Source organism: Hermetia illucens, chromosome 4 (genome assembly GCF_905115235.1).
Source record: "Hermetia illucens chromosome 4, iHerIll2.2.curated.20191125, whole genome shotgun sequence".
In the NCBI taxonomy this organism is placed as follows: Eukaryota; Metazoa; Arthropoda; class Insecta; order Diptera; family Stratiomyidae; genus Hermetia; species Hermetia illucens.
In genome coordinates, this window is record NC_051852.1 from 150,740,641 (window position 1) to 150,812,729 (window position 72,089).

The window sequence follows — 72,089 nt, forward strand, 5'->3', positions numbered from 1 at the left end:
TTAGTGAATGATATTCACGTCAAGCACAAAGCGCCTATAGGCGATATCGCTCCAAAAGTATCTAAAAATAACACCCCTACGCCGCTTGTTTCCTGTAGTAATTTTTTTTGCATAAGAAGTTTTTGTCCCGACATTCAAAAACCTTCAAATTTTGGGCTTCTGAGCGGTATCCATACTTGCAGATTTTAACGGGAGCAATATGTGCTGAAAACATTAATGGCTTGCTTCTTATATGTAGCTTTAAGCATACGTCTAAAATCCTTCTTACATGTCTTTCTACCACCGAATCATTACTAGTTATTAAGGGCTTCTAGGCCCAATTAGCAGGAATTTATCTCTAGAAATAAAATGAACTAAAGCGCTGCAGGAGGACCGATGACCACACTGAGTTGACTTCAGCAAATAAATAGGGAAAAGGTATGCTTCGCCGGGGAAAGGTGGTGAAAAATATCATAACTACGCAGGGACATCAATAATTTTATTAGCGATACGTAACTTAGCCAATTGAGCGCACGATAGAATTAATAAAAAATCTTAACTGGATCGTGAGCAGAATCAACTACTCCAACAAAACTCAACTGACCTGAACCATAGGGACACCAAACTCGAACTCCCTGGAACCTGCATCTTGCAGCTCGCGATATTCTTACTAGGAATCTAAAAGTATGAAAGTCCTCGGGGTTTAACGTGAGTATCTACCCTATAGGTATAATCTCATAACTCTATTCGGGCACAAATTGATCTGGAGACCACAACCAGAGCCCCAACGTGGCTGGCACAGTGGTACTGGTTTATACTGAGTGCAGGCTCAGCGTCTCACCCTCGGTTACCACCTTGTCGTGGAAGGAGAGCTTGTGGTAGATTACTGCTACACTAAGGAAGCCTCATCAGATTCATGTTCCCCCATGGAGGAAACTGTGGAAGACAGGCTCGTCACTTTAGTGGAAAACCTACACCCAGTGTCTACCACGTGGTCAGCCAAAAAGGATAGTACAGCAAATACCCCTGGAGACGTGACTATGGCCAGCCTGTTGGTGACACTGCTGCCTAACTATTCCAAAAAAAACGGGAGAGGAAACTTCAGCCGCAAAGGAAAAGAGGCTTACCTGCCAGAACCTTTTCCTCAGTATCTACCAGGAAGAGCGGAAAAAAGGGGAGCTGATGATGTGGCCGCAACTGCTCTAATTCTGGTATCTTGAAACAGATCCATGCAACTCGGACACCGCAAACCTGGGAGGGCTCCCAACAACAGCGGAAGGTGCTGCAAAGTTTCTTGGAAATGAGGACATGAGCATTGCTACACCACCAAGTGTGGCGGTGTCCAGAGAAACCGGACGCAAGAAAGTGGAACTTTCGGCGAAAGGTGAACACTGAACACTGAACGCAACAGACTTTTAAGTTAGCGGCGGTTTTCATATTAAACTACACTTATGACTACAAACATAGGAGTTAGTCAACTTAACCTGTAACATACCAAAGCCTCTTCCTATCTACTGGCGGCAAGGCTGGCAAACTTACAAGACTATCCTCATGTATTTCTGGTTCAAGGACCGTGAGGTCGTTTCAACAAAATCTGTGGTATTAGATCGGTAAAAGGGACTAGGACCTTCTTTGATGAGAGATCCTCGAAGCTGAGGGCCTGCGTTCTGATGTTAAAATTGACGCAAGAACTAAGGGATCTAATAGTGTATACAGAATCATGTGGCCTTGAACTCTTAATAGGTTGTGCGAAAGGACAACATATTTGTTGGGGCAATAGTAAATGTAATCCTAGAGGAGACAAGCTATTCGATTTTGTCACTTCAACTGGTTTGATGACGGAAAACGTATGGTGCGCCCTACGCTCGTGGGGCCAAGAAGAAGTGAAGTAATTGATCTAACAATCTGCACTTCAAAGTTATTAGAGTTGATTAGAGAATAAGAGAATAAGAACTCCTTTGGTGATAGAAGATCAATTGGAAACTCAGCATCGCATACTTTTAGAGCACTTTGAAGAGGCTTGCCCTTTTTCCCGAGGCCAACGCGGTAATACGATAAGCGGTTCCACCAGAGAACTGCAAAGACTCAAGAAATCAACCAGACGACTTCTAAATGGTGCAATAAGGATGAAGACGGGTTAAATTTTCAGAACCCACAGCATGAATATAAAAGGCTCGTAAAAAGTTCGAAACAAGACTCTTTTAGAGCATACTATGAGCAACTAGGAGACTTCCAACCTGTGCAAAGTCCTTAATAAGAATGAGTGGGGCAACTTGGACTCTCTTAGAATATCGGATGGAATTTTCACCAACTCCAGAGTTGAGTCTATACAGACTCACTTGGAAGTACTTGGAAGTCTTGACAATTGGTGCACGCTTTCCTTTTGTGGCTCATGAGTTTCCTCAACACTCAATTCAGAACTTACCGCTAGCTCCTGCCATACGATTATATGAGACTTTTACTCACTAAAACCACCTCCTTCTCCTTCGCTTACCCCGTGGGACTGGCATTTCGGTATTACATTGCGGGGCAGGATCAGTTACGAACTGCGGCTCGTGTCGTTTGCTACTTTCCTCCGAGGCTCCTCCTTCCTCAACATATTGTAGATTGCCTTAATGAATTTTTTCACCACCCTCCAAGGTTTTGCAGTGGGTCACATTTCATCTACGGTATTCTCGGATGACTACCGCGCCCCGGCTTCAATTTCCGCCTCCGCTCTATGTGCGATGAACCTCGGGCAGTAGAAAACATCATTGTCCGCATCCTCCGGAACCATCTCGCATGTCAGGCAATATGGAGAGTCGTCACGCCTGAAGCGATAAATGTATGCATGATACCCTCCGTGTCCGCTAAGGAATTGAGTTAGGTCGTAGCTCACTTCACCGTGCCTTCGCGTGATCCATTTTGAGACGTTTGAAATAATCCTAGGAGTCCAGCGTTCTTTAGATGAATCATCCCATATTTTTTGCCACCTCAAAATGGATTCATTTCGTGCTAATTGCCAACGATAGGTACAGGACTCGCCGATTGCATATAATGGATCATAGAAGCATCGACTCTCGTTCGCCAAGATGCCTGCTATCACACATGCTGCTTCGTCTGATGTTGTACGGTAAGCGCACGACGTTCGCAATGCACTCAGTCGATATGGAACTGTGATTTTCCTTTTTTTTTGCTTCTAGCTTTAGTATTGATGCGCCGACTGGAGCTGCATAAAGCAAGATGGAGCTGACAATTCCTGAGATAAGGAGTCGACGGCTTTACCGTAGACGACCTAGGTTTGGTAACAATCATGCCAACAATGTAGCAACCCCGGAAGCCTGGGCTGCTAAATTCTCAAGAGAGGCTTGAATTTCAGCCTTTGAACAACCATGACTACTAGCGACTACTACCGAATGTATTATGTGTTCGCCAATTCTAATCTTTATCGACGTTTGCTTCCTTCGCTTGGTGATCAAAACTCGGTTTTATGCTCTGCGAGCGTCAAACCAACGTCTTCTAGCCAAGACTTTATTTCAAAAAGTGCCTCGTTTGTGCGGACCTCGATCTCCTCAATATCTTGTGCCACGATAATCACTCCTTTGGGCAGTTGCAACTTTAAAATTCCATCATTCATTATTATCCACAGCAGAGGACCGAGAACTGATCTTTGTAGAACATCTCAGGCTGTTCTTTATGTCTTAGGTCTATCGTCCGAATCGTAACATAATTGCCTCTTCCGGAGGAATTCTATGACTATACAAACCAAGTATTTGGGAGTCCCCAATCTGGCTAAACCCGCAATTATTTCGCTCCATTTTGCGGTATTGAAAGCATTCTTGACGTCGAGAGGAACTATCGCGCAAGATTTATTGGCCTCCACTGCTTCCTCACCAATTTTCGTCACCGTACTGATCGCATTAACAGTAAATCTTGTCTTTCGAAATCCGAACTGCCTATCTGAGAGGCCACCCTAGTTTTGTGCAAACGGTACAAGTCTGTTGTAGATGACTCGTTCGAAAAGTTTGCCTACGCCGTTTAATAGACATATAGGCCTATGACACAAAGGATCACCCAAAGGTTTATGTCGCTTCGGGACTAGGATAAGCTTCTGTTTCGTCCGCTTTTCGGGTAAAATCCCTTTTTTTGAGGCACGTCATAAATGTTTCAGCGAACCACCTTGGAACTGCTTGAGCGGCCACTACCAGAGCTTTGTTTGGAATGTCATCTAAGCCTGGGGCGTCATTTTCTAAAATTTACTTTGCGGCTTCCAGGACTTCTTCAGTGGGAGTCTTGGGAGTTTCATCGGAATCTATCTGGACAGTGGGCAGGTTCGATTCATTCGAAACTGTTGGAAAGAGAGTACAGATGGAATTCCGCAGTAAATCAGAATTAGTGATCGGTGGCAAGCGTTCACTCTTTATTGACGCCATGACTGCCTTTTATGCATCTTCCCATGGGTCGGAGTCAGCTTTCTTGCATAACCTCTTGAAGTGGTCAGTGTCTATCTATCTGTCTGTCTGTCTGTAACCGCACCTTCCTCACTTCTTCTGCTTTTCGCAGTTTATCCTGGATTGCTGCGATCATGGAATTGATCGCATCCCAGTCCTCCTGACAAGTTACCATTCTCCGAACAAAATTTTCCGCTGGTAACACTATTTTCTTCCACGAACCTAGGAGATTGGAATAATACTTGTGCTGGGTCCTCTCGGACCCCGTCGCAGTTTAGGCAATTAGGTGAGCTGTCCAATTTAAACGTGTACAGGTATTGCCAGTATCCTCCATGGCCGGTGAAAAACTGGGTGAGATTATAATTGATCCACACATCTCCACATTTCTCACCAGCCACTCTCCGATGGAAGGGATCAGCCTGTAAGTCCAATGATCCTTTCCTGGCTGGTCCCATCGCCGTTGTTCATCATTTCGATTGCCAGGGTGTCAATCGGCATCATTCCCGAGATGATGAACGCTGCATCATCTCAGATGGCCCTGAAGGCAGAATACACCCTTAAGGTTGTTCTTCACTAAACCGTGTGTCTGTCTGTCTTTCTGTCTGTCTGTCTGTCCGTTGCAAGTATTTTTCTTGGAGAAGGTTATAGCGACTGATACCAAATTTGATGGAAAGGTAGCAACTGTGACCGCTCAGGCATACAGTGAATTACATCGTTTTACGTCGAATTTAAAGGGATTCCCCATATAAAAAGGGGGTCTAATTTTTTTTTTTTGCCAAATATAGTCATGTGGGGTATTAAATGAAAGGTGTCAATTAGTACTTTCCGATGCCGATCTTAATTTCGATATTTGTTGGTAAGACGGGGAGTGCGGGGGGGTCGAAATTGATTATCTCTTTCACGGACTCATTCTCAGAAAAATCTGAAAAAAGAATCAGTAGGCTTCCATTATATAGTGCGTAGGGCATTAAGCATGATCGTACCAAGTTTGGTCGAAATGGCATTATTATCAACAAAGTTATAATAGGTCAAATTTGCCGCTTCATATTATATTTTATCATATACTATTACCAACTTTTATAACTCTGAGGTAAACTTAATGGGGGTTTTACTCAATTTTCCCAAAAATATGGTAATATGCTATTATTAACTTAATTTGAACAGATATCGATATGGAGAGTATTTTGAGGCCTGTACACCATATAGAGGCAACTTCATGATTTTTTTTTTCAGATTTTTCGGTTGGGTAGTTTCTGAGAATGGGTCCGTTAAAGAAATCATCATTTTCCACCCCTCCCACTCCCCGCCTTTTTAACAAACTTCGAGACCTTTCATTTGATACCCCACATGACTATATTTGGTGAAAAAAATTGTTACACCCCCCTTTTACATGTATGGGGACCCCCTCCTAAATTTCAACGTAGGAGGATGTCACTCACTGCATGTCTGGGAGTCCACAGGTCCCACCTTCTCACCAAATTTCGTGTCAATCGGTATAGTCGTTTCTGAGAAAAGTGCTTGTGACAGACAGACAGACAGACAGGCAGGCAGACAGACAGACGACAAATGCAATACAAGATGACAAATGCTGCGCAATGGTGACATTCGATGTAAAAAATGCATTCAACACTGCAAAGTGGACGAGAATCGTAGAGACTCCAACCAAACTACAGGCTCCAAAGTACATTGTACGCATCGTTGTTGCATTTCTTCTTGGAAGATTATATTGCGACTCGGACGATGGAGAAAAATTATTCCCAATGACGTGCGGTGTACCACAGGGGTCTGTCTTAGGTCGCTTACTGTGGTTAATTATGTACAATGGAGTGCTGACGCTACGCCTTCCTAACGGCGTGACAACTATTGGCTTTGCGGACGATATCGGGGTAACAATAGTGGCAAAACGCTTAGACGAGATCGAAATCTATGCAAATGAAGCGATATGGGAGATCAATTCCTGGTTGAAAAAGTCATGTCTATCACTTGCTGAACATAAAACGGAACTAGTGCTAATCAGTAAAAGAAGGAAAAGCACGACCGTGAAAACTGAAGTTGGTGAAAAAACAATTTACTCCCAAGAGTCGCTTAAATATTTGGGAGTAATGATTGACAAAAGACTCAACTTTAAAAAACACATTGAGTGCGCTGCAACTAAAGCATCTTCCATCGCTGTAATGATCTTGAGGATACTACCGAACATTGGTGGACCAAGACAAAGTCGACGTCGTCTTATTTCAAGGGTAGTTAGTTCCGTGCTACTCCAGTTTGGGCAACGGTTCTGGAAAATAAATCAAACTGCGGAAAACTAGGAATGGCGTATCGACTAAGTGCACTCCGGATATGCAGTGCTTATCGAACGACATCAAGAGAAGCAGCATACGTACTGGCAGGGACAATCCCCATAGACATCTTGGCGGATGAAGGTCGGCGTCTCTACGACAATATGTATGCAATCGGTGAGTCTATTGTACTTCGACGGCAACTAGCACGGCGGGAATCCATCGGAAAATGGCAAAAGAGATGGAACGAGGCTCAAACTAGCCGTTGGACCTACCGTATCATTCAACACATTCGAAGATGGATGGAAAGGAATCACGGGGAACTAAGCTACGAGCATGGAGGTTATCGGGCTTATCTTTATCGATTTGGACACGACGAGTCACCATGGTGCCCAAGATGTGGTAACGTGGCTGAGAATGTGGAGCATGTTGTATTTGAGTGCCCAACGTTTACAGCACACCGAACTAAGCTGGAGGCGATCGCAGAAAGGCGCTTAACACCTGGAAATATAGCGGAGTTTATATTGGAATCAACGGAGGCTTGGAATCAAGTAGTAATTGAGCTGAAAATGATTCATCAACAGCAAAGGCATGAAGAACTGCGAAGAAAGCAAGAAAGGGAGCGAACAATAATGCGCCGCAGTTAAGAACTGATCCAGCCCCACGATGCAATGCTTATAGCAGTCCCGTGGGGAGAGTGGAACAAGAAGGTGGTTTTAGGGAGTAGAAGTCTCACATAACTGTATGGTAGGAGCCAGCAGTGGGTTTTGAAACTTTCCACCTTCCAACGATGAAAAAAAAAGACAGACAGACGAACCGACAGACAGACATTGAACCGATTTTAATAAGGTTTTGTTTGTAAAAACTTAAAAAATTTGTTATTCCTTTTTCATTGGTGTGGATATTTATTCTTGCAAATACCGATATATCGGGAACCACTTGTTCCCTTCATCAGTGCTAACAAGGATTTTATATTGCTAACGATAATCTGCCATCCCATATAACCGTTTCATAGTTTCTGGTTCCATATTCGTATCTAAAGGATAATTTCTAAATAGATACAATTTCTATTTCTATACTCCCGCCCATGGAGTGTTTTCCCAATTTCCATCAATGTCGATCAATCGAACTTTGGACTCTTTTTAATCATTGAACAATGTGGCGTCTGAGTATATGGTGATAATAGTAGCAAGGAGCTAAGTAACACCGACAGGGGTTACGGTCACGATGTTCCCGGGAAAGATATGAAGCAGCATTGGACGAGTTCCTTATGCTTTGGAAGAAATCGTCAAGAGTTCTTTTTAAAAACCTGAGTGCTTAGTCCAAATCTATTGATCAGTGAACCAAGAAAAATCGGTGAAAATTTTTATTTTAGTCCTGTCCCTCATCAGGTGAATGTACACTCAAACCTCTTTCAGTGGAACATTGACGTTAATACAAAATTAATTAATTGAAAATGATTCAATGATTGAGTCCAACTGGGTCTAGAGTCCAAAATGGTTCACCTAATTCACAGACACAACTGTTTTTAATTAAATATAGGTGGCATCCTGAGGGTGATGCAGCCCGGAAAGTCTATAAGGGCAATATCTATAGTAGAAAATGTAGAGCCAGACCCTGCCTGAGATGGCTTTTAAGAATATGTAACTGGTGGACCTCGGCGCACCTCCGGGTGTCTGGGATTCCTTATTAAGGCAGGGCTAGACAGGATACCGACTGTTGCGCTGTTGATGATGATGATAGACGGCATCCCAAATCAACGAAGCCATTAACGCTTTGTTTATTGATGCAGATCCTCAATGAACAATACTTGACTTCACTAATGGCCAAAATACCATTCTCCAATTTCATTGGTGTTTCACCGGGGCAGTGGCATGTACTATCTCCATGAAGTTAACATGAATAAATTACATAAACTTTTCATCACAAACTGTGGAATCGAAAGCCGTTCAAAGGGATGTAAATACGTTGGAAAGCAACACACATACAAGAGAATGAGCAATTCAGAGGGTAACACAAAAAATGGTCACATTTTCTTTAAAGAAATAAAAATAAAACATTAACAACCTCTTAAGATGACATGATTCTAAGAATCGAGCACAAATAAGTATGTAGTAAGTATTCAATAAAAGAAACAGTGAAGAGATCAGACAGCGAAAACGTTTTTGCGCGTGGATGCAAAACGAAAGGAACATCCGGCCCAGATTTATTACCCTTGACAGTTTTTCCATAAATGAAAGTGAATTTTATTTTCTCAAAGTGAAGGACAATAGCAAGTTGCATGCATTGAAAAATTTGTGTATCCAACAATATAGATATGCACACATGGGCACGTATGGATTTTATCTGTTTTAAAGATATTTTTTTTGCCAAAGTACTCCTTGGAACGTTTCAGGGATTAAGGGCAATATAAGAAATTAGAACATTTGCCTTTTGTTGTTGTTAGTTGTCATAGATGTACTATAAACAACAGACGCAACTATTTTCCCATAACGAAGATGAGAAAATTATATTTCCCAATAAACAACAAAAACAAACGCTCAGTGAATAGTTAAATTATTTATTTTTTTTTTATATAAAATTTATAAACTCTTAAGTACAAAAAAAATGTAATTACATCTTACGCCACATGAATTATTTATAACAATTTCTCTTTTATTTATCGAATGTTCACGAAGTATATACGTATACAACAATTACAGAAAAGCTTTGGTTTTCCCCAAGAAATGCTACGCTTTTCCATTATTCCAATCACCTTCCATTCGCCATACACTAAACAAATAACTAAGTTTTTCTGGAGCTATAGTACCAGTTCCACTATTGTTATTATTTATCAAATTGTCATTAGCACTACTATTACTATTAATTCCACCATTTCCACTTATCACATTGCCACGATCTTCAAGGGACTTCAGTAAGGACAATTCGTTGTTTGATAGAATACGGTACAGGAAATCAATGTATCTGGAAAAAAGAAAAAGATTGGAAATTAATAATAATAAAGTGTAAGAAAAGCCAAGTCATATATTAAAATAAGGAGCAAGAGAAGGTTCGAAGATAAATGTATGAAAGAGTAAAGATAAATGTATCTATATAAAGATATGAGTGTGTTAATTGCATTAATAATTTTTTAATAAGATCGCACCTATCTAAATAGACTAGGAATTTTGAGGCAGGACATAAAAGTTACCCAAGGGGTTACGCCTCCTTGAAATATCCTTACCCAACAATCATAAAACACGCCATGTCCTCATACCCGTATTTGGAATTTCACTAGTTTTTCCAAACGGTAAAACCCGGGCGCACCTTTTCTACTGGATAATGAACGTAAAAACCACCAGTAAAATTATCCCATGCAAAGGACTCAACTAGAAGCGTGGCATAACTAGAGATGAATCATAAAGGAATCGCGGCCAGGTAAGCGGCGACGGTCCGGCTGGACTTTCCTGTCTTTTGTTTCTTAACATCCTTATAATGTGTTGAATTTGTAGAATGTTTTTTTGACGGTTCCATTACAGCTCTTAAAATTTAGGGGAATCCCGGACAATATCTACATAATTTCAGATTCGCCGTGAAAATTTCTTTGAAGAAATTAAGGAACAAATTTTTTGAATATTGAAGTTGTTCTGTTCAATATGCATTATGTCAGTGTTATATGCCGTTTTGAGTAGTATAGTTAAGTATCTTCACGTTTTGGCAGATACATCAAACTTTAACGTTTTTTTCTTTGTAACTATTTGGAAATGTGTCCAAAACAACAAAAGCATATATGACGTACACCTGGCCTTTATTGATATTAAGGATGCCAATGGTGGTGTGCAGATTATCAAACCAATTGGGTACAGATGAATTCTCCAAAAACCAGACTAGAAACATTCAACAAGAGACTTCCAGATACAGTGCAAATGTCATTATGTACAACCGAGTTCAGGTAAAGTAGCGAAATTTTCTATCCTAATAATCAAATAGTATCTTTGAGGCATTATTTTTTGCTGCTTAATTTTTTCAGTAAGTAGCGGCTGAACGTTTGCGTTCTCGTCTTGGTTTGATGTTAGATGTTTGCTTACGCTACTAGAATATGGACCACTAAGATTACACTATGCATTTTAGGCTTAAAATTGAACTTTTCCAAGCAATAAATATATTTGCTATTTTCTATTACAACGAAGTCCAATCGTACCTTTATGGTTGGTATTATCAAACCAGTAAGTTGCTTTCATCCGACGAAAAATCTGCAAATCTATTTTTGTCATTGACCTACTATCTTGTCTTTAGCATTGTTAACAATTGCAGTTTTCCCTTCAAACTTTCCAATATTATGCCTTATATTGTCCTTCAGTCTTTTGCAATTTTGTAATCCTGTAGTAAAGTTGAGAGGATTTTCCAAAATCTGGTAATATACTAGGTCTTAAAAAACATAGCTTTCACATAGGCAAATAGATTTTTCGGTTTGATAGTTTCCAAAAATTAGTTGTGCTTGAAATGTAAGCTCTAAAGCACCTAATAACCCAAACATGGCGCTGGTTTTGAGCTCAAATTGATAAATTAATAACAATTCGGGAAACCGAAAGCTTGTTGCTTCAGGTATAAAAGGTTTTGTGTTTTCCTTGGTGAGGAGCATACCGCAGTTCTCCATTGGCTGATAGCATTGACGCCAGATATATAAATTGCTCAATGCTGTCAGCTGCAGTAACCTGCCCAGAACTAAACGAATTAAATATCTCGGGTCAATGCTATCAGCCAATGGAAAACTGCGTAATGAAATGGTTTCACGCATTAATTCGACCTGGATGAAGTGGCATTGCACAACTGATGTTCTTTGTGATCGACGTATCAACAAACGTCTCAAATCTAAAATTTACCTCCTCTCTCTATAGTTGTGAGTGTAGGCCAACTATAAAAGACAATGAACGATGTCTTGCGGTAATGGAGAAGAAGATGTTGCACTGGACTGGTGGCGTGACACGTTTTGATTACATACGAAATGGGGACAGTTAACCAGTTGGGGAGTTCCGTCCCCATGTGCTCGAGGAGGGCGATCAGACCCGAGTCTGCAAGGAACTCATCTGAAGTGGCTCTGCCACGAAGCCTCACCGGAGGTTATCTGTTACCATGGAAACCGGGACAACCCTCTGAAAGCATATGCTCCAGGAGAATTCTTGGAGGATGCGTTCTCGGCCCGGTTATTTGCGGTTGGCCCCCTAGTGAGAGTTTCATGATAGTTGTGTTTATGCCTACATCGCGGGCAGAGCTCCTTGGAGCTCAAGCGTGGAGTTGCGCTGTACAACTCGGGTGCCGTACCCCTTAGTTGCGGCAGAGGTGTTAAATAGGCCTCGTATCCACTGGTATGAATGCTGAGCCTGCACTCAGTATAAACCAGGACGGCTGTGCTTGCATGGCAGGGCTCTGATTGTGGTCCCAAAACCAATCGGTGTCCGAAGAGGACCGTGAGATTATGCTTACACACCCCAGGACTTTCATCCGAAATGGGGATATCCGCGATCGATATGGGGTTCGTAGAGAGATCGTAGAGAAACTCCGAAGAAGCCGTCTTCGATGGTATGTCACATAATTCGCGTTAACGAGAATTCACTTACCAAGATTGCTCTGAACATCGAAGTCAGTGGTAAGCGACCAAAAGGTCGGCCAAAACAACGGTGACTTGATACGCTGAATAGACATTTAAAAGCGTTTAAATTGCATCCAGATCAGGCATTTGATAAAGTAAAATGGCTAAACCGATCACGACGAGCCGACCCCATTTGTGTCTCACTATAAGTGCCTACATTTTGACTCCGTACTCACGCACTTTCCAATCCACGCCAAAACTGATGTCAATTTCGGAAAGTACTAATAGAGACCTTTCATTTGATACCCAACACGACTGTATCTACTGATGCGTGGGATTTCATAGTTCGCATCTATCCACCAAATTTCGTTCGGATCGGTTTAGCCATTTTGAAGAAAAGTGCGTGTGACAGACAGACAGACAGACAGTGAATCGAATTTAATTAGGTTTTGTTCTACACAAAACCTCAAAAAGGAACGACAAAAACAAAACGTAAACATCCAATCCAACCAAAATCTCGAGATATATATGATAGTACTATATATGAATGTGTAATATGCATCTTAGATAGTTATCCCAAGAAGAGGAAGGTCAAACAGAAGCTTGAATACAACCTTTATTGCTCAGATGTAAATCACTGAAGACGTTTGGGAAATACAAGAAATTAATTCCCAAAAAGGGGGATAGAAAGAAAATCAAAAATGGAAAATTATCTAAATCGAAAGTCAATGGAATATTACTGAAAATCATGGTAAGTCTTGAACCCAGCTCCGCCACGTTATTTACATAGCATGCTGGTCCCAACCCCAACTAAAGGAGGAGGATTTGAGGCAATGTACTTTGCAGTATCCTTAGTAAAACATAGCTATTCTCACCGATAGCCAAGCAGCGATCAAGGCACTTAGGTCCAACCAGGTGAACTCTAAACTGGTATGGGAATGCCTTAAGAGACTAAATACACTCGGCTCGCCCAACAAGGTCTGGATACTTTGGATTCCAGGCCATGCTGGGTTGGAAGGCAACGAGACAGAGGACGAACTAGCCAAGAAGGGAGCAAGGACGCCTTTACACAGGCCAGAACTCTTCTGTGGAATCGGAAACGGTTTCAAGGCTATGACTCTAAGAAATGAAGAGGAACGGTTGAGGGAACTATATTGGGCGGGTCTACCAGGGATGGAGCAGTCCAGGGTGCTTATTGGGGGATACGAACCCATACGCGCAAAGGATTGCTTAAACCTCACCAAAAAGAACCTCCGAATCATAGTGGGAATTTTCACTGGCCATTGTAGGCTGAACTATCACCTAGGGATATCTACGGACACTGCCTGCAGGTTTTGTGAGGAGGAGGATGAAACCTCTATACACGTCCTGGGACAGTGTCCGGCACTTATGCAAAGTAGGTCGAGGCATCTGGGAGAACACTTAATACCAGATGCAAAGCTGAAAGATCTGGAAGTAGGGAACATACTAAAGTTCCTAACGGTTATAGGCCTGCTTGAGATACTATGATCGATAGGTACACTATAACCAGTAAAAGGGGCACAATAGTTCTTCAAGGACGCGGTGCGACTTTCCCTTAATAGAATAATAATAATAGCAAAAGAAAAATAAAATGCTGACATCAGGGAAAATGAATGGAGTTATTCCACTATGCTAAATCCTACCTGATCTCTCTTGGTGGCAGGTGCCGCAACAGGTCGACCAAGAAAATGCATCCAATTTCGTTAAAAACAAAATGATCGGATTGAGTCACTAGCCTCGGAAAAATGCAAGGGCTTCCACCTCAGGACAGGTTCCGATCCTGACATAACTATATTTGTCGTCAATCGCTATAGCCATTTCTAAGAAAAATGCGTGTGACAGACTAACAGACAGAGAGACAGGCCTCACAAAGGAATATTATCAAGCCAGAAATGTACAAGGAGGTACTTCTGGAAGATACACAGGTCGTCGAAAATTGCAGCTGGCTGCGATGGTTCGGCGTAGCACTTTTCGAAAACGAAATCCCAATTTCTGGTGGAATTCAGTAATTGAGGAATGTCATAAAAAGTTCCTCAAAGCTAGGAGAAGCTCCCAGCACTGAAGAAACCGACCTGAATTGGAGGAGCTACACGTGCAATACAAAAATGCGAGGAAAAAATTGCAAAAACTCCCGACATAGTTACGGTAGTGGTAAATGAGGAGGTTCTAGACGCAGCGAAAAGATTCACTGAAAAAAAACCCCAGGGTTGGGTGGAATCCCTAATATTGCCTTGAAAGTATCCACCAAGACAGCGCCAGGTATGGTTGTCCAAGTTTTCACGGTATGCAAAGAGAATTCCCCGAGCAATAGAAGTAACAAAAGCTCATGTTTTCGTTACCGCAAAATAGGAAAAAATCGTCAAGGCACTCGTCAAGCAACAGCCCCCGAAATGCGCATTGTTGCTGAGTTTCTCCTTGGGAGGAAAGACTTTGCTGGAACTCGGATGATGGATTAAAAATATTCCCGATAACTAGCGTGGTGCCATAGGGTTCTGTCCTAGGTTCCTTACTATGGCTAGCTATGTATGATGGAGTGTTGACGCTAGAAAAACCGTAGTTGCAAAATATCAAGACCAGATCGAGATCTACGGAAAAGAAGCGGTTTGGGAGGTCAATTCCTGGCCTATCACTAGCTGAAAATAAAACCGAAGTAGTTCTCATCAGCAAAAAAAGGAAGAACACAACCGTGAAAATCAAAGCTGGCGAACAAACGACTTACTCCCCACTATCGCTCAAATACATGGGAATACTGATAAGAGGTAAGGCTCAACTTCAAAAAACCCATTGAATGCACCGCAACTAAAGCGTATTCCGTCTCCAGCCAAAGATTTCGAGGATGCTACCACCGAACATTGGGGGGCCAAGACAAAGTCGACGTCTTCTGTTTTCTAGGCTAGTTAGCTCCATGTTACTCTAGGCAGCTCTAGTTTAAGCAGCTGTTCCGGGTAACAAAGTTAACTGCAGGAAATTGGGAATGGCGTATCGGCTAAGTTCACTCCGGGTATGCAGAGCGTATCGGACAATGTTAGGAGAAGCAGTATATGTACCAGCAAGGATGATCCCCATAGACATCTTAGTGAATTAAAGCCGGCGACTCTACAACAAAACGTATGCAGGTGGAGCAGTCAAGCGAATTTCGACGGAAGCTGAAACTGGGAATCTATCGCAGAGTGGGAAAAGAGATGGGATGAGTCCCAAACTGGTTACTGGACATACCGCATCACTTCCGGATATTCGGAGATGGTTTGAACCAAGCCATGGGGAATTAAGTTACGAGTTAACGCAAGTCTTAAGTGGACATGGGGGCTATCGTGCTTATTTGTTACAATGAGTCACCGTGGTGCTCAAGATGTGGTACCGTGGGTGAGAATACGAAGCATGTAATATTTGATTGCCCCAGGTTTCCCGCGCACTGAACAAGGACGAAAGCATTCGCAGACAGGCGTTTAATACCTGAAAATATTGCGGAGTTCATGCTGGAGTCAACGGATTCTTGGAGCCAGGTTGTAAAGGAACTGAAAGCTCTTTATCAACAGCTTAGGCAAGAAGAACTACGACGAAAACAGAAAAGGAATAGAACCATAATGAGCCGCAAAGCTGATCCAGTATATAAAAGATCGCTGGACAAAGACAAATTGAGGATTAGCCCCAACTATTGCAAGGTAATATAAAATCTGCTTTGACAGGTCATGGAGTTAAAGTTTGGAGTTGAATCTTCATATAGTGAAGCTTTGTGAAACTTTTCATAATCTGGTTGGTGGCTGCTTGAAAGAAAAATGCATTGTGTAGAAAAAATGTCAATCTAGAAACTATAAAAGGCCTCGTGGATATCTGCAAGGCTCGTTCTCATGCAAAAATAACACAATACCAGCAGATTTCACAATTTCGTGTTCCAAGCTGTAGATCCTGCTCGAAGCATTTACAGATCTGGCTATGATGCTGACCAACGCTGATCACCTTCCTAATAGAGGATTTGACTCAATTGATAATCTGTGCACCTCTTTGATGAGGAACGTTCTCTGCCGATTGGAAGGGACCATCATGCCACTTTCCTGGACATTCCTGACGGATGAAGTGACAACTGAAGGTGTTCCTGCAATAAGGCAGGTGCGGTGGACTTTTGAAAAAGATAGATTTCTAATGACCTTTGAGAGAAGATGGTAATCCGGAAAAAACTGCGTTTAGAAGGCGGGACAGTGGCCTCAATGCACAACCGAGATGTATAAAACTACCAAGCCAAGATATCGTTTGCTCTTCAGCAAGAAATCGAAGGAATGGTGCAACTAGTGGATTTATACGTAGAGATCACTCCGTACTCGAAAATTAGAGAGGAGCCGAGAAGATCTCCGGAAGTATTTGGAACAGCAAGGTTTTAGGATCGAAAGGAATCGGAACAAAGATCTCAAACTGTCCATCAAGACCCAATCGTTTCAGTAAGACTTTTGAATAGTACAGGATGTAGGAAACAATTGCCGTCCAGTAGAGAAGACATAATCTGACTTTACCAACAAAACCTCAAAAATCACCAAGGATACCATTTTTCATGTCATCAAATATTTAGCAGATGACGCTGATGACATGTATTGAGAACAGGAGCACAGAGCGATGAAATCAATTGTCAGTTAACACAATTCCTTATAAAGATGAGTATCTCAACTGTCTACATACATCGTTACAACTCAACTGAGTTATATAATGTTCTATTGTGGTAGGTTCTTGGCGAAGAGGGGGAGAATGAAGAACATGATTTTGGATTGGTTTGAACATACAACCTCTCCGGCGAGCGGAGAAACGACTTCACAGGCGAAAAAGGAAGCCTGGGATAACCAAAAGGTCTGTGAACTCGAAAAGTACAGGAAGCAACCGCACCAGGCGGGCAAGTTTTACCAATGAGTCAAGCAGGATAAAGCCTTACACACCTCGATGCTTATCCTGTTGAGACAAAACGGAAAATCTGATTTCCTACAGATTGGGCATATTGGAGCGATGGGTTGAGTACTTTTATGAACTACTGAACAACCAGAACATTGGCTAGTTGGAGGTCCCGCCAACTGAAGACGACGGACAAATATTGCCACCACCAAGTGTAGAAGAAACAGTCCGTGCAATTCATCGGCTTAAAAATCATAACTCGCCAGGAGCCGATGAAATTACAGCCGAATTGGTTAAATATGGAGGCGACCAATTACACCAAGTGTTTCATCAACTTGTACTGAAGTTGTGGAACAGCGAATCAAAGGGAGATATCACACAGTTCAGCAATAATAGAGGTATCACGTTGCTGAGTACCATCTATAAGATATTCTCCGCTATCCCTAGGCCAGATACCCACATACGCCCAGAACATCATTGGTCCATACCAAAGACACCAGTTGCACCATCTCTTCATCGACTTTAAAACCGCCTATGATAGCATAGCCAGGGTAAAACTCTATACGGCCATGAGAGAATTTGGTATTCCGACGAAATCGATAAGACTGACTAGGCTGACCCTGATCAATGTCCGAAGCCAGATAAAAGTAGCAGGATCACTCTCAAGACCATTCGACATCAACAACGGTCTACGACAAGGGGATGCCCTAGCATGTGTAATCTCTTTAACCTAGCCCTCGAGAAATTGATCCGTGATGCTGAGGTAAATACGAGGGGTACGATCCTCTTTAAGTCTACCCAACTACTGGCCTATGCTAACGATATCGACATCATGGAAAGAGCGACCCGAGACGTACAAACTGCCTTCATTCAGATCGAGCAGGCGGTAATTGGCCGGAGATCTTGGGCTGCACATCTATGAAGACAAGACAAAGTATATGGTGACAACGTCAGCACCAAAAACCAACCAACCAACAATATCAAACGGCACTGGTCAAACCGGAAGAATAAAGATAGGAGCCTACAACTTCGAGACCGTTGATAATTTCTCCTATGTAGGGTCGAAAATAACAACCGATGACAGCTACGATGATGAAATCCTCGCACGGTTGTTGGCAGCAAACAGAGCCTATTTCAGTTTACAAAAACTATTCCGCTCGAAACCCCTCACCATAGGGTCAAAGCTTTTGCTGTACAAGACAATGATCTAGCCAGTCCTCATGTATTCCTCGGAGAATTGGGTTCTTAGCAAGAAAAATTGTGAACTCTTGGCCGCGCTCGAGAGAAGAATCCTCCGAAGAATTGTTGGTCCCCCACATGAGGATGGACGATTCCGTAGCCTACATAACGACAAAATCTATGAGTGATACCATTGATCGTCAGGTTGTGGAAAAAATCCGGCTCAATAGGTTACGGTGGGCGGATCACTTAATCCGTATGGATGAGGATGATCCAGCCCGGAAAGTCTATAAAGGTATATCTATGGTAGAAAAAGAAAACGAGGCAGACCATGCCTGAGATGGAACGATGGCATGGGTTAGGATGCCAGACAGCTTTTAAAGATATCGAATTGATGGACCTCGGCGCAAAACCGGGATGTCTGAAGTTTTTTATTAAGGCAGGCCTAGACCGTATACCGATTGTTGCGCCGTTGATGATAATGATGAACGTAATAAGAGAAAAACGACCGGAAATTTTCAATAGGATATGAGAAAACAATGCTTAAGATTTAGAAGTCTAGCCAAAAAGGTTTTCGCTGACGTATCCAGGAAATGCACTGCAAAGGAGCTCGACTTGGCAAGGAGCAGGTAGCAGCTCGTGTTGCTACTCCAAGCTAGTAGGCTTCCAGACGCGGGGTCCCTTCATCGTTTTAGCCATCTTTGAAGCACTATGAAAAGTGTTTAATCGAGTGATGCCTTCTTTAGATGGTTAATGGATTGATAGCTTTTCAGTTTGTATTGGTGATTTCTGTAAAATGATCCCACTATTGAGACCTTGAAGCTAGTTACTGGTTGGGTTGAAACGTGTGGATGGGAATAATCCACCGAATTGGGAGATCCTTAAGCACAACTGACATTTCTAGTTATCCCGCGGCTTTTAATTTTAATAGCACTAAAAACATCACTGGTCATCGCGTCATTACAAAACATCTTGAGGACATCGAATTCTACCCATATGAAGGGTAATTCATGAAGCAGAAAAGGAAATCAACTGGTATTCTATGTGATCGACGTATCAATGAACGTCTCAAATCTAAAATTTACCGCAATGTCGTCCGCCCTGTCGTCCTCTATGGTTCTGAGTGTTGGCCGACTATAAAAGATAATGAACGGCGTCTTGCGATAATGGAGAATGTTGTAATGTTGTGTTGGACTAGTAGCGATTTGATCACATCCAAAATGAGGATGTCCACGATCAATATGGGGTTGTGAAAAAACTGTGAAAAAGACACTTTCGATGGTATGGTCACGTAATTCAGGCTAACGGAAATCCACTTGCCAAGATTGGTCTGAATATCGAAGTTGATGTTAAAGGACTAAAAGGCTGGCCGAATCAGCAGTGACTTGATACTCTGGATGGCGATTTGAAAGCCTCGCGATTGCATCCAGATCAGGTATTTGATAGAACTAAATGGCGAAACCAATCACGGCAAGCCGACCCAGCATGTGAACGGGACAAAGGCTAAAGACAAAGACATTTTTCGTTACCACTGGAAATCACATTGTCTACTTTTAAATTGGGCAAAATGTGGGAGTGATGATGGGTACAACAAGGCATGGATATACAAAGGAACTCGGGATCGGAGCTAATACCAAGCATGTGACAAATAAATAATTCTATTCGGGATTTATTGTTGGGAATGTCTTGAAGGATGAAGACAGTTATATACTCATATAGATCCTCTGCATATAATGACAGGATTTGCTAAACATGAATAGCCAATATATTTTTTTGAGAATTGTGGGATCCTTAGTCCGCATCAATTTAATGCCGGACTAAACTTAGAACCCCACAACTCTCAAAAAAATATTTTCAGCTCTGGTCAATAAGGCGGATTTGCGCTCAATATAATTCGTAGGCATGTTGTGTTCTGCGAATTATATAAAGGAGCAGAGGTGAAGCAGCGTCTGACGAGTTGCCTCTGCGCTGGTAAGAAACCGTAAAGCCGTCATCGCCTGACATGAATAGCCTAACTGGTAAAACTTACCCCTAACTACGGTCATAATGGTCAAAAGCCCACCCCAGAAAAGCCCAGGATATATAATTCATTCATCAGATTAATTTTAAAATTAATTAATGAAATGGAAAGCCAATGATTATACATATCTTGTTATGTATTTACTGCAAAGCAAGTATGTAGGAAATTCAAAATATGAGCCTAATTCCCTCCATGCATGCATCTATTTACTATTCTTAAATCTGTTTATGGTAGAGGATCAGATTTTCAACCCAGGCTGGGAAAATACAGAATGATGGGAATCTCCCGTCTTTATTAGATTTTTCTATTTATCCAGACTGAAAATGTTTACCTCATTAGTCATCCACAACCCGCACCTTTTCAGTTGAGGTCATATAACCTTTATGGTCATCTATGCAATGGGGGAAATCCTAGTGCCTAGTTTAGCTTTTATTGGACCTAATTTGCAATTATCGGTCCTTTTGATGGTGAACATTTTCTGTTTCGTTAGATTAGTCAGAAACGGAAATTATATGAATTTTCGGAGTTAATTTTATATAAATTAGATTGGATTTTGAGAGAGAATTACCCTAGAGAAGTTTGTAATTTTTTGGGACTTCAGCTGTCGCACCCACCTTGCATATGCTGGAATTTTGTAGTCCTTTTGTAATTACTAAGAAGTTTGTTTGACGAAGAGGTTGGTAAAAGATATTTTGGAGATGGGAAAACAAAGAGCAAAAAGTATCTGTTTTATTGCTGTTTCTCAGATAAATCTACAAATTTTAGATAGTCCAATATTGCTTACCTTGTTGCAAGCTTTAATGTCTGTATTTTACTCAATTTATCACTCGGCAATGTTGGAATGATTTTTCTTAAGGCTGTGAATGCTTCATTCAAACTCTGCGTCCTCTGCCTCTCCCTAACATTAGCCATCACCCGTTGCGTCTGTAAATCCTCATAGCTGATCTCCTTGAAATTTTTCCTTCGCGTTCTTCCTTTCGATTTGTATGTTCGACCGTTACGTTGTCCTTCCACATCCATATGTTGGTTTCCATCAATAGTTTGGGATTGGTATTCCATCTCATCACGTTCGGAACTGGAGTAACTTCCAGAGAAAGAATTCGCTTGTTCCAGTGATTCGTAGAAGGCCTGAGGTTGTTGTTGGGATTCCTGTAGCGACTGTTGACCAGACGAAGTTAGTCTAGATCCTTGAATATCTGAATTATTTGTAACGGAATGATATTTCCCTTCGTCACTATTATCACAAAAGTCATTATCGTCGTCATCATCAAAATGGAATTGTGGGGATAGATTACTGGTTTTCGTAGGGACATGGGTAGATGTGAGGTTGTCATTTTGGGGCTGCACTATTTCATCAACAGTCGTTGGACGATAGTCTGTGTAGAACTTATCACTGTGTGATAAATAAGGACAGGTTTCGTCAATAAGATGCTGGCGTTTACTGTAAGGACTGGGTGAAACATTTTCGGGATTGTTGAAATCAAGGCTCAGGCGACGTTTGTTCCGTAACTGCTGTGTATAGTCAGGGACATTTGCTCTATACGGGCTATGGCTAGATTCCCCGTTTTGTGGTGAATTACTTACAGTTGATGGCAGATAATGAACCTCAGTCGCCGTTAAAACATTAGGTAGACTATATCCCTGATTCGTGTCCATAAAACCATTATTAACACTGTTTACCAACGACATGGTACTATCCATTGCAACTGACACACTTGAATTCACACTTGTTAAATAATTTGGCTCCAACTTAATCACTTTCGTAACGTTGTTATTGAAGTTAATGATACCCTCCATCTGCTTGTAACTAATATCAAGAATTACTTTAGGAGATAGCGGCCTTACAGACATCTTACGTTCTTTGCACAGAAAAGGGAATCTTTGTTTTTTTTTTATTTGAATGTCATACGGTAATTTACATTTCGCGACACCTTTTTGGTTGCAATCACAATCTAATTTCCAAATCGAAAAAGGAAAAAGTTTTCAAACTTCATTACAAAAAAAAAACCCGGAAAATGTGTTCTACTCCTTGCAACAGCCGTTACATTATCGTTGCACGTTCCTTGAAAGAGCTACCCTCTGAATGTTGAGAAAACACTCATATCTTCAAGAAAGGCGCAAGCGCTTCATACTAACAATGTTGACTAGTGGCTAGCAAAGGGAAGTAAATTTAGAACACAAATACTTTATTCTGTAGGCATGGCCTTCCATTCTCAGAGCACTACCACTCGGAGATGAATCTCCTCCCACTCTTAATATGTATATTTTTAGCATCCTAAGAAATTCTCCAAACTTACACATGGAAATCTAGATATAACCAATGAGGAAGATGGTTTTTGGAAAATACCAAATTCAATAGGCTTCGCCAGTTTTATGCTGGGTTTTTCTGTTTTTATACCACACTAGCCCGAAAGAGGTGACGCCTTTCAGGTCTGGGCCGAGTTTGATCGATTCGTAAAATTTATCGGGAAATTAAATAGAAAATCATAATTCCGAAGGTTTAATATATGAAGAGTTTTATTTTTTAGCCAAGATGATAAATTACCATACAGAATCTAGTAAAAGATACTTTTAATAAATGGGTTTTTGACGCTCAGAAAATCTTTCCATCAAATGTCGTCTTTTTATAATTTGATAGTATTTTTACGGGAGTTCTATTTGAAAACGATTATTCTTTCCCTGCCCATGATTTTAAAAATAAATCATTCGATCCAATTAACATAATTCAATATAAACAATAAATTATTTATTTTTGAAATAAATTTTGATTTAAAAGGAATATTGTGCTGCATTCTTCACGTATTATGCATCTCTGTATAGAATCAAAGTTGCTCAATGTAGAAAATGTTTATGTTAACCATCGAAATCTTGCAGCAATTTTACGAAAAAAAAGACACGTCTAACGCCGGGGGTAGAGCGGATGTGTGTGGTATTCGCATCCACTAAAAACCAACCCCAGCCCCACGAGGTCACCATTTCGGTATTACTTCGCAGGATAGGTTTGCCCTTAATCACTCATCCTTCTGCTCCATCAGCAACTTCTCCTATCTTTTCACGATTTCGGAGGAAACGCTAAGCCAGTCCTTCTCCAACCTCAGCATCTCCGCAATTAAATTCTCCGAGCTGACGCTCCTGCCCAAAGCTTGATTTAGGTTCCTCCTCTCCATTGCGAACCTTTATTATTATTATTATGTTAAGGGAAAGTCGCACCGCGTCCTTGAAGAACTATTGTGCTCCTTTTACTGGTTATAGTACCTATTGATCATAGTATCTCAAGCAGGCCTGTAACCGTTAGGAACTGTAGTATGTTCCCTACTTCCAGATGTTTCAGCTTTGCATCTGGTATTAAGTGTTCTCCCAGATGTCTCGACCTACTTTGCACAAGTGCCCGACACTGTCCCAGGACGTGTGTAGAGGTTTCGTCCTCCTCCTCACAAAACCTGCAGGCAGTGTCCGCAGATATCACTATCTTCCCTAGGTGATAGTTCAGTCGACAATGACCAGTGAGTATTCCCACTATGATTCCGAGGTTCTTTTTGGTGAAGTTTAAGCAATCATTTGTGACTGCTCCATCCCTTGTAGGCCCGCCCAGTATAGTTCCCTCAACCGTTCCTCTTCATTTCTTAGATTCATAGCCATGAAACCATTTCCGATTCCACAGAAAGGTTCTGGCCCGTGTAAAGGCGTCCCTGCTCCCTTCTTGGCTAGTTCCTCCACTGCCTCGTTGCCTTCCAACCCAGCATGGCCTGGAACCCAAAGTATCCAGACCTTGTTGGACGAGCGGAGGGTATTCAGTCTTTCAAGGTATTCCCACACCAGTTTACAGTTCGGCTGGTTGGACCTAAGTGCCTTGATCGCTGCTTGGCTATCGGTGAGAATAGCTATGTTCTGCCCCCTGTAGTTCCTTTGCAGATTAAAGGAGGCACATTTGTTTATGGCGTATATTTCCGCCTGGAATATGCTAGTGTACCTGCCCATTGGCTCAAAGTACATTTTCCTTGGACCAATGACACCGGCACCCGCTCCCTCTGCTGTGAGGGATCCGTCAGTGTACCAAGTAATCAGTTGCTGGTTTAAGCCGTATGTCGCAGCCACGCTCTCCCAGTTTGCCTTGTTACTCCAACGTGTTTCAAACTTCTTATCGAAGTGAAACCTCGTTGTCATGTTATCCCTTGGTATCAGTAATTCGGGATACCGCCTAGAAAAGATATCAATCTTCCTTCAATTTAGGCAGCTCCCCGCCTCACTCATACTACCGGCCATCCTGAATATTGATCTCCTTGCCTGCATCTGTATGTGCAGATGGAGAGGGGTTAATCCCAGAAGGACCTCCAGGGATGCCGTTGGGCATGTCCTCATTGCCCCACTGATACACACGCAAGCCAGCCTTTGGAGCTTATGTAATTCCCTGGCTTGTGTGCTGAGTTGGATTCTTTCTGCCCAGATTACCGCTCCATAGGTAATCATTGGTCTTACTATTGCAGTATATATCCAAAGTAGTATCTTCGGGCTGCAACCCCATTTTTTTGCTGCTATGGATCTGCAAGTTATCAGAGCCCTCGTGGCTTTCCGACAAGTGTTTCCGACATGTGTCTTCCAGAGTAATTTTTGGTCTAGCGTGATTCCCAAATATTTGACCTCTGTTTCTCGTTTCACCTCCATATCATGTAATGTTATGGCTTTCAGGTGATCCAGCTTACGCCTCCTAGTGAATGGTACTATGGTGGTTTTGGTTGGGTTGATCCGCAGTCCCACCTTCCTGCACCAGGCACTAGTAACCCTTAGTCCAGTTTGGATTCTATCACATAAGGTATCTTCATATTTGCCCCTACAGATTAAAACAATGTCGTCCGCATAGCCCTGGACTTATATTCCAGTATTTGTTAACACGGCCAGGAGTTCATCCACTATCATACTCCACATCAGCGGCGATAGTACTCCACCCTGTGGACAGCCTTGAGTGGTGTTCATGATAATAGAATTTGTACGTGTCGGTACCTCTATTTGCCTGTTTTCTAGCATTTTGCCCATCCAGAGTACCAGGGTGTTTCCCACTCCTTTGCCGCTCAGGGCATCTTGTATCTCTGTGTGCGATGTGTTGTCGAATGCTCCTTCGATATCCAAAAACCGCACAGTGCAATTTCTTTTGTTTCTATGGCATCCCATAGTACCTCTGTCAGCTGATACAGAGCAGTTTCAGTTGCCCGTCCTGCCCGGTAAGCGTGTTGACAGTGATGTAGGGGATTACGCTTTAGAACGTTAGTTCTAATATAGTTGTCTATGACCTTCTCCACCGTTTTGAGTACGAACGATGTTAGGCAGATTGGTCTGAAAGATTTAGGGTGAAAAGGATCCTTTTTACCCGCTTTCGGAATAAAGACCACTTTTGCCCGTCTCCATGCCCTTGGTATGTAACCCAGTGCTATGCTCCCCCTTACCACCCTCAGAAGAGACTCTAAAATAATTCCTAGGCCTCTCTGGATAAGTGCTGGGAAAATGCCATCTACTCCGGGAGATTTCAGTGGTTTAAAAGTTCCCACTGCCCATCTTAGCCTAGCTTCTGAGCATACCTCTTTTGCTAGTTTCCAGCTCTCTTTCCTTCCCCTTTTATTAGTTGTTGGGGTGTCAGGCAGATTGTTGTCGTCTGCCACCGAGGGGTAGGTACCCTGTCCTCCTCATTCTCGGTGAATGTCCCATCTTCCTTTTTCAAGCAGACAGAGGACACTTCGTGGTGGGCGTTGGCATCGCAGTCGCGAAGAAGTGGTAACGCCCTCTCCTCGCAATACTTCATCAGTTTTGCGACTTGTTCCGGTGGAGCCCGGCTCTCGTCTCCTGAGAAGTATCCTGACACCTGCCCCTCGGGTGCTGCTCCCGGCTTCCAATGAGACTTGGATAGCCACAAGGTCACCGGTTAAGAACTCTGAAAGACATATCTATTTTAAATTACGTTTAAGAATTATGCAAGCTCTTGGTTTTTCACAGAAGGAGCCCCAAATTATCCGCATGCTTCCTCCTTGCAGACCGTGAATCTGCCCCCGGTACACCCAGGGCTGGCCATTGGCTCCGCTATTGTTTGGAGCTCTTCTCCACTGTCGGAGTGTCACCCTCCTCCTCCCACATGGCGCTTTCCTGCGTATCGCTGTCCACCCTGAGCCCTAGGAGTCCTAGGTCTAGGTCGTCCAGCTTATGCTCTTCACTGGGCAGCAGGTCTATTTCCCTGGTTGATCCAGTCGTTTCCGCCTCTATGGCTTTCGAGACTTCTTCAGGGACTTCGGCAAGTTTTCCACCCGATGCCTCCTCCGAGGTCTCTTTCCTCGGCTTTTCCTTGTGCACATGCACGGGTATGTTGCCAAATCAGTATCGGTATGTTGCGTACCTTAGACAGTGAAACATCACATGCTCTGGATCCCGTCAGGTTTGTAGTTGCTCTCCTCATGTTTTCACGCAAGCCACACCATTATGTTAGGAATAAGCTAGTGCGTCCACTGACCCTCCGTAGACTAGCTCCATCTGCGTTGCCGTAGATCATACGACTCTGACATTGCTGCATTCCTACTCTTTGTGTGCCGCTCCATACGTCTTATATGATACAGCATACTCATTTCTTTTGCCGGAATGTCGACAGGAATCATGCCCGCCACCACCAATACTACCTCATCTGATGTAATTCTAAAAACACTTCAAACCATCAAAGCCATCAGCCGGTAAATCGACTTCACATTCTTCCGTTTCTGAGAATTTGCAAGCGCGTCTGCCCACACAGATGACGAGTAAAGCAAGACTGAACACACCACTCCAGCTAGAAGCAACCACCGATAGTGTTTCAACCCAGCAATATTCGGCAACATTTTTGCAAGTGCCGCGGTGTCACTGGTTGCCTTTTGGCATGCATACTCTAGGTGTTTTCTTAAGTTCAATTTGGTGTCTCTTATAACCCCAGGTATTTAAAAGCTTCTTTTTCCTGCGGTTGGTTACTAAAACCGCTTCCATTTCCGCGTCCGCCAAGGTCATCACCATCATCAACGGCGCAACAGCCGCTATACGGTCTAGGCCTGCCTTAATAAGGAACTCTAGACATCCCGGTTTTGCACCGAGATCCACCACTTCGATAGACCTAAAAGCTGTCTGGCGTCTTGACCTATGCAATCGCTCCATCTCAGATAGGGTCTGCCTCGTTTTCGATATCGAATTGGTGGACCTCGGCGCAAAACCGGGATGTCTGGAGTTCCTTATTAAGGCAGGCCTAGACCGGATACCGGTTGTTGCGCCGTTGATGATGATGATCCCAGTAGTTGGGTGGAATTGAAGAGGATAGTGCCTCTCGCATTTACATCGGCATCACGAATCACTTTCGCCAGGGCCAGTTTACAGAGGACACATGATAGGGCATCCCCTTGTTTTAGACCGTTGTTGAAGTCGAATGGTCTTGAAAGTGATCCTGCTGCTTTAACTGTCCTCGCACATTGGTCAGGGTCAGCCTAGTCAGTCTTATCAATTTCGCCGGTATACCGAATTCTCTCATGACCGTGTACAGTTTTACCCTGTGATATCATAACAGGCAACTTTAAAGTCGATGAAAATATGGTGCAACTGATGACACTTTCCAGCAGAAAGTTTGACCTGTTGCTGATTTGCCTGAAGTGAAGCGTCAATGATGTTCTGAAAATATGGAGCTATCTTACTTACCAAGATAGCGGAGAATATCACATAGATGGTATTCAGCAACGTCAACGAACGTCTCAAATCTAAAATTTACCGCAATGTCGTCCGTCCAGTTGCTCTCTATGGTTCTGAGTGTTGGCCGACTATAAAAGACAATGAACGGCGTCTTACGGTAATGGAGACGAAGATGCTACGTTGGACTAGTGGCGTCACACGTTTAGATCACATCCGAAATGAGGATATCCGCGATCGTTATGGGGTTGCACCGATCGTGGAAAAGTTGCGAGAGAGGCGTCTTCGATGGTATGGTCACGCAACTCGTGCAAACGAGAATTCACTTGCCAAGATTGGTCTGAGCATCGAAGTCGATGGTGAACGACCATAAGGCAGACCTAAACAACGGTGGCTTGCTACGCTAGATGGGGATTTGAAAGCCTCGAGATTGCACCCAGATCAGGTATTCGATAGAGCCAAATGGCGAAGTCGATCACGACGAGCCGACCCCGCTTGTGAACGGGACAAACGCTGAAGAAAAAGAAGAAGAAGATGGTACTCAGGAACATGATACCTCTATAATTGCTGCATTGTGTGATGTCTCCTTTTTTATGTATGAGACAGATAATGCCTCTTTGCCAGTCGTCAGGCATTGACTCACTGCCCCACATCTTGAACACAAGTTGAGGAACCACTTGGTGTAATTGGTCGCCTCCATATTTAACCAATTCGGTTGTAATTTCACCGGCTCCTGGTGACTTATGATTCTTAAGCTGATGAATTGCACGGACTGTTTCTTCTACACTTGGTGGTGGGAATATTTGTCCGTCGTCTTCAGTTGGCGGGACCTCCAGCTCGCCGATGTTCTTGTTGTTCAGTTGTTCTTCAAAGTACTCAACCCATCGCTCCAATATGCCCATTCTGCCGAAAATCAGATTTCCCTCTTTGTCTCGGCCGGATGAGCATGGGGGTGTGTAAGGCTTCATCCTGCTGATTTGTTGGTAAAACTTCCGCGCCTAGTTCGATTGCTCCCTGTACTTTTGGAATTCACAGACCTTTTGGTTCTCCCAGGTTTCCTTTTTCCATCTGTGAAGTCGCTTCTCCGTCGACGGAGTTCGTGATAAGTCTCTGCGCGTGCCCGCGTTCTTTGAGAATGCAGCATTACTCGGTATGCGGCATTCTTTCATTCCGTTGCTAGCTTACATTCATCTTTGAACTAGCCCTTCCGACTTTTTTGCAGCTGGGTCCAAGTATGTTTGCGGCCGTATTAATGACAACGTTCATCAGGTGGTTGTGAAGATCATTTGTTAATGCTTCATCTCCAGGACATCTGTTAGCTGCGGTTATTGCAGCATCCATTTCCCCTTTGTAGGTGTTACGGAATGCTATGCTGTAAATGGCTTCAGTATTCACTCTCACCTGATTGTCAGCGGGGATTGTAGGTAGTGGCTCGGAGCATCATGCCAACGAGATAGTGATCCGAGTGTATATTGGCCCCCCTATATGTTCTGACATTCATCAAGGCTGAGAGGTGGCGGTCAATCTGGTTGAATGTGGTCTCATCTGGAGAGGCCCAAGTATGTTTGTGGACCACTTTCCGCCCAAACTGGGTACTTCCAACAACCATTTCGTGCGATACTGCTAACTGAATAATCCGCAGTCTGTTATCAGTGGTACCCCTATGTAAGCCATGGAAGCCGACGTATCGCCTGAATACGGACTCCGTTCCTACTTGACTGTTGAAATCTCCAAGTAGGATGTTGATATCAAAGGCAGGCAGACAGGCTTCGAGGGTTCGTTCTACAGCCTCGGAGAAGGCTCTGCAGTCTCCTCTATAAGGGCGTGAACATTAATAAGACTTATATTTCTAAATTTGCCTTGCATGCGCAGAGTTCATAGCCGTTCGCTTATGTTTTCAAAGCCGATGACAGCAAGTTTAATTTTTTGGCTGACTAAGAAATCTACTCCGAGCGTATGATTTACTAGATGGCCACTATAATACAATATATGATGTAGTGGCTCTTCTCCAGGAAACCGGTCCCTATCCAACGTATCTCCTGCAACGCTGTTACATCGGCCCTATATTGGGACTGGGGACCGGTTAGCTGCTGAGTAACATTTGGTCTGTACAGGGGGCGCACGTTCCATGAGAAAATGCACAAATCGTTAATCCGTTGTCATTGCCGGGTTCGTCGTTGTGTTATCAGTCCAGTCCAAGGCTCCATTGGTGGCTTCGGAATAAGTTATTTTCGGTGTAAAGTTGTCATCCCTACCCAACCCCGAACCTTAAGGACCAGTTGGCACTATCTGTCCCGTTTTTAGGCGCGGGAGATTCGCCTTCATCCTTCTCCGTCTGCAGCTTTTCGTTAAGAAAGAGCTCCCAGCGACCACCACATGGAGTTGGATATGAGGTTTGGCAGTAGAGCTTTAAGTCTTAGCTCAGCAGGCGTTTTCCAGGTTTTATAGCACCAATCCACGTTTCGCCCTGGGACATATTCTAGCCTTTAACCACCTTACTGTCAATTATCATCCCCAGGTATTTGATACGACCGTATATCCACTGACTACCACTTTCACAGTGTTCTTTTTCGTGCGGTCCGCTTTTAAGACCGCTTCCGTCTTCGCGTCCGCCAAGGTCGACTTGGCTTTTTCTAGCCAGCTTTACCGCTTTCACTGTTTCCGCCAGGTGTACCCCACATCTTCTGGGTATTTTGCTATAACAACCACAGCTATACCTGTGGTACCCCAGTTGTGACAGTGTACTTTTTGGAGCCCTCATCCGTCCCGCACCAGAGAGTCCACCAGATTCGCTAAATACTCGAAGACACCTCTGTCGCGTCTTTAATTCTGTTCCAGTTTCCCGAGTTGAATGCGTTTTCAATATACAGCGCCAACATGGCACAGCAACCGCCAGAAATCAGTGCGCCTTTTGCCAGGTTGCTACCATGCTTATTGCGTCCATCATAGAGTGGGCACGCCGATAATCAAACTGGCGTCCCGACAAACCTTTTAGGCACGCCTCGAAGATGTTGGCAAAAAGTTCGGCCTAGTCTCCACTGCCAGTGTCAAAGCTCAGTTGGGGATGCCATCCAAACCCGGGGCATTGTTGTCACCGATCCTACCGCACATTCCCTGCAGCTCCTCCACAGTTACTAGAGGTATTATGCTCTCATGTGGCTGGACAACCGTTTGCCTTCTCCTATTTTCGTGGCGAGGGAATAGAGTGGTAACAATTTGTTTCAGGAGGCGCAGACAGATCTTCCCAGGTTCACGGTCGCAGTCAACATGGTTCCATTTTCACGTACCGGAGTTTGCCCAGTAGCACCTATGTTATCAACCTCCTTTTCTTAGGTTATTCCTGGTAAGGGGTTCTAACAGGCAGCATTGAGGGTGGCCCCCCTCCTTAATGGTACAAGTTTTCTTCCGGCGAGCCCTATTTTTTCTCCTACGGGGCGGGGCGGGTCCGTCGTAGTCGGATTACTGATTTTCCCCAGAATGTGAGTTACCATACGTTTCTCTTTGCAAGTTGAAAATTAAGAGCATGCCTTTCACAGATTTCTGCGTGGGGGACATGAATTTGGTGAGGCCTCCAAAATCCCTGATTCGGCCGAGACATGATTGCTCCTTCATGTTTTGTATACTCTTAAAGTAATAGTAAACTAGTCCAGCCCCCTTCCCCACGACAAGGTGGTGTCCAAGGGGGACGATATTGATATTGAGAATTCGGGCAAAAGGAGCTTAATTCGTGATCACTCGTTTAGAGGACGAGAGGAACTGGAAGTCGGTATATAGATTGTGGTGCGGAAATGTGGCGAAAATTGAGGAAAAGTTGAAAAATCTTTGATCGACTTCAATATCTCGCTAAATATTAAGAATTCCAGGAAAAGGAGCTTAATTGGTGTTTACCAGTTGGGAGAGCGCGTTTCAAGCCTCACGAAAGGAAGTGGGGATAGAAAATAGGGAATTCCCCGGGCCCAGAGTTTTTCGAAGGCTTATGTTAGAAATTCCAGAATAATAAGATTTCAACCCCGAACCCGGTTTTTCTACATAATTTTCACCCCATGGCCCGGATATCTGAGATGCTTAAGGGAAGATTGCAATTTGTATTGGGCCCAGGAGATACTCTTTATAAAAAAGTGTCTCATTTCCCATGGACAATGGAGGGTAGCATAGATCGTTATGAAATTTAGCTCAGTATGAAAGATTAAACCCCACACAGGTGTATCCTTATCAAAGCCGTAAGAAGTCAAACACAATAAATCACATCGTAAAGTTAAAAAATAACCTCCTGCATCGTATACTTCGAAGGATAACCCTTCATCATTGAAGTAACATTAACAGTTTACAAGGTGGTGCCCTAAATTACCTTCCTATTTTCACTCTGCTCAGGAATAAGAAAATTTCAAGATGCAGAGAAAATACTGTAAAAAGTGCACTGCGTGTCACAACTTCCCCTTCCATTCGCTATCAAAAAAATTATGAAACGTCTTCAACCTAAAAAACTACTAAAACACTTCCTAAAGATAGAAACATTATGATCCTGCTACTTAAATGCACCTGAAAAACCACCTTGAGGTCTTCAAGCAATGCATGAACTACTTTTCTGAAGAAGAAAACATAAAAAAAGAAAACTCCAAGATAGGAAAATTAAAAAAGAAAGCGCCAAGTGGTAAGAAATACATAAATTTCCCACAGCCCATAAATATCATTTCCATCTAGTTTGGTGTTTGGCTAACGAGACAAGGCGAGTCTGATTTCCAAGTCGAATGGAAATTATAGAACCCTCGCAAAGACAGAAGCCAGCTGGCAGAGTGTAAGTAGCAACAAAAAACACGAAGCAATCTTCTTACAGGAGGCGTTAAGAAGGGCTCTGATAGAAGACATTCTTTGATATGTGAGACCTCGGGAAAATTTTCCCTGGAATCATTGCATTTCACTCGGTACGGAAAAGTCGCAGTGAAATGCAATTTTCAAAGGATTAGCGTTGCTTGGGGCAATCTTTTATGAAAATTAGTTTTTGCAAATACTTAGTTTCCGCTGCTTTGAAATTATGGTGACAAATGGGAGTGAACCGTGGGGACTTCATTATTTGAAGTTATTCGAGTAATATAAATAATAGTACACTCATGATAGGCTTGAATTAATTCAGTTATAGTAACGCAAAAAGCCAGCCAAAAAGTAAATTCTTTCCTTGCTTTCTAATTAGTTCCTCTTCTAATATCTACCCTTAACCGTGTTAGTTGGGGTGTAAGAATATATTCAAGGAATTCTATGCTTGTTGTAAAAGATTACCAAAAATATTAGAAATTTGCGGGGTAGCAACCTGTAGATTTCACAATGCTCGCTTTCTGCAACTTGATCCAAGATATAAGCTGGACTTTCTGGACCTAAGTGAACTGAGATGGTGGCACTCCCGTCCTCTTACGGCAATGTGCTTTTGTACTCTGGAAAGCCGAATGGCAGCAGATGCAAATTCGGTGCCAGATTGTTACTGACCGTCACCGCAGGGTGCGCTCTCTTGAATGGAGAGCCGATTTCTGACAAGCCCTTAACTGGAAGTTCCGACTCAAGTTGAAGAGCATCGTAATTATACGGTACTATACACCAACGGAGATATCCGATACAGTGGGGAAAGATGTCTTCTATGAACAATGCAGTTCAGGAGAGACTTCCTAAAAGTGACTTTACCATGTGATGGCTAATCTAAATGCCAAGGTGCTCTCTGACAATTCGTTGTTCGATCATGTGTTGGATAGACATCATCCTGATGATAAATAAAGCTACATTCTGTGCAGCAGTCCAGGGGCTTCTGGGAGAAAAAGCTTTGATTTACAGCCTGGAAGCCACATGTTCTCTGGAAATCCGAGACCTTGACTGCCTCACAGAAAAGAACGAGGTAGAAGAGGCCATTAAACGCGAATGTCCGGAGGTAACCAATGCTCGGATTGGTATCACCTCTGCGAACTCCCGAGGCCAAAAACTCGCTGTGGTGGAAGTTGCCGAGAAACACGCGAGGAAACTTCTAAACAGGGGGGAAATAAGAATTGGTTGGGTAGTTTGTAGGGTACGAATCCGGGCCGCTCAAACCAAATGTTACAGATGTTTGGATTATGAGCACACATCTGCAACCTGTCGATCACCTGACAGAAGGGGAACATGCCGTAAATGCGGTCAGCCAGGCGATAAAGCGAACACTTGCAATGAAAAGGACAGCTGCGTCCTATGCAGGGACCGTGGCGAGACTGATGAGAACGTTGCATTCACTGCGGGCTCGGGGCGGTGTCCAATCTTCAGAGCAGAATTGAAATGAGCTAGGACGCTATCAACATGATTCGCATCCTATAAATCAATGTGCACCGATGTGCAACCGCTCACAAGTTACTAGCACAGTTCGCTGCGGAGACCAAAGCCGATTTAGTACTCATCAGTGAGCAGTTCCGAAACAAGGACCCAATTTCATGGCACCCTGACATATCAGGTACTGCTGCCATCTGGGTTCGGGACGGCACCCTCCTTAGGATTCTTAATCAAGGCCAAGGGGACGGTTTTGTCTGGATTCGGTGTGCAGGGATAACGTTTTCTAGTACCTACCTTACGCCGAATGAGACGATGCCGGGCTTTCAAAGCAGACTTGATGCTTTGGAGGACGCGAACTTAGGCACAGATGGGCGGGTTCTGGTCGGGGTGACTTCAATGCCAGGGCACTTGAATGGGGCATGCCTCACACAGAAACGAATTCTGGAAATGGCGGCGAGAACAGGACTGGTGTTCTAAACAGCGAATCCGCCCCAACGTTCCGGTGCCCGGGCTGCATTCCAGACGAAACCTTCGCGGTCGCGGTGGACGAGTAACGAGTTCTGTAAGACTTCTCGGCATGCGACCATCAATACATTGCCTTCGAAGTGGTGGACACAAACACTCAGTGTGCGCCACCTCTGCGCTCTTTCTGGGCATGGAACGTTGCGAAAGTGAACAGCGGGAGGTTTGTCGAAACTCTTGGAACAGGTGCCGACATTGTCATAAATTCAGTTATGAACCGGATAACGACGGTCTGCGGAGCCTCCATGCCCAGGAGGGCATCGAGACGTGGTAAACCTTCTATTTATTGGTAGAAGGTGGAAATCGCGGAGCTTCGGAAGGAGTGTCACAGGCTAGGCCGGATAACACAACGTCTAAGCGACCGGAAGGAGGCACGTACCATAATGACATACAAATCAGCCAAAAGGAGACTCCGCAGCGCAATAAACAAGAGGAAAGCTCGCTGCTGGCAGGATCTGGTCAACGAGGTGAATGGAGACCCGTGGGGACCCGGTTAGAAACTGATAACCCGAAAAATCGGGGCTCTGCGGAAACCCTGTTCACTTAAAGCCGAGCAAATGGACTGCATTGTAATGACGCTATTCCCTGCGCACCCCGTACGGGATGATGACGTAGGCGCGGAGAGCGCGGAGGACTGTCCGCTTTTCTCTATAAAAGAGCTGGAACAGGCAGTCCTCTCTATGAAAAGCAAGAAGGCGCCAGGACCCGATGGTATTCCAGCAGAACTGGTATTCCAACACCGACCAGACCTAGTGCTCAGCGCATTCAACGCTTGTCTGAAAGAGGTCACTTTCCCTGCTCGTTGGAAGGTGGGGAGGCTTACACTGATCAACAAAGGGAAAGGCTGAGTTGCCGTGGAAAAGTGCTCGAAAAGCTCATCAGAAGTAGACTCGATGAAGCGCTGGACGCACTATCGAACAGGCGCAAAACCGACTCGGCATGCTAATGCGACAGGTAAGCGGATGGATGACTACTCATGGTTTCAACCTTGCACTGGAAAAAACCGAAGCAGTCATCCTGGCCAAAAATAGAATTTCAACTCTGCGTCCCATATCATTCAGCGAGTCGATAATCAAGTCAAAACCAGCGGTAAAGTACCTCGGGCTTACTCTTGACTCAAAGATGAGCTCTTTTGAGCAAATCAAAGCAGCAGCGAACAAGGCTACAACTAGAGTTGTGGCGTTAAGTAGACTAATGGCAAATATCGGGGGTCCAACGTCTAGCAGGCGACGTCTCCTGATGAGTTCAACGTAGTCTGTCCTGCTCTACGACGCATAGTTATGGGGTGACGCTTTTGGCAAAGAGGTATATCGTAAACTTCTCGCGCAAGTACTGAGATAGGAAGCTTTACGGGTGCCGTCTGGGTATCGCACTGTCTCTGAGTCGGCCGTGATTTATTTATTTATTTATTTGTTTAATGAGGACAATAGACAGAAAACATATTCCTTATTACATACTGTCCTCAGAGGGAGGAGCAAGTGAATGGCTTATTTTACGCTTAAAACTAGAGAAGGAAATAGAGTCAAAGGACCCAAGCTAGGGGGCGTTGTAACACCAGCATAGCCCCGGGATCGGAGAGTGGAAGTAAATCTCCAGCTCCGCGAAAGGTACATAAAAAATGAGACGATACGGAAAGCAATATCTGAGTTGGCGAAGCAGTCCATCAGACAAAAACAGAGTTTGAAAAGAGTACACATATCAAGGAAAATACGGCGTTGCTGTAGGGAGGGGAAATTGAGGGTGCGGAGTCGTGGCGGATAAACAACCCGTGGAAGACTCTTTTTGTAAAAGAGGGTGAATTTGCATTGTACAACTTCAAGAGCGCGGCAGTCACGAATGTGGAATGCGGACTAGACTACACAGCAATATTCAAGGATGTTTCTGACAAGGGAATTGAAGAGTGTTAAGGAGGGCTGGATTGAGATAAAGCCGGAGGAAGAACGTAAGATAAAACCAGATATTTTGGAAGCTCTATTGATGATGTCAACGAAGTGGCAATTGAACCTAAGTTTGTCGTCGAATATTATACCCAGGTCTTTAAAGGAGGTCAGCAGTGAAAAGGGTTGTCCACTGAGAGAATAGGATATTTAGAATGTTTCACGAAACCATGCTGGTCTTTGACAGTGAGGTGACCGAAGTGCGCAGTCAACCAGACGTTGACGTATCTTTTGAGGATTTTGGAGCAAGAAGCGAGAAGAGAAATGGGGCGGTAGTTCACAACAAGAGAAGGGCCTCCGCTCTTGAGGATAGAGATGTTAAGGACTTCTTTTCAGAGACGAGGAAAGTAGCATTCATCTAAACTTTTGTTGTAGATTATACTCAGGGGGAGGGAAATGTGTCTTGTACAGTCAAGGAGGAAGAGGTTAGGAAGCACGTCGGGGCCAGGTCCGACATTGGTGGCAAGATTGAATGAGGAACCCAACTAAGGAAGGCGTAAGGAGAGGAATGGCCAGAGATTCGGAACAGTCTGCAGTTATGCGAGGTGATGGAGTTCGCGGGAGTGATCCCTATTGCCCTTCTTGTTAAGCAGCGTCAAGCCATATACAAGCGAAAGGGAGGTGCTTGCCCGTAAAGAACGGCAACGCACCTTAGATGAGTGGCAACTCTCATGGCAAAATAAAACTAGAGTTCATGGGCAACTTAGGTCCGTGGCTGAATCGGAAGCATGGTGAGACTATTTCCTTGCTCAGTTTTTAAATGGGCATGGAGGTTTTCAGTCTTACCTGAACAAGATTGGAAAGGCACTATCTTCGGATTGTGTGTTTTGCAATGAAGTTGTGGACGATGCTCATCACACTTTCTTTTCTTGTGGAAGGTAGGATGGGGTTCGTAAGCAACTCTATTTAAACACGGAAGATCTTTCTCCAGACAACATTGTCGACGAGAGCTGAGAAGTGTTGACAGGTGAAGCCGTGTTGCCGATGGAGAGGTGTTTAGTTGGTAGTCCGAAGACGTATCCAGGTACCCAGAGTAGTTTCACCGCATTGAATCTAGAGATAGAGTTCAAACATTTTCTGCATTCCTGAATGATTTTCGATCAAAGGACTACTCAATGCCCTCAATGCAGCTTGGCTGTGACTGCAGATTGCGATGCGCCTGCCCTTCAACCGCTCGTCAATCACCCACTTTGCCGCCCTTAGGATCGTATAAACTTCGGCTTGAAAAACCGTTGCATATTGTCCCAAAGGAAAGCCCACTTCTCGTTTTTATTCGAGAGGTAGACTCCGGCTCCAGAACCCTCTTCGGCTTTCGAGCCATCGGTCTAGAAGACTTCCGTATATCCCGCCACGCATTCGTCCGGGTCTTCCCAATCCTCTCTATGCTTCAGGGTAACTTGATATCTTCTACCAAACATATGTATGGGGACACGAGAATCGGAAGGCATTGTAAGAACTGGATTCAGTCCTCCCAGTAGCTCTTCCAATGCATATAACATATCGGCCTAATAATGGCAACGTATATCCACATCACCACATGAGGCCTGATATTTCACTTCTTCGGAGAGTTGAAGGGTAGTACCCCTCATCTCATGGAGACAAAGCCCACCCAGTTTTCTCCTTTTTGTGAATAAAACCATTGTGGTTTTATTTGGATTAACTGACAGACCATGTCTGAGGCACCAGCTGTCTATCAAATCAACTGCACGTTGTATATTCTTACACACTGTCCCAAGATCCCGATCAACAGCAAGCACAGCCACCTCATCAGCATAGGCTTGAGCGTGTATTGGCAAATTTTGCAGTTCGCATAGTAGTGAGTCGATCAGCATACTCCACAGAAGTGGCGAAAGCACACCTCCTTGGGGGTAGCCCTTCGTTGCTTCTGCAGTCAGGTAGCTATCGACACCCATCTCAGCGCACAGCAATCTTTGTGTTAGCATAGCATGGATCCACTTAATTAAAGCACCATCAACACCATGCGCTCTGGCGGCGCACAGTCAAAATCCCCTTCAATGTCTACGAACACCCGCATTGCGTACTCACCATTCAAAGTTGCATCCTCTATCTTTGAATGAAGAGCAGACTCACAGGACTTTCCACGTTGGTAAGCATGTTGGTTTTCACGCTCCACCAGTCTCTCCAAACCTTTCAGCAAGAATGAAGTCAAGCTGATCTGTCTGAAGTTCTTTGGATTAAAATAGTCATCTTTCCGAGGTTTCGGTGTGAAGACTACCTTAACCTGTTGCCAAGAGGAAGGCACGTAGCCCAGAGCAAGACATCCTCGAAAAATATTCTTTAGAGGTCGCTCTAAATGCTTCATACCCTCCTTTAGCATTGCCGGATAGCTGCCATCCATGCCAAGTGCTTTGAAATGTTCAAAGGACAGTATGGCAGCTCTCCCCTTTTCATGGGTAACAACCTGAAATTTAACCAGTCTTCGTCCTTGTTACTTTTGCAAGCACGGTTTAGAAGTCGTCTGGTTGATTTCTTGAGGTTTTGCAGTTCTACCACTTTGGCTTCGCGAAATAGGACAAGCTTCTTCATAGCACTCTAAAAGTGTGCAGTTCAGAGTTTTCAATGCATCTTCCAGCGCCAAAGGAGTCCTTAGTCGCTTAGGGAATTGCACTTTATTGCCAAGAAGTTCAATTAACTTTGCCCAATCCGTTTTCCTAGGATTCCGTCTTTGTACTGCAGACTGTTCGCCCGCAGCGCATAGTCAGATTGGATTCTATATAGTTGATCTGAGAGTGAGACCTCGTCTAGCACTCGCCACAATTTCGAGGTACAGATTGTTAGGTCAATTACTTCGCTTCTTCTCGGTCCCACGAACGTAGGGGCGTACCCTACGTTTGCAGTCATAAGACCAGCTGAAGTGATGGAATCAAATAGCTTCTCCTCTCTTGGATTGCATTTGCTACTGCCCCAACAAATATGTTGAGCATTCGCATCGCAACCTATTAAGAGTTCGAGATTACTTAATTTTGCATACGCCACCAGATCCCCAAGCTCTTGCGTCGGTGGAGGATACAAAGAATCATAGGGTAAATAAGCGGAGGCAACTATGACGTTTTACCTCTCGCCACTTATTTGGTATTGTATGATGACCGTAGCTAAGTCCTGGGAACAGTGCTGTCTCAGCATAGTTGTCTCTAACCGTCTTGACATCAGGACGCAAGCTCTCGGCCTTATGGAACTTTCGTCGTAGACGATCCTAGCCCCCTTTACTGATCCAATACCACAGATTCTGCTAAATCGAACCCACGGCTCTTGCACCAGAAAGATGTAGGGGAAATCCTGTAGCTTTGTCATTCTCACTGCCAATATATAGGAGGGAGCTTTGGCATGCTGCAGGTTGATTTGACCAATCTTTATGTTTTTCGACATAATAATAATAATAATCGTTGGCGCAACAATCCATATTGGATCAGGGCCTTGAAGTGTGTTAGAGCACTTCATTCAAGACCGTAACGGTACACTAGGAGGCAATGTGGTCAGCATTGCGCTCGCCCGAGATTATTACCCTGATTTGACTCAGGTACTCATTCACAGCTGAGTCGACTGGTATCCGACGTCAAGTCACGATACAAATCCCACTGCCACAAGCGAGATTTGAACCGCGGCCTTCCGTATTATAACCCAGTGCTCTAACCACTAAGCTATTCGGAGCTATTCGACATAAACTTAGTTTATTGTGTTATGGAAAACAGTTAGAAGCGTATGCGGCAGTGTGCATGTGACGGGGTGTCCCCCACACTGTACCGCCAGAGACTCGATCCCCACGTGTTTGATTTTTCTGAGAAAAGCCATACTTGGAAGTACCGCAGTCCTCTTCCTCTCATCCATGAAAGATCTCATCTCATCCCGCAGAGCATTCATCTGTTTTCCACTTAGCACCTTAATTGGTTTGCGGTGTCCGGGTTGCATAGATTCGATCATTCGAACTGACATCAAATCAGTTCCATTCATGTCTCTGGCTTCCCTTCCTTCCGCCTGTTCCTGGGAAGGTGTAGGAGAAGTTACTAGCAGGTAGGATTCACTCTGTAATCCCTTCACCAGTGCGCCACTGTATGCACTATCCTCCGCGCGCAGCTCCATTGTGGGAGAGCGCACCGAAGATGCTGCAATTTGCTCTATATTGTGTGAGTCGAAGACCATCATTGTTCTTCGCTCTCAAAAGGAGATGACTTCCCTTGAGCACATTCTGACTCTTTTGGTCCAGTTCGAATACCAAGTTGAAACCCTCCTCGTTTGTAGATTTGTTCTTCCTGACATTCATGAAATTTACCCTCCAGTGTCCAAAGTTCATTCTACCCCCACGGCAGCAGTCAGAACAGAGGCTGCAGCTTGCGCATACGTCCTCTTCCTTCCCGCCTTCGCATTCGTATTCCTGTGGGAGGGGCCAGCTTCATTGAGATCTCTCTCGCTGATTTGATCACCTCCCGGCACACCGGTCCTAATCTCCGCGAGACGCGTGGATGTAAGCACTGGTGCGGAGCACAATAAAGCGTTGGCCACAGCAAATGTGTTGGTCTTACGCTTCTTGCGCGCCTTACTGCTGACAGAAGAGTCTAGTGCGTCCAGTGTGGATTTTACCGGGGTTTCCAGTTTATCCCCACCTTCCGCCGGAGATTCCGCTTCCTTGCGTCCGATTTCTCTTCCACATACTGGCGTTAAACCAGTAGCGTCCACTTCACAAGCTTTCCGTTCTTCCGCTCTTTCCGGTAAGGATGAAGGAGAAGGTTCTGACATGCATGATTCAGCCTGTAGTCCCCCCTCTTTAGTGGCCGAAGTTCCTTTCTGCCGGGCCTTCCTCTTCCGTTTGCGGGTAGAAATTCCCTGACTTGAAAGCCCTAAGCAACGCGGGAAATGTTCCAGACTAGTTCTCTGGCATCGGGGATGTGCCTAGTTGGTAGTTCAACGGCTGCGGAGATCCAGCACTATGTGTAAATCGCATTTTAGCGAAAAAATATCTTAGAAGATTGGGATTGTAGCCTTGCGGGACATCACTGCCGTCAATTTTTCTGCAAATAAAGTAGCGAATTATGAATTGCCTTCAACGATCCCGGGTATCAAATCTGGCATCTGGCTGTGACGTATAGCGTAACACTTGGCCCGCTAACGAGCGTCTTCATTAATAATCCGGAAGCGATCTTGGTATGAAAAGCATTGAAATGGAAAAACCAAATTTTTTGCTTACACATATATTTCGCTACATTTTGTATACTTTACAAAGTTATAATTAGAAAAACCAATAAAGCAACCGCTTTCCGCGGGCGACTATATTAAAAAGTAAATGCGCAGAAATAAATCATCGATTTTGCTAAAAATAAGATTCAAACCAAAGTTTTCTAATTAAAAATAAATTACGAGATAGAAATAGGATACAAACGAACGACACAATACGATGGGAATGGCGCGGGCGCATCCTGAGTATCCAGGCGAATGTTTCCTTCCATCCATCGCGGCTGCGGCGAGGGTCCACGACTCCCCGGCGCACCTCCTTACAGAATTGTGCAGGAACTCTTCTCACGGAATGGATTCACTTTCTGGCTCGAGAAGCCGTTGAGCAGGCAATCCTCCTGGTCGTGTTCCGTCACATACTTTATGATATCGGCACACGCTTGCGAGACGGGCATCCTTTGCAGAGCCGCCTCGCGTCGTAATTGCTCCACGATCGCCCGCTGCTGTTGCAAGTTGGATGCCATTATGTCCATAACTGCAGTCTCCGAGAGTCCTATATTGAACACTTTGGCGTTCTTCTTTTAACGATTGTCACGAAATTGGTGGGAATACTATGACCCCGTAGCGCAGGATGTTCGTCGATGGTCGTTTGCGTGGATCGCAAGTCGCTACGAGAAAATCGAAGAATATAATTTTCACGCCCAGATAAATGAACTTACTCACTTGACAGTTGTACGAAAATTCAGCTCGGGTTCAGCACTGTCAATTGTTGCTGAACATGTTTTCTTGCAGTTTGCCAAAATGTGGTTATAGAACTGCCATAGTTGCGGTTTCAGTATTTGCTAGAACGGAGAAGAGAAATTAGTTTTTCGGAGGAAAATCGGCATTAATTAAGCAAATTTTGAAGGAATTAATAAAAGAGCATCCCTATCTATTTTTTAGCTGTTTCATTGTTATTTTCACTTGAAGATTTTCTCAGCTTTCTGCCAGTCACTCCGCTAACTAAATGACATTTGTAGATTTTCCGAACGCGTCCGTCTTACTCACTCTCACTCAACTTCTGTCGAGAACATTCCGCGGCTGTCGTCTGCCATTCGCCTTTTTGAATCATTCACCACTTTCAGGTTAGAATCGCGTTGTAGTCTCGTGAATTGTTCGGTGTGTGAAAATCTGTTTTGCAAAAATGGCTTTATCCGTTCCAAAGGCGCCTGGCATGGCTCAGATGATGAAGGAGGGAGCACGCGTAAGTAAAAAAGCCACTTTTCATTGAGACTTCCACTTGGGTCCGCAGTACGCACAATGAAAACAGTGCAGATGGCCAGGTCGAGCTGGGCCTCGTGAGCCGATTATTTGCACTAACTTGGAAGCGTAGATGCTGATTCGTCCTTTCTGTCTGTTTGTAGATGTACAGCGGGCTGGAGGAAGCCGTTTACCGGAACATCAGCGCCTGCAAGGAGTTCGCCCAAAGTGTTCGCTCCGCATATGGCCCCAACGGCATGAATAAAATGGTCATCAATTATCTCGGCAAGCAGTTCGTGACTTCTGATGCAGGGACAATCATGCGAGAACTGGATGTAGAGCATCCAGCCGCCAAGCTAATGGTGATGGCCAGTCAAATGCAGGAAGCTGAGGTTGGAGACGGCACCAACTTTGTGGTGGTCTTCGCAGGAGCTCTCCTGGAAGGTGCCGAGGAACTCCTCCGATTGGGCGTGACGACAAGTGAAATCTCGGAAGGTTACGAGAAGGCCTTAGAAAAAGCCCTGGAGATCCTAGACAAATTAGTTTGTTATGAAATTAAGGATTACCGGGACCTGAACCAGGTCAGAGACTGCATTCGCACCGCGGTCATGTCCAAACAGTACGGCCAGGAAGATTTAATTGCCGATTTAATCGCAAAAGCTTGCATATCAATCCTTCCGGAGAAGTCCACGTTCAATGTTGACAACATCCGGGTTTGTAAAATTCTTGGCAGTGGCCTGACCCGCTCGGAAGTTCTGAGGGGAATGGTCTTCAAACGACACGTCGAAGGCGATGTCTCGGTCGCGGAAAAGGCAAAGATCGCTATTTTCTCATGCCCCGTGGACATCATCCAAACCGAGACAAAAGGCACAGTTTTGATCAAGTCTGCCGAGGAACTTATGAACTTCAGCCGCGGCGAGGAGAACCTTCTTGAACAGCAAATCAAAGCGATCGCTGACACAGGAGCCAAGGTGGTCGTCGCAGGAGGCAAATTTGGAGACATGGCCTTGCATTTCCTGAACAAATACGGAATCATGGCCGTGCGTCTCAACTCTAAATTCGATTTGAGGAGGCTGAGCAAGGCAGTGAATGGTACAGTTCTGCCAAGGATTACTGCTCCTACGGCCGAGGAACTAGGCTACTGTGACAAGGTTTGCATCGAGGAATTGGGTGATACTTCCATTGTGGCGTTCAGGAATGAAGGAGCCGATTCCAGGATTGCTACGATTGTCATTCGTGGAGCGACTGACGGATTCATGGACGATATTGAGCGAGCAATCGATGATGGTGTGAACACATTCAAGGGGTTGACCCGGGATGGACGGTAAGTGGAAAATTGTTAAAGTTTTGAGATATATACCCACACTAAGGCGGATAAATATCTCGTCGATCACCCGGGATGGTAAATTCTAATGCATGGGATAACTCGAAATAGAGTTGCTTCTTTCTTCTCTATATGAGGCCTATCCGGACGAAACCTGTGGGACGACGCAGGCAGGAGTTGATAAAAATTTAGAGCTTTCGAGTAACAGTAGCGGTCACTTTCCATGTACTATTCCCATGTTGCCGCCCAGAGAGAGGTTGATCAGCCGCAACTTCCCTAAATAAAACGTAGTTCCCCTAATTAGAATAAGTTTTTACTACGGTAAAGATGTGTCTATTGGGTTAAAAACTCCAAAGACATGGCCCAGCAAGGTGGGAGTTATGCTAGGATTTTGAAATCCTCACGTCAAAGTAAAACAAATACAATCGTCCTATCCCGCGATCTGGAGGAATTTCGCCTTGCACTGACTCAATGCGGAACGAACGTACGCAATTGTGAGTCGCGCTGGCCATGACTTCGATGGCCTTGTGTGACACCTACACGACCACGGGATGCGCATGCACCTCGTGAGTTTTGTCCGCGTTCGCGGTACACGCTAGAGTGGCCTGCGTGCCGTTTCAGCCTTGTTCCAACCCAGATGTTGCATTTTCCGAAGCAGCGACTGGAAGTACAGCCGACAACCAGATTCCTCAACAAGTGATTGAACTTACCCCTGATGAGGTGATCCTTCAGACAGGCATGACAGCCCTTGATCACACGTCGTCCAGGCAGGCGTGACAGCCCTTGATCACACGTCGTCCAGGCAGGCCAAAACGTGATCAAATTTAGTTGTGTCCACCATGGTGCCTGCCCCAACTCACTTCTCGGGGTCCTATCCCACGGCGACAGGCGACAAAATTCTGCCTGACAACCCAAGAACGAATAAAAAGGGAAGAAAGGAGAACTGGAAACTAGCAAAAGAGGTATGCTCGGAAGCTAGGGTAAGGATGGCTGTGGGAACTTGGTGTACAAGCTTAAATCCACTTTTTTTAGGAATGAAAAAAAACTGTATTCGAAATACTGGCCCTTGCTATCTACACATTTTTTTCCATCTTCGGGTAATTTATGGATACCATGCCGATAAAATTGTTCATCTTTCGAGGCAAACCACTCATCAAGCAATTTTCGGACGTCTGCGTAAGAATCGAAGTACTGTTTAGCGAGCGAGTGGCCCATCGATGAAAACAGATGATTATCGGATGGGGCCAGGTCTGGTGAATAAGCGGGGTGGTGTAGTATCTCCCAGTTGGGCGTTTCTAAGTAATTTTGAACTTTTCTCGACGGGTGCGACGGACCATTATCATGGAGGAAAATCAGCTTTTCATGTCTTTGCCGATATTCCGGCCGTTTTTCATTCAGAGCACGATGCAATTTGATGAGTTGTTGGTGATAACGATGGGCGTCGACGGTTTCACCAGGTTTCGTACAGTATCGTCTTCCGCCCGAAGCTACTTGGTCTTTGCAGAAGATGTCGCTGATTTCTCGAAATAAATCCACTTTTCGTCGCCAGTGACAATCCGATCCAAAAATATCTTTCTTTTGTAACTGGCAAGCAAGAATTCGCATGTGTTTTGGCACCGCTCCATCTGCCTATCATTCAATTCCTGCGGCATCCATGTTCTGATCTTTTGAACCTTACCCATTGTACGTAGACTCATGGAAACGGCTTGTTGAGAAACACCTAATTACTTGGCGAGCATTTTCTGTGTTTGAGTATCATCTTCGTCCAAAAGAGCTTCCAATTTGTGGTCCTTAACTTTCCTGGGCCGATTTTCATGCTCCTTGTCGCTGAGAGCGAAATCGCGATCTTTGAATCGACGGAACCAGTCTCGGCACGTTGTTTCCGATAGAGCATTATCGCCGTAGGCCTCAACAAGCATTTCATGCGATTCAGCTGCTGTTTTCTTCAAATTGAAGCAAAAAATTAGAGCTTCCCGCAAAGGCTTTTTTTTTTTCGGGAACAAAACTGGACATGATTATTGAAAAGAAAAATATATTTTTTTATGAAATTGCTGATGATATGGACTGATAATTGTTGACAAATGTCATATTAAAAAAAATATGGCGTGCTCATAGCAGCTTCATACGCTCACTGACGCCATCTGTAAGCAAACAGCAGATTTAAGCTTGTACACCTGGTAAACCAATGAAATCACACCGAGTAGATTGTATCTTCCCAGCACAAATCCAGATACGCCAAGAAATTATCTTAGAGTCTCTTCTGAGGGTGGCAAGGGGCAGCATCATCATCATCAACGGCGCAGCAACCGGTATCCAGTCTAGGTCTGCCTTAATAAGGAACTCCAAACACCCCGGTTTTATGCCGAGGTCCACCAATTCGATATCCCTAAAAGCTATATGAGAATACCCTATGTGATAGAATCCAAACTGGACTAAGGGTTGCTAGTGCCTGGTGCAGGAAGTTGGGACTGCGTATCAATCCAACCAAAAAAAAACTTAATCATCTGATAGCCATAAGGGTACGTGACATGGAGGTGAAACGAGAACAGGTAAAATATTTGGGAATTACACTAGACCAAAAATTACTCTGGAAGACGCATGTCGAAAAACTACGAGGCCTCTGATGGCTTGTAAGTCCTTAGCAGGAAAAATGGGGTTTCAGCCCAAAGATAGTACTTTGAATATACACTGCAATAGTAAGACCAATAATTATCTATGGGGCGGTAATCTGAGCAGAAAGAACTAAACTCAGCCCACAAGGAATTACACAAATTCCAAAGACTGGCTTGCGTGTGTATCAGTGGGGTAATGAGGACATGCCCAACGGCATCTCTGAAGATCCTTCTGGGATTAATCCCTCTCCATCTGCACATACAGATGCAAGGAAGGAAGGCAATATTCAGGATGGCTGGGAGTATCAATGAGGCGGGGATCTGTCTAAATCAAGATTGATTGATATTCTTTCTAGACGGTATCATGAATTATTGATGCTAAGGGATAATATAACAGCGAGGTTTCACTACGATAAGAAGTTTGAAACACGTTGGAGTAACAAGGCAAACTGAGAAAGCGTAGCTGTGACATACGCCTTAAAACAGCAACTGATTACTTGGTACACTGACGGATCCTTCACAGACAGCAGAGGGAGCGGGTGCCGGTGTCATTGATCCAAGGAAAATGTGCTTGGAGCCAATAGGTAAGCACACTTGCATATTCCAGGCGGAAATATACGCCATAGATAGATGTGCTTCCTTTTATCTCCAAAGGAACTACAGGTGGCAGAACATTGCTATTCTTACCGACAGTCAAGCAGCGATCAAGGCACTTACCTTCAACCAGGTGAACGCCGTTTTGATGCCATAAACTTCTAAGACCGTGCCTGCTGTTATGAGAGCAGGGAGGCAGAATCTAATCGGCTCGGGTCTTCAGAGACAGCCCGAAACATTCACAAAGGAAAGCAGCTCTCCCACCCTGCAGCTAGAAATCTCTCTGAGGTCCCTAGAGAATGGTTTACCCAGTGTCCGTAGCCTGACTCTAACTAGAGTTGGGCAATCGCAGTGAAAGTGCATGAGGGTTTCCCTTCCTTCTTCGCAGCTTCGGCAATGCGAATTGTACCCTGTGTGTATTCGAGAAAACCCCCGCGTCGATTCCACAAACCATCTTTGATTCATTGGTAAAAAATACTATGTCATAATCTTGCAACCCGCCGCCCTGGTTGGAAAGTCCGCAGCAAAATTTCTCCTGAAGTTCAGCTTGCGTTTGGCAGTCCGTGGAGGATACTCAGATTTCCCGAGGTACTTCGTCTAGGATGTTACTGCGGCCATAGGACTTCGTTGCCCATCATCCGGACTCACGCAGTCTGACGGCACTGCACGCTGCAACGTATTTAATGTGGAGATCTAGGGGGAAGAGATGCAGGAGTGCATTGAGATCATCCCCCGGGCAGGACTGCAGATCCCCAGTAGCACCTGCACACGCGGTTCTTTGAATCTTATCAAGCTTCGCTCTATCGTATTTTTTGCTCAAAGCCTGTCACCATAGGCCGTTAGGATTGGATGCACCACAGCGGTGTCATCCAGAAAACCATCTTCGACCGTAGATCCCATTTTTTGGAAAGGTTCTCTCACAGGCTTTCTTAACCCTCAGTTTTACGTTCAATCTCCAATTTAGTTTTGGGTCCAGGATTACACCCAGATACTTTACATTGAAGGAAAGAACTCTTCTTTGTTCATTCAGGTAGGTGGAATTCATCAGTACCGTTTTGGTTGGGTTTATGCCGAGTCCACGTCTTGTGGCCCACACCTTTCGCAACGCTCATAATGGACGGAAACATCCCTGACACTAATAACAGCAAGTTGTCCGCATACGCTACTTCCTTCACCCCGCTGCTGTCCAATATTCGTAAAATTTTGTCCATTACTATTAAACAGAGCACCGGAGAGATGGCGCCACCCTGGGGCGTGCCTCTTTTTACGGCTCTGATCAAGTGGTTGTCTCCCAGACCCGACTGAATTATCCTGGTATTTAGCATGGATATAATCCAATGCGTAAGATACCCCTCCAATTCAATACTGGTCAAGACTTCCTTGATGACGGTGGTAATAACGTTGTTGAAAGCTCCCTCTATATCCAGGAAGGCCACTAGGGTATATTACTTGCACTGCAGTGACCGCTCAACCATGCGAATTACCACGTGGAAAGCAGTTTCTGTGGATTTTCCTTTGAGGTAGGCATGCTGGGACTTAGAGAAAGGCGTTCTTCTCACATTCGTCCTTAAGTGGATGTTCAGGACGCGCTCTAGAGTCTTTAGCACGAAGTAGGTGAGGCTGATTGGTCGAAAGCCATTCGCGGATTCATGGGCGCGCCTGCCCGCTTTCGGTATGAAAACTACTCGTTCACGGCTCCAGGACTGTGGTACGTATCCTAAAGAGATACAGGTCCAGTAAATCTCAACAAGCCACGGCACAACCCTTTCCTGCTACTTCTGTAGCATCACTGGCATTATGCCAGGCCAGGAGATTTATATGCGGAGAAGCTGTTTATAGCGCAGCCGATCTTATCCTCGGTAATTACCGATTTGATAGTCTCGCACGGCTGGGGTGGCCGCAAACCTTCCAAGCAAGGCTCTGACTCATAATCCTCCAGGCTGACAGATCGCCTTACCCTTCCTGTTTGCATTAATTGGTAGGTTATCGAGGGCGTCGAACAGTTTATATGCCGTTGCGCGCGTTGTTTCTGTCGATAATTTCACCGCGGTAATTAACACTTCTACATGCACTTTACCTTTTTAATAATTATAATAATTTAAATTCAATCTTGAAAATATATTTATCTTTTCAGATTCGTCCCTGGTGCTGGTGCAACAGAAATCGAATTAGCTCAACAATTATCTGAATATGCCGATACTCTGCCTGGATTAGATCAATATGCTGTTCGTAAATTCGCCGCAGCACTAGAAGTATTCCCCAAGGCGTTGGCAGACAACACTGGAGTCAATGCCACTGAACTAGTTCATAAATTATACTTAGCTCACAAGGAGAAGGGAAAGAATTATGGCTTTAATATTGACGCTGAGCAAGCTGATGTTATCGACGTAACAACAACCAAAATCTACGATTTGTACGCATCAAAATGGTGGGGCCTTAAATACGCAACGAGCGCTGCATCAACTATCCTCAAAGTCGACCAAATTATTATGGCAAAACGTGCGGGCGGTCCAAAAGCACGACAACCAGCCGGAAGTGATGATGAGTCTTAGATTTAGTTGTGTTCGAAACTATACATTCTCACGTTCACTATTTTAACTTTTATTTTTTCACTTAAATCTATATATATTTACCATGTAGATTTCTGTTAAGGCTTTCGATTAACATTTATAATTTACAAAACATAATTTAACTTAATGAAATTTCGACTGGTCTGAAGAAGTCGACCTCAGTATGTACCATCGCCAGGAGAAATGGACACGCGAATCGATGGCTTAATACATCATTTAGGCAAATGTGTTCCATGTTATTTTCACGCACTCTAACCAGAGAATAAAACATTTGTATGATTTACACGCGAAATCCTGTGTTTTATTTGTTAATTGTGATTTAATTAAAGTTGATGGTTTGAAATCTGAACTGTAGTCTTGAGCTGAACATTCATCGCAGAAAGAATTTAACTCTTGTCTTGTCAGTTTATGTTTCTGTAAATATGAATCGTTTTTCTATTTTAGGGGGCAAACATGAAAGGAATACGTGGGCGTAGGTATATAGTTTGTAATCAGAAACATGTTGATTGAGCTTTCTACATCACTTTTGACTTTTTGCTTCCCGATTGCTCTGTCAGTCACAAGACTCTCACCGCCCTACCCACAAGTCCGGAGCCCGAACGAATCCGTGTTAATTAACCTGGGCCTCCACACTACCCCACCCCCAGCTGATACCGTGCTTCAGCGACAAGCCGGATTCCTGGCCCGCCAACTTTAGGAGCGCAGATCAAATCTCACGCGCCGCGCACCCCCTCTCCCCGAAACCTCAGCTCCGGAGACAAAAGGCTTAAACCTGGACACGGAGACGTTCCTAGGCTTATCGCCGACATCAAACCTAAAGAAGTGTTCCCCTCTGTTCAGCAGCTCATATGGTGGGCTTTCGGGAGGCATCCACGCGAACCAAGACATGTATGCAGACATCTAGGTCTCTGGGGATGTTACCGTTCGTCGAAGAATGATGTTATGGCAGGAGTGATTTAAATCTTGCCGCGGTGTCCCAGAGCAAACGCAAAAACCCAGTGGCGGAAAGGGCCGACCTGGTATTGAACACAAGATCGCTTGGGAGTCTCAAATTCTCCCCATATACCAAAGGGGGGGCGTGGACTGGGACGCGATGGGCTGTATGTAGGTCAAGTAAAACAAAAGACAGAACTTGCGACCACGAGGAGTGATTGTGTGCCATTATAGCGGCCTTCAATGTTCTATGCCAGCGTTCCAGCATCCCTTTCGATTGCGGGTGGTACGCAGTCGTTCGGTGGCGTTTCAAGTCCAGGAGTTTGCCCAACTCTGAAAACAGGGTAGACCCGAACTGCATTCTCTGGTCAGTAATGACTTCGGCCAGCACTCCAAAGCATGAGATCCATTCGCAACAAAGAGCCTTGGCGCACGGTTATACGGAAATGTCGGCGAGAGGTATTGCTCAGGCCACCACGTGAACCTGTCGATAATTGTGAGGTAATGCTTGAAGCCATGCGAATCTCTCAAGGGGCTAATAATGTCGATGTGTATCGCGTAAAAATGCTTTGTAGACCGAGGAAATGAATCTACCTCTTTCTATACGTGTTTGGTGACTTTTGCACTTTTGGCATGCGATACACTGTCTGGCCGAGGATTTAACATCCTTATTCATTGATTGCCAGAAATATCTACTAGTGACAAGCCGGTTCGTTGTCCGAATGTCTGGATGCACAAGATCGTGTATTGCATGGAATACTTCCTTGCGAAAAGCGGCCGGAATATATGTATGGCCTAGGTCTTTTTTCAGAGGTCTCACGGACTATTTCGGAGTTTTGTCATTGCACAACGCTAATATTTTGAAAGAAGTGAATGACGTTGGGAGACTAGACTGCTACGAGAGCCTCTACATCTGGAAAATTTGTATTTGTTTCTGTGCCTCGGCGAAAAATCGACCGCGGCAGGAATTTTAATCTCAGAAACGGGTGACAAAGCATCTGCATCTACATTATCTTTGCCGGAGACATGTTGGATGTCCGATGTAAACTGACTTATGAAACTCAGGTGCCGAAGTTGGCGAGAGGACGTTTTGTTGGTGTCCTGCTTAAACGTGAAGATAAGAGGTTTGCGGGCCATGAACACTGAACGGCCTGCCTTCTAGAGACTATCGGAAGTACTTTATTGCCATGTATGTGGGTAATAGCTCACGATCATCGGCGCTATAGTTCTGTTGTGCTGTATTCAATTTCTTAGAAAAGAAGCTCAGCAGCTGTAGGGGTGCATCTGTTTGAGGAAATGACAGAAGTGTAGCGTCAGTCAAAAGCCGGAACTGCCTCTGTAGACCACGCAATCACGCGTGAGTCTTTAGTCTTTGCTCCAACACAACACAAAACGCATAACATCGAGACGCTAGATGTTGTGCGGCTTCGGGCCAGAAACGACGATAGAAGTTTACGGCTATGATGGCCTGAACCTTGTCTGGATACGGTTGGATTCCGTGAACTCGAAGAGTCCGAGCAATGGGAGTGCGGATGTGGCGCTGTACATCATGCTTAGCTGGCTGCGAGAGACTACTTTCGGTAGTTATGTTGCTGTATTTGTGAAGAATGCGAGGGCCGGCTATCTCTTCAAAAATGATCGAAAGACTGACAGTAGAGCAGGTGCCAAGTTTCCCTGAAGACTTGAGCGAAGTTGCCGGATGTACAAGAAACCTATTCTGCACTAGCAACCCATAGTGGCCTAGAAAGTCTGTGCCTAATATGGGACCACTGATGTCCGCTACTACGAAACGCCATGAGAACGTTCGTCGAAGTCCCAGACTGATGTCGACTTGCCTGTGGTCGTAAGTATATTTGGTCGAATAATATGCCGCCGTTAGTTTCAGTTGAGACGTCTGCGCTGTGTCGATCAGGTAATAGTGCTTACTCAAGGATCGAAAATTGTTAACTGGCGTGGAGCTGCGTTCTGGGTAGCTGCCGCAGCTTCCACCGAGTTTAGTTTTTTTTAAGCCGTGAACGAGCACGCGCTGACATATCTCTTTGCTTTGTCGCGCCACCATCCGTACGATAGCCTTCTGCTTTAACCACTCAGCTACCCGGATACAAAGCGAAACTTTGCTTATCTTTTTCTGGGGCTTCGAGATCACACCAGAATTTGAAATAGAGAAATTCGCGGAATGCCTCGATAACAATGATGAGGAAAAATGAGAAATAGCTCCAATGCTCATGCCACGGCAGAGAAAGGATGTTCCACGACGGATTACATCACCTTCCGATGACTCAGGTACCGATGAGGCGCGTGGAACTCCCTCTTTGCCACAGCATTTATTTGGTATCAGATATGGAGTCGCCCCTTTCAGAAGATGAGTCCTGCACGGAGAGGAGGAACAGTAGGAGAGTGGAAGGACTCTCAAATTGAAGACGATATGTTATGAAAGCACAGTGACATTAAAGTATTGTTCACTGTTTTCGATCCTATAAATAAATTCTTGGCATTTTAGTAGTCGAAGTGTTCGTGTGACTAGACCTGCAGATTGATTTTGCGACCACAATCAGAGCCCCGCTGTCACAAGTTACAAACGGTACCAGTCTATGTCGAGTGCATGGTTCAGCATTCATACGGGTGGATGCAAGACCTACCTGAATCTCTACCGAACGGAGTACGGCTACCGTGTTGAAACGCAACACCACGAAACCCGAAGGTCTGGTCGCTTGAATGCAACCACAATCCCCATGAAGCTCCCAATGGGGGGGCAACCGCAGCAACCAGGCTGAACGCACGTACAGCAGGAATTCTCGTGAATCATGCCAATTCAGGGGTTATTCCGGGTCCCATGGCACCAGTATACCCCTGGTAAGGTTTCGTGACCTATTGCCACTTCAGATGAGTCGCTGTGCAGACTCGGGTCTGATCGCATTCGCCTACTGCATCAGGGCCGGCAAACCAATGTGATACAGCGGCTTCCGGTGTAACCACTATGGAGGTTGCCCTCGGCCACTTGGTTTTAGTTCAACCGACAAGATTATCGCCCCGTCTTCCTCGCTGTCACCTCTCAGCACCTGCTGATCGGACTGCAAATATACCGAGGTTTGCTACACAGGTCATCGACCACGTCTTGAAGGGACGTCATAAGATCTGACTGACGACGGAATCGTGGAAGCGGGTCGATGGACGGAAAGAGTCAAAGGCTTCATTGACTACTACGAGTAATGGCGGGCGTGACACGCTCGAACTCCGATACCGAGCGAAACCTCGAGAAGTTCAGCGTAGTATACGTCATGACAAGAGAGAATTAACTATTGCGCTGGTCAGGGAAGTGGAAGATGCCGAAGAACGCAATGATTTCCAAAGTGTATACGGTATCATGAAAGAGCTTGCATGTTGTCGCAAATCTTTTGATGATCCTGGGAAGGACGCCAACGGCCGACTTCTCATCGAAAATGATGAGCAACTGAAGAGGTGGAAAGAAAACGTTACCGCGGTTCTTAACCGCATCCCATCTGGTGCGGTTCTTCGTTTTATGGATGAAATGGCTAGTCACCATAACATTCGAGTGCGAACTGTTCCTCCAAGCACTCAAGCGAAGTAAAGCCACTGGGCTTGACGGTCTCCCTACAGAGCTATTCTCGCTGCACTTAGAGTTATTGAAAATTTACTACCTCCACTTGCATGCATGAAAATCTTGGTAATTCGAGAGGTATCTGCGTGCACCCTGTCGTCGATAATAGCTAAAATAATCCTGGAACGCATCAAAGAACAAGAAAGTTTGTTGACAGATAGCAAGCTGGTTTCCACTCCGGATCCTCTTGCATTAATCACATCAATACCCTACGGATCACAACAATGCGCGGAGTTTAGATCTACACTGCACCCGCTCTTCGTCGATTTCGAGAAAGAGAGAGTATATCTGAAGTGTTCTACGCAGAGGGGGGGGCATTCAGGCGAAACTAATAACTATATCTGAGCGACATATGACGGCGCAAAATGTCACGAGGTACAATCTCAGGGGATTTTGAGGTCCAAAGCGGAATCCGCCAGAGTTGCATCTTGTCGCCGACATTATTTCCTGTTATTATCGGTCACGTTCGTCAAGCTGCCTTGTCCGGAAAACGTGGAGAAATTCAATGGACTTTGACAACTTTCCTCAAACACTTTTGCTGTTTTACTAGATTATGGATCTTTTTTTCTTTATTTTTTGGGTAGGTGAATGATTATGGATCTTGTCCAAATGGCTCTGGATTTGAAAGAGAGGCAAGTAGAGTTGGATTGAAGACAAACACCAACAATACCAAGGTTGTTTGTCTGACGGATCATGATACTCTCCCCAATTACATTAATGGGCAGAGCATCGAAAGCGTCGATCAATATATATATCTAGGGAGCGTGGTTTCTGCTGATGGTGACATCGAACTGGATGCTGCCGACGAATTAAAAACGCTAGAACCGCTTTCACTGCCTTGTCTAAAATCTCAAAAAGTGGTTATCTCAACACCAAGATCAAGTGAAAACTGGGCAATTACAAATCATGTACCTGAGGGTTCCCTCTTCCTTCCCGCAACTTCGGCAATGCGAATTGTAGGGCTTGCGATTCTACGGACAATCTTTGATCCATCGGTGGAGAATACAATGTCACAATCTTGCAACATATCGTCGGCCTTCTACTCTGCGGGGGTTGATTAGCCCCAGGAAAATTCCTTTTAGTGAATAGAGTTCCGAACTCAAGTTGTTCGTTAGCATTGCACGCAATAGTGCATTTCATATGGAGGTCCAAGGCAGAACTGCATAGAACCAAGGGAGTGGCAACAGAGAGGAAGCCTAGCACTGTAGCGTGCAATGCTGTCGCAATTTGTTCAGCAGTATAAATGGAAGTCAAGGATGTTAGGCGCTGCTCGTTTCTCAATAAGGACGTGGTCAGCCTTGCTTAACATCATCCCATCTGGTGAATGTTTTCTTGTCAATCCTGCGGGAGAGGAAAGAACTTTATGCGGTTGCTACGTATCTGCTGTTAGTGAATTCTATGAGCCTGGATCAGCACTTTTGAGATCATTGAGTTGAAGTCGCCGAGTAGTACCTTCGTTGTTGAAGTTCATGAATCAAATACTGACTCGAGGTGACCATAGAATTCGTCTTTTACTGAGTCCTCCTTCATTAATTGGTTTGAAGACTGTGATGTCGCGGGCGAACGACAAAAGCTATGTTGCTCTCGAGAGTCAAATATCTCAGTGCCTATAATATCTTCGGACTGGGCTACCATTGCTCTAAGAACACCCCTTACGAGTTCCAAACTCGTAGACATAGAAGACCAGACGGTTTATTTCTCTTCAATGATGCAGACAATTCGCCGTTTACATTCCATAGTTTGTTGCTTTGCATTGTCCAGCGATTACAGCGTGGAGGTGAGAGTAGGACTTGGTAGTGCTGCTATAGGGGTTAAATTAGATCGCATTAGCCAAATTTTAGTTAAGGATTGCATCTGAAAACCTCCCTTAGATACATACCTCCGTTGAACTACCGGCAATGCTTCAAACATAATACTACAATATGAGCCATTAACCATCGAAGAAAAGGGTCAGCCAAACACTTAAAAATTCTTTAAAAAATTGCTACTTGTTGACCTCCCTACGTGAACCCTTTTGTTAGATGCTCACACGTATATATATGCTCTTATGTGTACTAGCACCCAGTAAACATTTTTACAATATTCTGCAATAGATTGCATGCTTCCATCCGTGACGGGGTACTTTATCTAATCTGATGTGAGTGCTAAATTGTGAAAATGCATGAATGAATGCAATATCCCTCAATGAACGTTACTTACTACTCTCGACAGTCGGTGCGTGCGTAGATCGTGTTCACAATGAAGACCCGTGTATTAATAATGTTCGTTAATTTGTTCATTATGCAACAAAAATATGTGTTGAATATTATCAGCTTACTTGATCTTTGCAGTGGATGGAATGAATGAAAGTTGGAATTATGTAGTAAGTGGGCATTCCGCGAATATTAGGTCAATTGTATTTTCTGCAGAAAATATATTAACTTTTCCCATCTTACCAGGGTAATTTAGGTCGAATGAATGGTTCGCTTGAATATTTGATTCCTGATAAAGCGGTCATACTTATGAAGTTTGAGAAGAATGGTTGTATGGAACTATACATTTTCCATTCATTTTCGAAGTATATACATATGGTTAAATCCTGGAATGCTCGTATGTAGATCAGAACTAGAATGGTAACCTAACCAGGGATTAAATTTCCACTCAAGCATAAAAACGAACTGTTTAAAACTGGCTTAGCTGGCTTTAGTTTGTCGAAAATAATAAAATATATGTATCTTACACAGAACCATCATAATATCATTCATACTTACCAGCATGTAGCGTGTCAGACACAGCACAGACAAAAGTTTTCATATTTGCCACCACCTAACGTATCAGACACAAAAATATTGCTTCATATAATCACCAAGCGTAGCGTATCCGCATAGACACTGCAAAGCACATGTCAGATAGGTCTACATATTCAACCTTACTGGCACGTAGCGTAGCAGACACAGCAAAGACAAAAGTACTCATGCTCAGCAGTAGGTAATGTACACACATGGCTACGCGTAGCGTTCATAAAATTTTGTGTATTTCTTTTATAAAGACATATGAGCGTGCATTTGCCCCATTAGTACGTAGCGCGTAATATATGCATATATTATGTGAGAATATTCACTTTCAAGTGATACTGACATTCAAAGTCTTGAATTTGCAAAGAAGTGCCAACTTTGACCTATTATAACTTTGATAGTAATAGTGCAATTTCCATGAAACTTGATAGAATTATGTTCTATATCATAGCCTATATTGCTGCGAACTTAAGGGGGGTTTCGCGGCCAATATCTGAAAACATACTATTATTAATTTTATTTGGAAGGATTTTGGAGCCTAGGCAGCGTATAGTGGCAGCATCCTGACTTTTTTCAGATTTTTCGATTGGGTAGTTTCTGAGAATGACCCCGTTAAATAAATGATCACGTTCGAACCACCTCACTCCCCACCTTCCCAACAAATGCCAAATCTAGGACCGGCTTCGAAAAGAACTAATCGAGACCTTTCATTTGATACCCAACATGACTATATTTGGTGACAAAAATGTACACCCCCCTTTTGAACGTATGGGGACTCCCCTCCCTTAAATTTGACATAGATTGATGTAATTCACTGTATGCGTGCGCGTTCACAGTTCCCACCTTTTCATCAAATTTGGTGTCAATCGCTACAACCGTCTCTGAGAAAAATGCGTGTGACGAACAGACAGACAGACAGTAAACCGATTTTAATAAGGTTTTGTTTTACACAAAACCTTAAAAATTGGCTCTCACTTTTCTGGCCTAGGGCCTTAGACGAAACCGTAGTCGTCTATAAACATTTTTTTAACTTTGCAGCTAAGCATCTTTTCAACTAAGACGCCACAATTGTGGTTATTCTGTTGTCCAGGTATTTAGGCATAAAGAGCATGGAGGCAGCGCAGCATAATCAAGCATTGGTCTCACAATGGTCCTAACCTGCTTCACGGCTCTATCAGGTTTTAATCCCAATGAGAAACCTGTTGCAAAGTTTACCACATTACAAGCCTGTTTCGTCCTTATGATTGTATTATTAACGTGATCGCTTAGGGATAGGGATTTCGCAATTGTCCTGCCCAGAAATGTCATCTCCGGTACCTGTTTTAGACGGGACTGTTGTACTAAAATTTTACATGGTTTACCATTATTTCTCCTAAAAACAGACTTGTCTATGTTCACTGCAAGTTTCAGGGTATTACGTTTATTCACAAACAGGTCAACCTGTTTTTGTAGTATCCTATTCACCTGATCATCTCCTGCCCCCATAGCAAGGATGATAAAGTCACCTGCGTATTGCTAGATGCCAGTTGAGTCATTGATTTTAGAGTGAAGCGAGGTTGTGTACAGATTGAAAAGTACCGGGCTTAAAACACTTCCTTGGGTTGGCTAGTTTACTGAGCACGCCCACTCATCCAGCTTCAGCTCCCTGTATTCCAGAAAGCGCAGAGTCAAAAACTTTTTTTAAAACTTTGGATGAAGGCCCAAAAAAAGAGCTTAGAAAAGTGAGAGTAGTTTCTCTCCAATTGGTCCGGTTCGCCATCAAGTGGATGGCGGATTCAGCGCTCTTTCAATTCCAAACAAAACTTATTTCAGCTTTGGCCGGATTTGACAAGAAATATTAGGCGGTTTCTCCCCTGGATATAATCCGCACCTATGGCGTGTCTGGCGATTAATAAAAGAAAGTGAACTACATCTGCTAACCACTTCGGTCAGGTTGCTGATTGCCTTTGCCTTGGATGAAAGCATTGTCGTCTGTAAAAGTGTGTGGTTGAAAAAAGAAACTAACTCCCTTTGGGACTAGTTTTTATGATAGAGCTGATAATCAGAAGAAGGGTTATATGTTGACATGGAATAGATATTCGACAGTCTCATTTGACCACTTCATCTGTCAAGAAATCTTCGTCACATGTGCAAAACAAAATCTTATTAAAATCGATTTACTGTCTGTCTGTCTGTCACACGCATTTTTCTCCAAAACGGCTAAACCGACCTGAACGAAATTTGGTGGACTTGAAATCCCACGCGTACAGTGAGTGACATCAATTTAAGAGGAGTTTAAAGGGGAGTTCTCCATACATGTAAAGGGAGATGTAAAAATTAGTCATGTGGAATATCAAATGAAAGGTCTCAATTAGTACTTTCTGAAACTGAAATCTCAGTTTTGACGTGGATTGTAAGGTGCACAGGTAAGGAGTCAAAAAGTGCACACTTAAAGTCAGACAGAACTCATTTTCGGAAACTACTCAACACAGAATCTTGAAAAAAATTGGGATGGTTTACTTACATGAAATCTAGGCCTCAAAATATGTCCCATTCCGGTATCTACTCAAATAAACTACCAATAGTATATTACCGGCTTTTAGAAATTGTAGTGAACTTATGGGAATTGGAGGATCTAGTTGGCCGAGGACGACCTTGAGGGAAAAGCTATCCCAGAAACCTGAAAAGTTGGCGAAATTGATCATGAAGGTCCGCCCGCAAAGACTGAAACTCCATTAAAATGCTCGGTCGATATGTTCTTGCACGCCCCTGTGCTAGCCAGGCTCGGTATTGTGGGGGGTCCTTTGAGCACTTTGATCCCTCACGTATCATTTTTACAAAATTTACGTCTTTTTCGATGCGTGGGTCCGCACCGGATTTCAAAAAAACAATAAACGAAGGAATTCCCGGCGGCCTGACAAATAAAAACCAGAACGCGAGCTAAAATTGGAAAACAAGTCGGGAAACCGGAAGCTAGACGCTTCAGGTATGAAAGGTTTTGTGTATTTCTTTTATAAAGAGATTTGATTGTGCATTTGTCTCATTAGCATGTAGCACGTAAAATATGCATATATTATGTGAAAATAGCAACTTTCGAGTGATATTGGCGTTCATAGTCTTGAATTTGCAGAGGAGCGACAGTTTCGACCTAGTATAACTTTGTTAGTAATAGTGCGATTTTCACCAAATTTGGCGGAACCATGCTCTATTCTATAGCCCCCCCCTTAAATTCGTCGTAAAAGGATGTAACTCACTAAATGCGTGAGCGTTCACAGTTCCCACCTTTCTACCAAATTTGGTGTCAATCGCTATAATCGTCTCCGAGAAAAATGCGTGTGACGGACAGACAGACAGACAGACAGACAGACAGACGGACAGACAGACAGTAAACCGATTTTAATAAGGTTTTGTGTTTACACAAAACCTTAATAAAAAAAACGGCTCGACTGCGTGCGTGGAGTCGTAAGTCTCCGGACTCGAGTGACGCGATCAAGAGGGAGGATCCACGACGGATCACAACCCCGATCATCGTTTCTTTTGCCTCAGATCGTGATTGAGGCGCGGCCCCTGAGGTTGCCTTCTTTCCTTAACATCCTCAGGCCATTATTTCAAAGGATGTCCCTAGTAAAGGTTTTACAGGATCAAGGAGGAAGAGAGAGGGAGGTAGTTCTCAAATCAATCAAAATTATTTAAAAAAAAATTCATTGTATATTGTTCACGCAAAAAAAAGCCAAATATAAAAAATAGAAGAAAAATTGAAAATAATAATATATACCAACTACCAAATGAAATAAAAAAAAAATAAAAGAAAATAAAAAAAAAATAGAAGGAAAAGAAATTGATTTCAAAGAAAAGAAAAATTAAAAACTCACACTTGAATCACTCCGAGCTCGGCATGCTCTGTGGATTTGATTCTGCTGATTTTGGTTAGTAGCTAAAAGAAAATTTTTCCAACATTACTATGGGAATTGCATTCCTTTTCAATAACAAAAAAAAACTCTTTTTGAGTTCGCGGTTGCGAAAACGACACTTTTGGTTTGCATTGTGATATCACCGGAATAATAATTTTCGAGCAAGGACAATATCCATAATTGAAATACCGGAGAGACGACGAGGATAGTTCTTTCCTTTGGATTTTAGAACTTCTGTGGCAATTGATACGTGACACGCCAGCTGGGATAACAACTCCATCGGTGCCTTTTTACCCTCCTGTCTCTGTAGATGTCCTGAAAAGATCCTCTTCCAGAGTTCGGACAGGGGCTGCTCCTTACCGCTAAGACCTCCGCTTTCTTCAAAGGCAAAAATTATCTCCTCTTTTTCTCCACCCGTCAGTCCGACTGTTCTTTCGCGCCACAATTCTAAAGAAATTTTTCTCTTCTCCACCCGCCAGTCCAGCTGTTCTTTCCGAGAACCGCTCCCCATACCGCTACTTTCGCCTTGAACTCTCTTGAGTTCATGTTGCAGAAACATGCGCATGCATCTACGGATGCGGCAAATCATTCCCCTCTGTCAAGATTAATTCGCCGGAATTCATTCAATAATGTGCAATCTGCGGAGAACGTTAGAATGATTGCACATTATGAAATGCATTATTTGAGCAAATTAATTCAGAAAGAGACGAATGGGATTCCGCCCCCGTCGCGGGCCCCAGTCATTACAGTTTGTAGAAGTGGAATCTGGAGCAGCTTGAGTGTGAAGTTTGGTTAAGGGGACATCGGTCGGCGTTCGTTAAGTATGTTGCCATTAACGGTGCCAGACGAGCCATTCCATCTGGGGATATGAAGGATTAGTGTATCGTGGTCGCTGATGCTGAGGAAAGTTTTAAGGAATTCGAAGGTGTATTAATAAGCATTGCGTCAATCTCGTGACTAATGAAGAATGAAACTTCCTCGACAGCATTTGCTCGAAAAAGGGGCTTTTGAAAAATATTTTTACCATGGATTAATTACTTTTAAATTATTAGCTATGGTTTTATAGGTTGTTTGTTGCAGTCCACTGTCCCTGTCCTAAAATCTTCCAAAAATCATCTAATATTACATATCTATTTGATTACTATATCGTGTCTAGGTGGTGTCTAGTCAAATTTACTGAGACTTCCAGGATTTTCCAAAGGTCAATTTTATTAGCGACCTCAAAATTTCTTGAAGGGAATGGTATTCCCTCAAGACATGCTGTTAAGGATGTCCAAGACACATATTATCCATCAATGTTCATAAAGTTTCATGAGGCAATGAAACAAGGAAGGAGGGAAGGAAGGAATTTAACCTTAGTGATTTATTCTTAATTTATAGCCTGACACCTTTCTTCGATTTACAGTTAATATCATATCAGAGCTTTTATTTAATCATATTGAAAGCATTTCGAAATAGGGAAAAGTGTCAATGCCATCAGATTAGCGGATATTTTCAGTGTCAAAATCGCCTATGAAATAAATAGTTATTTATCGATGACCTCACGCAATACATTTTCCAGTTGAGTCAAAATCCTCCTTTTCCTGAAAGTTTATTTATGATAATATGTGGGAAACACGATAAGTTCGTCTTAGGAACGAATAAATTGAATGCCAGGTGAAAACTATAAGCAATAGAAATGAGGTTATTTCTCTTAATGTGGGCTGATAAAATGGAGACCTGCATTGCCTTAATTAAAAATGAGTAAATCGGTTTGCCATAAAATTCGGAGTTGCTTTCACATTGCTGGATTTTGTGTGGAAGTCGATACCTGCTATGCTGGAATAGGCTTTTTCCAGAACTGATATATTGCAAATAACATTTTACTTTGAAGAAACACTTAATTTTTCAGCGATAAAGATAGTGGGCAATATTAGGATCAACTATTTTAGATTTTTCTAGTAAGCATAGTGCAGCATATGCTAGCTGCTGGATCGTATGAATACTTTCGTCTGTGCTGTGCCGGACACGCTCCGTGCTGGATCCGGAATGCCTGCTGCTAGATGGTATGAATAGAGCTTAAGACTTTTTCATAAAAATAATATGAATTACCGAGGGGTTCAGACCTGCATTGTTTTTATATCATTTACCGAGATTTTCTTGGACAACCGGGAAACTTGTAGGAAGTAGCCGGAAATTCGAATTATCGGATACAAAATGGAAATGTGTCCGGATAGCTCAGTGGTTAGAGCACTGGGTTGTTATACGGAAGGCCGCGGTTCAAATCTCGTTGGTGGCAGTGGGATTTGTATCGTGACTTGATGTCGGATACCAGTCGACTCAGCTGTGAATGAGTACCTGAGTCAAATCAGGGTAATAATCTCGGGCGAGCGCAATGCTGACCACATTGCCTCCTAGTGTACCGTTGCGGTCTTGAATGAAGTGCTCTAACACACTTCAAGGCCCTGATCCAATATGGATTGTTGCGCCAACGATTATTATTATTAAAATGGAAATGGATATGAAATTCGTTGCAGAAGTTGTAGGGGCGAAAGGTATATTGCCAATGATTGCGACACAACCTCAAATCCATCTTGTGCGAAGGAAAGGAGCGTTCAATAATAGCCACATAGCTGCGAACGCGGAATGCTCCGAACGGAGATAGGTATTAAAATAGTTAAATCGACCTGAAATGTGATCCAATTGTGAGACTAACATTCATTAGCGCTACGCAGGACAAGCACTTTCTTCTTCTTTTTCTTCAGCCTTTGTTTCGTTCACAAGCTCATCGTGATCGGTTTCGCCACTTGGCTCTATCAAATGCCTGATCTGGATGCCATCTCGAGGCTTTTAAATCCCCATCCAACTTATCAAGCCACCGTTGTTTCAGTCTGCATTTTGGTCGTTTACCATCGACTTCAATTTTCAGACTTATCTTGGCAAATGAATTCTCGTTACCATGAATTACGAGACAACACCATCGAAAACGTCTCACTCGCAATTTTTCCACGATCGATGCAACCCCATATCGATCGCGGATATTTTCATTTCAGATGTGATCAAAACGTGTCACGTCACTAGTCCAACGCAACATCTTCGTCTCCATTACCGCAAGACTCCGTTCATTGCATTTTATAGTTGGCCAACACTCAGAACCATAGAGAGCGACAGGACGGACGATATTACGATAAATCTTAGATTTGAGAGATTCGTTGATACGTCGATCACAAAGAACACCAATTGTGGAACGCCACTTCATCCAGTTCTCCATTGGGTGATAGCGTTGACCCGAGGTATTTAAATCGCTCAGTTCTGGGCAGATCGGTCGTCAAAAATTCAGTTTTGTTTAAATTCAATCTGAGACCATTTTTGAACTCGCTCGAGATCATTTTTGCTATCAGATGCTAGGAAAACATCATTTGCATAAAGCAGTGTATAGGGCGTTGGAAGTTGGATGTCCCGTGTGATGGTGTCCATTACAAGAACAAAGAGGAGTGGTGAGAGGGCGCTTCCTTGATGAACACCAAAAGAGACACGAAGCGGTTCACACTTCGAACTTTACTTTTCTTATTGTGGTAGAGCAGTTGAACTCAGCACACATGTGTTGTCGTAAAGCATACCAGATAAGTTCGTGTGGCACACACTTCATTTGAAGTAGCCTCGGCCGTGAAACTTCACCAAAAGTTATATGGCACCATGGGGACTGGGATAGCCTTCTGAGTTCTTGGCGCGTATGTTCTCACTTCGGTTATTTGTGGTTGGCTCCGTAGTGGGAGTTTCATGGGGGTTGTGATTTCCTCCAACCGGACAAGAGACCTTCAGGCTCAAACACAGAGTTGCGTTTAGAGCTCAAAGCGGGGCTCTGACTCTGGTCACGGTGTGGGGCACATTGGAGGCACGGACCTGAACGCCACCGCGAATTTGCCTCTGTCGCCGCATTGAACGGTCGTGGAAACAGCTGACAGCCTAACAGGAGACCGAGACGAGAGATTTCAAGATGACAAGAAACTCTCGGGTAGACTGTCGGCGCGGTGAGAGTCAGATACTAGAGTTGATCGTGAGAAAGGGAATAATGCAACGTTTTGAAGTAAATAAAATAAAAAAAATTAAAATGGATTTGTCGTCGGTGATCGCAGTGAGACGATTTGTATTAGGGATTGTAACGGAATCCGGCCTCTCGACCTTATATTCCTGATCCACGCGGAGTTTCACCGAAAAGCCATTAATAAAGTGCAACTGGAAAACAGTCCAGGAGCAATTGTCTAAATCTTTATCAGTGAATCGATTGGAAATGCCCTAAAGTAGCACAAGCTTCAGCGGACAAAGGCAATTCGTTCTAACCTCAAGAATCAATTGCACTTTGTTGATTCTAATCGCTAAGGACCACTGGATGCACGACATGCTTGGAATTAGCCATATATTAAATCAAATCTACAAAGGTGTTGTCCGCCACGGCCGATAAAGCGCACGAGGTGAATGCATCCCTTGGTCGCAGAGGTTTCCCGAGACACAATTCGGGAATGGGACGAGCTTAAGTCGATTGTGACAACACTGACCGACGCGGTCATAAAGCTCGCAGCGACGGTAGGTACTTTGCGGTCGGGAGGTAGATCTCGATTGCAATCACGGTCAAGATCTGTTTCCTGCAATGGGCGTTCGGGTAGTTGCACGTCGGGACCCTCATCAGCCTCGACGATTTGCTGATACCATAGTAAATACGGAGCTTCAGCGATTAAATTTATCATTGGATGCACGTTTAACGCAACAAAAAACTAGGCTCGCTGGATACTTCGGCGACGGCTTCCGAAGCACAGTACCAGGTCGCCTTACAATCTTTGACCTCCTAAGCAGACTTTGCTTCCTGGTCGATATGGTCGCAGAGGTGTCAGTTCTCCCTGTACCCTCGAATTCCTCTCCCATCCGCACCTATGGCTATAGGCAGGTGGACGTGAATCTCGGACTGCGCCGAATGCTTCGTGGCGTTTTGCTCTGGCGGACATTAGCATCCTCATATTAGGCCCAGACTTCCTCTGTCACTATGGGCTGCTGGTGGACTTGCAGAACAAGGCTTTGATAGACTGTAATCTCATTACAGACATCGGGGAAAATTGCTACCTACCAAAATGACACTCTCTCGATAATTTTCGAGGATGTTATCGACCACCGCATTAGCGCACTCCTCAGAAAGTATCGCACGGAAAATAGTTTCGTGCAATCGTTCAATCCGTGTCTTAAGAAGACCGTGGGGTGAGGTTTAGATGACGGGTACTCACGTAAAACCACCAGCGAACCCTACCATAAACACTCCACGGCCCAAACACTCATTAAATGTTGCATCTCATCTCTTTTCGGATCGCCGAAATCAACTACAACAGTTTCGAAAAAGCTTATATCAGTATGGTGGCTCCCCGTCAAATGGGCAGGCCCAATTTCGGTTCACCCACCTTAATGACAATGGAATTGACAACTCGGAAAATTAGGTGCAGACTCCATCGGCCATCCGAAAGAAATACCTAACATTTACGGTTGTAACAATTTTCATTTTGTGATATTAGTTCCTGACAAAGTAAATTGATGCGACTCTATACTTGGTTCACCTATCCGGGCCACTTTAAAGAAAAGGTCAGGTTTTCTTTTTGTTGAAAAGAAGAGTAGTGCTTCTCCGTCGAATTTCACACCAACGGAAAACTCCCAAGATCTGTAAAGCGATCCACCGTTTGTCCGAGACAAAGGGTAAAAACTGTCCCGCCTCTCCTCGAATAATCGGCCAATACATCAATTCTTGCATTTATTAGCCGTGGCACTTTCGAAATACGGGTAGATCTTTTTCACTTATCATCTTCATCACGCAGAGCAATGGCGTGCTGACGCTTATGTATTAGGGCAAACGCGATGCTCATCCGCAAATGCAAAACATTGTTCACATAAATGTGTCAATATTGCTTGAGCGGAAATGCTTAGATAAGGTACATATAATTGCACACTAGCATGGGCAGATACATAGCTTTGTGATACTAAATTTATATAAAAAGAAGGCTGATTATCGTTTCTATTTTCGAAAATATATAATTATATAAGTATTAAATCGGATATAGTGTTCCAAAAGATTTTGAAATTGAGGGGTTTTTGGTGAAAATTTCGAAACAAAGCTTATTAGATCATTTTGGAGGCGTTAATTTTTAATTTGGATGGGATGTAGAAAAGTGGGATGATGAAAATGATAAAAATCAACAACCAAATTAATTTTTACAGCAGCTCGTCTAAAGATAATAAGAACCAAAAATGATTTGTGCGTCATAAGACCGTGGATGCTGAACATCTCTCGTAAAAGGCCAGAAATATGGTGGAGTGGTGAGTGGCTAGATTCCATTGAGACAAACACTCTCTGAGGACCCTCTGAGTTGATAGTCATTACAGGAGAAGTGTACTAGGACTACTTCAGCAAGTAGAAATACCGTTGTGATAAGTGTGTCCTTTGGGAAGGATCCTCTGCTGGAAGGGACCCAGTTGTGTAATTTCTAAATGAAATACATTTTGTTTTATGTCGTAAGTCTTCGTATCTTTGGAAAAGACTTCTTCTATCAAGCAATAAATTTGTTTGAATTTAATTAGTTATGTATATAGCAGAAGGTGTGTGCATGATATCTTCTCTTTCCATTGTTATAAATTTTGTCGTTCAGGGAAATAACACTTTTCACTGCAAACTCTGGCATAAGCCATTCTGCTTACCTTACATTTCTGCAAATTCTCATTGTTATTTGAAGTTTTCATGCTCTGATAACTTTGCAATTAGAACAACGTGAAGGATATCATACTACATCGAATAAAGTTTTCCTGCACAACTGAGCCATGTTACCACATCCATGGAGTGGAGGAGTGGAGTGAGTCTACTTAGTTTTCACTTGCAGTACAATAGTTGCCATCACAAAAGTAAATTAGATGAGTTGCAGGAATATTTCGCGTTAACAAGGAACTTTGTGGAAACATTTTCTATATACCCATGCCTGGCATGTCTGAAGGGTGAATCGAAAATGGTTAAAGTTGCAATGGTGAAGGATACTTTTGCTGATTCATTCACTACGAGTTGGAGTCACGTTTTTGCAATATCCATAAATGCGCACACAAGATGGTCTACGGCTACCTAGACCTAATGCTGAAATTATGATAGTAGTAATACAAGAACACTACCCTTTGGACACCACCTTGTCGTGGTGGGGGCGCTTGTGGTATTTTACTACTACACTAAGGCTGTCTAAAAACACATGAAGATGGAAGCAAAGGATTGTAACTCTCTAAGTGGTAAGAAGTCACAGACTTCGATTCCACCCGTGGCTCTGAGAAATCGGGTCATGGCCGAGGCATGGATTTTGGAGGCCTCACCTAATCCATGATACCCCACGGTGAAAGACAGGCTCTCCACTTCAGTGGAAAACCTACAACCGGTGTCTAGGGCGCGGTCAGCTAAAAAGTATAGTATAGCAACTTCCTTAATGAGAGGAACTTGTTCTGACTACGGCCGTCCTGTCGGTGACACTGTTACCTAACTCTTCTCAAATATGGGGGAAGAAGGCTCGGCAGAAGGAAACTTTAACCGCAAAGGAGAAGGGACTACAGGCTTGCCTGTCAGAACCTTCTCCTCCGCTTGTCCCCGTAGAAACGGAAGAAAGGAAGCTGGTGATGTGGACGCAACTCTCTAACGCCGGTATGTGAAAATATATCCATGCAGCCCGGACTGCATGAACCTTGGTGATCTTCTAGCCGACGACAGCGGAAGGCACTGCGAGAGAAGGCGAAGTTTCTTGGGAATGAGGACATGGACGTTGCTACACCATCAAATGTAGCTACATCCAGAGAAATTGGACGCAAGAAAGCGGAACTTTCGGTGGAAGGTGAGGACAAGCCGGTAACCCAGGTGAGATCCATACTGAACACAGCAGAGTTTTCAGTTAGCGGCGATTTCCATATTAGACTGCACTTATGGCTACAAACATAAGAGTTAGTCAAATCAACCTGCAGCATGCCAAAACTTCTACCTATCTACTGGCGGCAAAGCCGGCAAAGCTGCGGGACTGTCCGTATATATTTCTGGTTCAAGAGCCATGGGTTTGTTTTAACAGAATCTGTGGTATCGGATCAGTCAAGGGATTTTCTTTGATGAAAGATGCTCGAGACCGAGGGCTTGCGTTCTAATGTCAAAATTGTTAGAGGCAACCATGCTGAGACAATTCTGTTCCTAGAACCTTATTGCGGTCAATGGCAAAAGCAGAGATATCATAGTTGCCTCTGCTTACTTATCCTATGATTCTTTGTGCCCTCCGCCGACGCAAGAACTAAGGGATCTGGTAGTGTATGCAGAATCAAGTGGCCTTGAACTTTCAATAGGTTGTGATGCGAACGCTCAGCATATTTGTTGGGGCAGTAGCAAATGCGATCCTAGAGGAGAGAAGCTGTTTGATTTTATCACTTCAGCTGGTCTGATGACCGCGAACGTGGGGTGCGCTTGATTAGAAATTGGCGAGTGGTAGATGAAGCCTCGCTCTCAGATCACCGTTACTTCGAATTTAATCTAACTATTGCAGGCGAACAGCTTGTAATATGATACAAAGGCGGAATCCTAGGACATCGGATTGGACAAAGTGCGGTGAACTTCTTTTCAACAAAATGGAGCACCCTAGGCGACTAAGGACTTCTTTTGCGTGATTCGCTAGAGTGAGAGCTTTGAAGAGGCATGTCATATTTCCCGAGGCCAAAGAAGTAAAACGATTCCATGGTGGAACGGAGAACTGCAAAAACCTCTGAATCGTTTTTGCAACAGCAATAAAAATAAAGCCTGGTTAACCTGGTATCGGAAGGAGATTCACTCAAGTACTATCTAGGGCTCAAAAGAAAAAGCCGAAGGGGGACAAGAGGCAACCATACGCCACGTCGTCAGAAGAACCTCTATCTAAAATTGAGGCTGATACGAAGGGTGGACCCTAAGAGCAAAAGGTGATGAGAGGAAGGAGGACTTGACCGCCAGCTGTGCTTAATAAGCCGACGGAAGGCAAGACCTTTACAGAAATCTTCAGCAAAATTCGTTACAGGATCAAGCCAAAAAATAGTGGAGCAGGAATGTCTTCCAATCGGAGAAAGAAAGATGATAGCATTCTCGTCAAATTAGGCCCGATAACAACAGATATTGGTACGTTCTGTGAAGCAGTCAAAGGGCTATGGGAGAGAAAGCTTTGGCTTCTAACCTCTAACAACTTCTAACTTAAGTGCTGCTGGAAATCCGAGATCGTGCCAGTCCCACAGAAAAGAAAGAAGTAGGAGATTCGCGAATGTACAGATGTAATTAGTATCCTGATTGGTATCACCTCTGAGAACTTTCGAGACCAAAAACTCTCGCCTCTAACTAGAGGCCCAGGGCGAAAACAAAATTGGAAAGAGCTAGAACGCAGTGAATATGATCCGCATCCTACAGATCAATATGCACCGGAGTTGCTAAAGCAGTTCACTATGGAGGTTAAAACAGATCTAGCGCTCATTAATGAACAGTACCGAAACAAGGACCCAGCTTCCCGACATATTAGCTAGCGCTGCCCACCCACCTTAGTTTACTTGCCCAAGACCGAGGGGATGTGCGGATTCGGTGCTATGGTGCAATGTTTTCCAATGTCTATCTAACGCCGAATGAGCCGCACTTTCGATCCAGGCTTGATGCTCTGAAGGGCGCTAGCTTGGGCACGGAGGCGGATTCTGATCCGGGGTGACTTCAATCCTAGGCCGCTTGAATGGGACATGTCTCAACGAGACTACAGACGGAGACAAATTTTCGTAATGGCAGCAAGAATAGTACTCGTAATTCCAAACATCGGATCGATCCCAATGCTCTGGTGCCTAGACTGCGGGGGAAGTATTCCTGATTTAACCTTCGCGTCAGAATCACTGTCGCTTCTTGAATCCCGGAAGACTTCTAGATCGCCTTCGAATTAGGCGGAATCTGTCGGTGTACACGCGCTCTATCTGTGCGTGCAACTTCGCGAAAGTGAACGGCGGAATATTTGTTGAAATTCTTTCAGCAGGTAGATCCATAAGACCGAAAGTTTGTGTCCTGATGTCAAGACGCTTAGAGGCAACAATGCTGAGAAAGTTCTGTTCCCAGGACTTAGTTACGGTCATCGTACAATATTAGATAAATGGCAAGAGGAAAAACATATTAGTTGCCTCCGCTTATTTACCCTTTGATTCTTTGTATCCTTCACAGAAGCAAGAGCTTAGGGATCTGGTAGCGTATGCAGAATCAAGTGGCCTCGAACTCTTAATTAGTTGCGATGCAAAAGCTCAACATATTTCTTGGGACAGTAGGAAATGTAATCCAAGAGGAAAGAAGCTATTTGATTTCATCACTTCAGCTAGTCTTATGACTGCAAACGTAGGGTGCGCCCCTACGTTCGTGGGACCGAGCAGAAGTGAAGTAATTGACTTAGCAATCTGTACCTCAAGAGTTGATTACACATCGGGGAGTGCTAGACGAGGTCTCACTGTCAGATCACCGATACCAAGAATTCAATCAGACTGTTGCAGGCGAACAGCTTGTAATAAAAAGGCGGAATCCTAGGAAATCGGAT

At 43.9% G+C, this 72,089-nt stretch overlaps 3 protein-coding genes across 4 annotated transcripts; 1 reads left to right on the forward strand and 2 right to left on the reverse strand.

The window, feature by feature from the left end:
• Positions 1–9,228: 9,228 nt before the first annotated feature.
• LOC119654696 (protein twist) lies at positions 9,229–22,482 on the reverse strand. Its single transcript, XM_038060209.1, has 2 exons — positions 21,134–22,482; positions 9,229–9,652 (listed from the first exon to the last, which is right to left on the reverse strand). Exons 1-2 carry the CDS (start codon positions 22,198–22,200, stop codon positions 9,418–9,420), a joined length of 1,302 nt encoding a protein of 433 aa, XP_037916137.1. The 5' UTR covers positions 22,201–22,482; the 3' UTR covers positions 9,229–9,417.
• A 19,467-nt stretch (positions 22,483–41,949) lies between these two features.
• LOC119653804 (guanine nucleotide-binding protein subunit gamma-1) lies at positions 41,950–42,810 on the reverse strand. 2 transcript variants are annotated; one of them, XM_038058823.1, is made up of 2 exons: positions 42,669–42,810; positions 41,950–42,613 (listed from the first exon to the last, which is right to left on the reverse strand). In XM_038058823.1, exon 2 carries the CDS (start codon positions 42,476–42,478, stop codon positions 42,266–42,268), a length of 213 nt encoding a protein of 70 aa, XP_037914751.1. In that variant the 5' UTR covers positions 42,479–42,613; positions 42,669–42,810; the 3' UTR covers positions 41,950–42,265. The 2 variants fall into 2 exon arrangements, with proteins under 2 accessions (XP_037914751.1, XP_037914750.1); XM_038058822.1 differs by having other exon boundaries at positions 42,665–42,803.
• Positions 42,811–42,996: 186 nt separating this feature from the next.
• LOC119653803 (T-complex protein 1 subunit theta) lies at positions 42,997–50,576 on the forward strand. Its single transcript, XM_038058821.1, has 3 exons — positions 42,997–43,188; positions 43,349–44,508; positions 49,849–50,576. The coding sequence occupies exons 1-3, from the start codon at positions 43,129–43,131 to the stop codon at positions 50,264–50,266; spliced, it is 1,638 nt and encodes a 545-aa protein (XP_037914749.1). The 5' UTR covers positions 42,997–43,128; the 3' UTR covers positions 50,267–50,576.
• The last annotated feature ends 21,513 nt before the right edge of the window (positions 50,577–72,089 follow it).

Excerpts from the sequence above, each read along its gene's own strand:
- LOC119653804 (XM_038058823.1), bottom strand. The coding sequence starts at position 42,478 with ATGGACATAATGGCATCCAACTTGCAACAGCAGCGGGCGATCGTGGAG.
- LOC119654696 (XM_038060209.1), bottom strand. The coding sequence starts at position 22,200 with ATGTCTGTAAGGCCGCTATCTCCTAAAGTAATTCTTGATATTAGTTAC. Across the intron at positions 9,653-21,133 it reads ACATTAAAGCTTGCAACAAG|ATACATTGATTTCCTGTACC; the intron begins GTAAGCAATATT and ends TCTTTTTTCCAG.
- LOC119653803 (XM_038058821.1), top strand. The coding sequence starts at position 43,129 with ATGGCTTTATCCGTTCCAAAGGCGCCTGGCATGGCTCAGATGATGAAG. Across the intron at positions 43,189-43,348 it reads TGATGAAGGAGGGAGCACGC|ATGTACAGCGGGCTGGAGGA; the intron begins GTAAGTAAAAAA and ends GTCTGTTTGTAG. Across the intron at positions 44,509-49,848 it reads GGGTTGACCCGGGATGGACG|ATTCGTCCCTGGTGCTGGTG; the intron begins GTAAGTGGAAAA and ends TTATCTTTTCAG.